This window comes from Aptenodytes patagonicus, chromosome 4 (genome assembly GCF_965638725.1).
Source record: "Aptenodytes patagonicus chromosome 4, bAptPat1.pri.cur, whole genome shotgun sequence".
Taxonomy (NCBI): Eukaryota; Metazoa; Chordata; class Aves; order Sphenisciformes; family Spheniscidae; genus Aptenodytes; species Aptenodytes patagonicus.
Window position 1 is genome coordinate 14,670,041 of NC_134952.1, and position 59,033 is coordinate 14,729,073.

A 59,033-nucleotide genomic window follows, 5' to 3' on the forward strand; every position below is an offset into this window, starting at 1 on the left:
TCTTCTGGAGCCGTTACAATTTGTTGTGTTAGTGCAGCTGAAAACACTTCAACATACCATGTGTCACGCTTTGTCAAGTTAACAGTTGATGTTTCCAAATCAGGATTAGGAACAGTGCTGATGCAGTGCAATGCAGCAATTGCTTGTGCAACATAAGCATTCATGAAAAGGGACAAACTCTGCTGAAGTAAAGAAGCACTACCTATTGTTGTTTGTCAGATGTCCCAGCAGTATATTTATCCTAAAGCATCAGGTGGTCCATCCCTTCGGTATCTGAGGTTACTTACAAATACCAAAGGAAGAAGTGCATTCTCATATAAATGCTCACGAACCACTAGTCCGTTTTAACAAGCCAATAATCTTCAGAAATTATATTAAACTCTTAGTCAGCAATAGGGAAACACAGATTAAGTGATGTACCAAAGGAGATGCAAGAACTGCGTGGCAGTCAGACAGGTAGAGCCAGCTGCATGGTTACTAGCACATGATGCAACCAGGAGTTCACCTCACCAGATAGTGCTAAGGTTTTATATAGCCCCTTTAGTCCCTCTCTCTGCCCAGTAAATCCACACCGGGACAGCAATGAAGCTAAAACTGAACTTCCTCTTTAGGATTTTATTCTCTGATTTGCATATGTGATAGGCTTATGTGTGAACAACTCTAGAATTGTTACATTCGTGCTGAAATGGGTAATGGATAAATGGATAGTGAACCTGTGCATGAACAAAAGTGATACCTTGTTGATGACAGAAAACGGCAATATGAAAACACTGATTTTCAGTTACTGCCAGTTACTGTCAGATTTGTAGAATTGCCGAATGGAAATAAAGATACTGATTTTGAAGAATGCATATCTGTTATTTCCAAAATCACTGAAATTGAATCACTAAGATTGAATTCTTCTTTGGGGAAAATTGAGAAATGGTCACTGGAAAGCTGTGAAATTCTTTACAACGTCAAACAATTCTTCAAGCCTGGCTTCCTAATCATCCTGAATTCCTATGTAGACATCAAAATAAGATTTTTCAGAAGGAAAATAGTCCACACGTTGGAATAACACTGAGACAGATGAAGTTCTAAGCACTCGGATTCTCAAGAGCAGCTTTTCTCAAACGGTGAAGCAAACATCAGTGATATACCCACATAAAATACAGCGCAGTAAAAGCCAGAAGGATTGCTCTCAGAGTCAGTACTCTGAGCTTGCAGATGCAGCAGGGGGGAGAAACTGTGCTGCAAGGCAGATTACGTACCGTACCTCCTCACACCGTCTGCAGACCTGCAGATTCATCTCTTAGCAAAGAGAAGGTGCCAAAATACAGCAGGGGAGATGAGTGCTCTGGGTCTGGGGGAGAAAGGGAGAGGCAGTACTGACAGATGAGTTGTTCTCCAGGCTTCTTGCTATTCCCAGCTGCCAGACCCACCACTTCGCTAAGTTGAGGCAGAAGGGTGACAGTCATGATGATGAGGAGGCAGAGCTCTGGCAGAGGGTTTTGGAGAGACAGCAGTGATGGGATATACTTAAAGGCAAGGAAGCACTGCTTTAGGGGTAAAGTGAGGTTGATCTTTTACTGATCTCTTCCCAGGTTAATCCTGCTTATGATTTAAACAGTCATTTAAATGGCTCAAGTTATCTGATTTAGGAAAGCACAGTAATGTTTTGGCTATTATACAAATGGATTTTAAACAGCATTTAAGTAGCACAAGGTCATGCAGATATCCAAACGATCCTCTATTAATTTAGGGTATTACATGAATTTAAAGGATAAGATCAATTTCAACAGAAGATTGACTTAACCACTGAACCATTTATTTAAAACAAAAAGTGCATAAACAAACCTTTCACCAGGAATGCTAGGATGCAATCCTAGACTTCTCTTTGGCCTTGAACCACTTCAAATTAATTGGTTTGGAGCCAAAGGAGGTGCATAATATAGCATCACAATTTATATTTAGGAAAACTCATTAGAAATGAGAAAGTTATGTAACTCCTCAGAGAAAGCAAAAGAAATATAGGACAAATTATACTCAAACACTGCAGTTAAATTATTTTAACAGCAGGGTAGCTTTAAAAAAACCTGTTAGGACAAAATCCTACATAGTAGGGGGGAAAAAAGCTTTTACATCCTACTGTAATTAGAAACTCATCAGGTTAATGGGGCAATTTTTCAAAAGCTGCCATTTAAGTTTTTGCACATGGCATTGATCTTGCTGTATTTCAGTTTGCAAATAGAACTTGTCCACAGGGAAAAAAAAAAAAAGGCAATCAGGCATTTTCTAATGTACATGTAAATTCAAAGCTCTGTATCTTTGTGGCTGTGACAGAATTCTAAGAAGATTTCACTTTCACTTCAGTATCCACTGACTGAAACTGCCAAAAGCACCAAGTGATTTTGGGATATCTCAGTCTTTAGCAGGGAAAGTGAAAGTCTTCAAGAAAGCAAAGGGAAAGGAGCCAGCTAGTCAAGATCCACTCTTAATTTGAGCACTTAAAATCTCAGGCATAGGAAATTAATGATCACTTTCGACAATTTAGGTCAGCACTTTAAAAAGTTGTTCAATATTTAAATAGATGATGAGAAGAAATGCTGAAATGAATGGAAAGGGATGCAGCATAATGGGAAAAGTTTTCCAAAACAGCCAAATGACAGAGGAGCCTAAATCTGCAGGGATTTCATTTATTGACTATGGCAGTTTTCATACGTGTTGTTTTGTGGCTCCTAAATATGCTTCTTATTTACAAGATACCTAAATGTCGAAAGACAAAGAGAGAGGGATGTACAAAACATCTGCTCACTCCAGATGACTAACAAGTGGAAAGTAAGAGGGAGCCTGCAAAGCAAGTCATGAATGAGCCAGCTATCTTTACTGAAAGGATGAATAATTCCTTTTGGGAAGTAATGAATTATTAGAATTAGGTGCCTAGACTGCAGCAGGTCTCCCATGTAAGTTTGGGGTTTTTTTAATAAAACTTTAAATATGGTACACTGAGAAACAGAACTGCAAACAGAGATGTTACTAAACAGCAAGGTACTGTGCTTACTATTCTATTCATATTTTCAGGGTGGGTGGAGCAAGGCAATTAATAGAATAGAATAGAATATTTCAGCTGGAAGGGACCTACAGCGATCATCTAGTCCAACTGCCTGACTGCTTCAGGGCTAACCAAGAGTTAAAGCATGTTGTTAAGGATATTGTCCAAATGCCTCTTAAACAGTGACAGACCACCTCTCTAGGAAGCCTGTCCCAGTGTTTGACCACCCTCTCGTTAAAGAAATGCTTCCTAAAGTCCAGTCTAAACCTCCTCTGGCGCAGCTTTGAACCATTTCCACACGAAATAGAGTAACTCAATGAATGAAGTAAAACTGTGTACCTAATTAACTAATATCAGAAGGGTACTTGACTTAAAAATGTATTGCTATTAACATATAATATTATTAGTTTTATATTCTGGATGGAAAGGGTTCTACACATGCAAGTCTTGCCTGTTATTAAGAACCGTAAAAGCAAACCTCATTCACAGCTTATGTGCACTGCATATTGCACCCATTTGTAAGATTAGAGCTTTATCATGGCTTTAAAACAGCAGAGTTTTTCCTATCCTGGTAACCCGTTTTGCATTCCTTTAAACTGACAATCCATGCAAGAGAAGGTACTTTGAAAAACGATGACAAAAAGATGTAGCAAGCAATATCAGTAGTAACTTCAAATAGTATTAACCCTGCAGGATCTGGTTGCCACAGGAATAATTCCTTCTCTGCTAGCTGAAAAAATGAAAACCAAGACCAGCTACATCCAGACAGCACAGGTGTTGAGTAGCACAGGATTACTGGTACTCCACAGCAAGACATCTAAGAACTTAAGAAAACCTATTTGTATTCTGTAAAATATGCAGCGTTGTCACCACTATATTTGAATTACTTATTTTATGTTACTGTAGGAAACTGCAACTGAGGGCATTAAGCATCCTAGATGCTAAGAAATCTAAACCCAGTACTTACAAATTTTAAATCAATCAAATCTCTAAACATGGTGCACATTTGAAAAAGAATTAGTCAAAATGAAACCACAGTGAAAAATAAAAACTAAAAATGACAAGCGAGGAACGATTCCAGAAAGACAGAGTTCCCACTGAGAGTTAAAGTACACCTGCTGAGGAAATCTGCCAAACGCATTCAGGACTCTCCATAAATCGGATGAGGCCCTCTGTAGACAGATAGAAGCAGGTTCCTCATGGGGGAATTCAACCACCCCAACATCTGTTGGAGGGACAACACGGCAGGACATAAGCAATCCAGGAGGTTCCTGGAATGCATCGATAATAACTTCCTTTTCCAAGTGGTAGAGGAGCCAACAAGGAGAGGTGCTATGCTGGACCTTGTTCTCACCAACAAGGAAGGGCTGGTGGGGAACGTGAAGCTCAAGGGCAGCCTGGGCTGCAGTGACCACGAAATGGTGGAGTTCGAGATCCTTAGGGCACCGAGGAGGGCGCACAGCAAGCTCACTACCCTGGATTTCAGGAGAGCAGACTTTGGCCTCTTCAGAGATCTGCTTGGTAGAGTGCCATGGGACAAAGCCCTGGAGGGAAGAGGGGCCCAAGAAAGCTGGGTAGTAGTCAAGGATCACCTCCTCCAAGCTCAGGAGCGATGCATCCCAACAAAGAGGAAGTCGGGCAAAAACGCCAGGAGGCCTGCATGGATGAACAAGGAGCTCCTGGACAAACTCAAACACAAAAAGGAAGCCTACAGAGTGTGGAAGCAAGGACAGGCAGCCTGGGAGGAATACAGCGAAATTGTCCGAGCAGCCAGGGATCAGGTTAGGAAAGCTAAAGCCCTGATAAAATTAAATCTGGCCAGGGACATCAAGGGCAACAAGAAAAGATTCTATAGGTACGTCGGGGATAAAAGGAAGACGAGGGAAAATGTGGGCCCTCTCCGGAATGAAACGGGAGGCCTGGTTACCTGGGACACAGAGAAGGAGGAGGTACTCAATGACTTTTTTGCCTCAGTCTTCACCAGCAAGTGCTCGAGCCTCACCGCCCAAGCCACAGAAGGCAAAGGCAGAAGCCGCCCACTGTGGGAGAACATCAGGTTTGAGACCATCTAAGGCACCTGAGGGTGCACAAGTCCATGGGACCCAATGAGATCCATCCACAGGTCCTGAGGGAACTGGCGGATGAAGTTGCTAAGCCACTATCCATCGTATTTAAGAAGTCGTGGCAGTCCGGTGAAGTTCCCACTGACTGGAAAAGGAGAAACATAACTCCCATTTTTAAAAAGGGAAAAAAGGAAGACCTGGGGAACTACAGGCCAGTCAGTCTCACCTCTGTGCCTGGGAAGATCATGGAACAGATCCTCCTGGAAGCTATGCTAAGGCACACGGAGGACAGGGAGGTGATTCGAGACAGCCAGCATGGCTTCACCAAGGGCAAGTCCTGCCTGACCAACCTAGTGGCCTTCTATGATGGAGTGACTACATCAGCGGACATGGGAAGGGCTACAGATGTCATCTATCTGGACCTCTGTAAGGCCTTTGACACGGTCCCTCACAACATCCTTCTCTCTAAACTGGAGAGGTATGGATTTGATGGGTGGACTGTCCGGTGGGGGAGGAATTGGTTAGATGGTCACATCCAGAGGGTGGTGGTCAACAGCTCGATGTCCAGATGGAGACTGGTGACAAGTGATGATCCCACAGGGCTCCGTATTGGGACCAGTACTGTTTAATATCTTCATCAGTGACATGGACAGTGGGATCGAGTGCACCCTCAGCAAGTTTGCAGATGACACCAAGCTGAGTGGTGTGGTCGACATGCCAGAGGGACGGGATGCCATCCAGAGGGACCTGGGCAAGCTCGAGAAGTGGGCCCGTGTGAGCCTCATGAGGTTTAACAAGGCCAAGTGCAAAGTCCTGCACCTGGGTCGGGGCAACCCCTGGTATCACTACAGGCTGGGGGATGAAGGGATTGAGAGCAGCCCTGCCGAGAAGGACTTGGGGGTACTGGTGGATGGTAAGCTGGACATGAGCCAGCAATGTGCGCTCGCAGCCCAGAAGGCCAATCGTATCGTGGGCTGCATCAAAAGCAGCGTGGCCAGCAGGTCGAGGGAGGTGATTCTGCCCCTCTACTCTGCTCTGGTGAGACCCCACCTGGAGCACTGCGTCCAGCTCTCGAGCCCTCAGCATAAGAAAGACACGGACCTGTTGGAGCGGGTCCAGAAGAGGGTCACAAAAATGATCAGGGGGATGGAACACCTCTCCTGTGAGGAAAGGCTGAGAGAGTTGGGGTTGTTCAGCCTGGGGAAGAGAAGGCTTTGGGGAGACCTTATTGCAGCCTATCAGTACTTAAAGGGGGCTTATAAAAAAGATGGCGGCAAACTCTTTAGCAGGGCCTGTTGTGACAGGACAAGGGGGAATGGCTTTAAACTAAAGGGGGGTAGATATAGATTAGATAGAAGGAAGCAATGTTTTACACTGAGGGTGGTGAAGCACTGGCACAGGTTGCCCAGAGAGGTGGTGGATGCCCCATGCCTGGAAACCTTCAAGGTCAGGTTGGACGGGGCTCTGAGCAACCTGATCTAGTTGAAGATGTCTCTGCCCGCAGCAGGGGTGTTGGTCTAGATGACCTTTAGAGGTCCCTTCTAACCCAAACTATTCTATGATTCTATGTATCAGTGTCTTCAATCAGAACTGGCAGTAAAGACATCCAGTTGCCTTGTGGGAACAGAAGGGGAGCGAGAGCTCCTTGCATTCTTGGCTAAGGGCAGGCTGTGGAGAGCAAATGTTAGATTCCTTTTCCCAAGGAGAATATGGGCAAGTGTACCAAGCAGCTTCCAAAAATACTTTACGTCTTCAAAGCACTGGACAAAGATGAACTAACAATTCCCTGCTCCATTTCCCATTATAGACAAAGCTGAATTCCAAAAGAAAAGCAAATCAGGCCTGAGGCTTCAGAGACAGAAAAGGACAATTTTTCAACAGCGTTGGGATGGCCAAGCTGATTCACAGTAGTAGTTGAGTGACAATCTCCAGGTTATAGTCCCTACAAAGAAGTCCAAAGTGGTGTATTTTAATAGCTTCCCAACTGCCTAACTCCATTTTGCTCAGCTGAACTCGATCCAACTGGCTTTTAAACAAAAAACGGAATTTGCAGATAGTCATAAGATCATAAAGCAACAGCTCACCGGACACAGAGAAGAGCAGATGGATCTTTTTGTCATTTCCCAGTAGTCTGTTCTTGTTTTCATCTACCTCCAATTATCGTACATAGATGTCGACTACTAGAAAGTCGAAAAGGAGTGCTGCATAAGGAAGTATTCTGCAAAGACAAGGAAGTATCTATCACTTCTACTAAAGGAGGACATCAGCCATTCAAGAGCTATTCTGTCTGTTCTGCCAATCTAGTCCTACTGTGCAGCTATGGACATTATAAAACATTCTAGAAGTAGCAGCAGCAGGGACTGGTTGCCTTCTCCCCACTGCAGGGGAAGAGTTTTTAATCCATATAGACATTTTTTCTTAAACTAGATCATATCGAGCTTCAGTAAGTCTAAGTCTCTAATATTTGCTTTTGGGGAAAAGTTGTGATCCTAATTTGTAGAGGCTTTTAATTACTTTCTCAAGACATTTTTCTAGAGGATCAGCATATTAATTCATGGAATTTCAGAGAACATTTAAGCTTGTTCAAAACAATTTTTGCTCAGGCTACAACTATGTCAGTTTGGGATGTGATTTAAAAAAAAAAAAAACCAGTATCATCATGCCCACAGAACACCATAGTCCAATGGCAGTTCCATTTGTATAAAGACATCTTATCCTGATCAAGCTTATTCTTCCTTTCATTTGAGAAAAATTCCATTTATGTCAAGCATAAATAATGATATTGACTACAAATGGAAATGGCAAATTTCCTTCAGTAGTCTAACCAACCCAACATACATTGCATACACAAACTCTAAAGAACACCAGTCTCCAGCTCTGCTGGAAACTGAAGGCCAACTTTCTGCTTTGATACTGCTGACTGAAGGCCAAGACATTTTTACATATGTCTATGGGTACCTGTCTACAGGTAGGAGGGTGTCCTTTTGAGATGCCTAAGTGCTTTTACAAATCTAACAAAGAGCCTGAACATCCTTAACATCCTTGTCCAATGTACATAACTCACTTGGATTACTTAAAGAAAACCCAGTTACCAAGACACTACTAGTACCAAAATATTAAAAATATTTGGAAAGTAATTCTACAAAATAATTGATTCAAGTTGTTTTAGAATGTTTTTGGGGAACAGTATTTTAACTGATCTCTGTTACAAAACTGCCTATTAGTAAAGCAACTGACAGTTCTGGTGGAGCTGAGTACTTAAATACTTGTGATAAACAAGCATAGTACTTGTGGTACTACAAGCTGCTGTGCACTCAGGAAACACAGAAAGCAATATGCTTTCAAGGAGTAACTAACATGTAAATAAACACATTTACATTTAGTTAAGATTCACTTGGAAAAATACTACTGAACAGAGTTGAAAATGCTATTAACAGGAAAATCCCTGCTGAAGCAAGAGGGAGGTGCACATCCTGTTTCAGTTGAGGCAATGTGCTGTTTTGCTGGCAGTGGCACAGGTAGTAACAACATGGCAATACCAGTTATAGTGGTAACAGCCCTTACCACAAATGGTAAAGCAATGACATGTAGTTGGGTTGTAAAGCTAAAGTACTGACAAAGTCATACTATCTGACTCGTAACACTTTATAGATAACTTTATTGCCACCAGACCTGTAAGTAGGTTTAAAACTAATGGTAGTGTTTGATCTGCATCTATTACTAACCAGTACAGCCAAAATCACAAAGCCAAACATTGCAACTCCGTATCAAGACATCCTGGGAAATCACACGTAAGGACCAAAATCCATACTTTTCACTTTACTATTAGATTTTAGGTTTTGTACATTTTTTTAAGAGACTATTTGCTTACTCTTAAAGGGACCACTTTCAGATTCTTTTTTCTTGACTTTTGACCTATTCTCCTCCCATTCTGGGGAGGGTACAGCTAAGCAATTTCAATCTTGCAATTTCCAAACACTCATACTTTAATTATTCTGAACACAGGCAACTTCTCACTGTTTATGCTTTGACTGGTTTCTCTGATCCCTGCCCTTTCTGTTTGAATACATGCAGCTGCGCAATACTTTCAGATCCTTGCCAGAAGTAGAAGCCAAGACATTTGTTCTGCAAGGAGAATGCAGTGGGGAATGATTTCCTAAGTTAGTAGGTGAGTTGGCAAGTGGGCATCATACAATCAAAGAATGGCAAAAGGTGGTTACCACTAAGTTCAAAATAGAGTAGTGTTAAAACTACTTAGTGCGCTAAGCATCCTTTCCGGTTAAGTGAAAGAAGTAATTAAGGGTTTCTTTAGAAAATAGCATCAGGAAACAGTAAGAGGTCCCCAGAGCCCACAGAGCTCAGGCATGGGGTCAGAGCATTTCCCAAGGGACCACTGCATGAGTGCGAGGGAGCTGGCTTACTTTGTGTAACAGCCCGCAGGAACAGTTGTAAAGTATTAGGGCATAAGGTAGGAGCACATGTTCACAAAACACACGGTGATAAAGCACATTATAAAACTGATGATATTCTATCACACATCACAATATCCGTGAGACTGAAGCACAGACTTATTCTGGGTGTTGTTGGCAGTGCTATCACCAGCTCTGTTTGGAAGGTATGCCTAGGGTAAGAAATTACTTCCTTACAGTTTGTTAAAGATGTGGATAGCAAACCCGTTAACACATTACCGCTTCCTAACATGAAGGAATGGGGTTTACCACTATTGATAAAGCCACAGCCTGATTACCTGGGATGTGGAGTGAGAAGGTACTCCAGGCCGAGTAACTGACTCCACAGGAGCCGCGGTGGAGCGGCTCGACCACTGGGACATCCCCTTTGTAACTCGGGCTTTCACTGCCACCCGGTGGACAAAGGGGTTTGCACCGCCAGTTACTCTGAATCCGACCTACTAGCGATGATGCATCAGAGAGACGTTTGGCCCAGTGGATTTATAGGAAAAAATAAATTGCTTAGCCTAAATTCATGGAGGAATAAGGGAGAGATAAAGGAACCTATTACTTGATACAAACGACACATTCAAAAATCATGTGGGTATATCCTAAAGCATCATGAATGTGACTTACAAATAACGGCTAAAAATATTTTGAAATGCTTTTTATCTTCTGGTTTCTAGGCACTTACAATATGGCAGGCTTTTCTTGCAATACCAAGGGCTAACCCCTTTTAATGGTAGGTTTGACCTAATCACATCTTCAGAGGGAAGAACTTTTGAGAACAGCAAATAGCACAGATCTTATAACTAAGCTGCTGAATAGTGGCGAATAATGGTGGTTGACAGAGCTTCCTTGTTTAAAACAAAACTTTCAGAAGTAGTAACTCTTCGATGATTCCACTGCAGCCAGATTACTAACAAAGACCAACAATATATGCAGGATAGTCAGAGCGCTCAAGATGCTCATCCATACTGTAGTCCACAAATGAGAGCGCTCCTTATCAGAGATACATTACAAAATACCATTTTATGTCCTAGACTTTGATTAGTATTTTGTCACACTGGAGTTCTTCTAAGCACTTAAAAAATACAAAGGGATGTGACATCAAAGCAACAAGAAAGAAAAACAGAAGTTCCAGGTGCAAACACGAAGTGGAAGTGCATGGTTCATAAATACTGTTTGTGTAACACTTGCATTAGGACTTCAGTCAAAAGCATCCTTTAGGGTTATTGCTTCTAGGCTTTGGAAAAATCAAAACTAACTTGGTCCTAGGTATTTAAAAACCACATTTTATTTGGAAAGAGAAAGTTCGTTCCAGCTGGGCACAAACAGGATTCCTGTTTTCTCCATGTGCCAATGTAATCATCTGGATCCAGAGCTCAACAACTTGTATTCCTGACAAATATTCAAATTACCAGAAGAGTCACTTACTAGCTAACAGGTGAAGAACAAAATACACTTTTCTTCCTATTTGACTTGTTACTGGATAATTCCAAAGGCCTTCCAGGCACCTAGTGAAGATCCTCGGGTCCCTAAGGCCCCAGCGGCCATCCTTCTGCCAAAGAGATGAGAAAAGCAGAAAAGCTTTTAAGATCAAAACCTTTTTGGTCAATGTCCTTTTTCTGGTAGCTCTGAAACTCATGATTACAAGACAAATAATTTATCAGGCTCCATGATTATGTTCTCCATTTCAGGCTGTAAAATAACTGCTCTGAAGCAAACATGGCATAATCTAATCTACTTTACCGTAACAGCAGCTGAACTAAGCTTTAACAGTGATTTTCTTTTTGTATGCTCAATTCCTAAACTCAAACTGAAGTTTGAGCTTGAGAGGGTGCAGACTACAATGAGTGAAACCAAAGGCAACATTCATATGAATCTTAATGAAGCGAAATTCTCAAGCTTCAGGCAACTTCAAGTCTTCTGCAACCCAGACAGAAGATCTGCATTACATGAGAACTTGATGTAACATTATGATACTCTCACAAATACAAAAGGTTGTATTTTCCAGTACCCGATTCCCCTGTGACCCAGCTTTTAAAGTCATGATTATGAAAGGTTTTGGGAAGTGAAGAGAGAGTAGGAAAAACAGTGCAAATTGTTTGCTTAACAGCATTTGCTTTTAGAGCACGTCCAGAAGTGTTAAAAATATGCTTCAGATGACAGGAGTGATTCATGACTAGACAGCTGCTGAGAGAGACATCACCGACAGGAGAGAGAGGGGGAGAGTGCATGTGAGAGAGGGAGAGAGATTTGACATGCAAATTACTTGGAGAAAAAGAAATTAAATACCTTTTCTTCTGAGCTTTAGAATTTAGGAATTATTTTAATGACTTTTGAATTGAAACAAAGTTGTTGCATCTCCTGAAGCTGTCAGACGTTCAGCGCCCCTCAGACCTGTTTCACAGGCTGCAGTCATTACTCAGCTGATGTGATGACTGTCTGGCGTCACTTTCAGGGTAGGAAAAGGCAATATTCTTTTGTCCATTTGGTGTTTTGCAGTATTAAGAGACTGACTGTTGAATTTCCTGTCAAGGCCTAACTTCATAAATAATGCAATTCTTACATAGGTGTCAATCTTTAGACAAAACATTTAATAAAGTGGGTTGGAAGTAAGTCCCTGCTCAACAAGCAGAAGGGATACTTCCCCCATTCTGGATCCATGGAACAAATTCAGAAGGTGATTGATTGAAATCCACATCTGAAAATAATGACTAAACCATTTAACGCTTGAGTTTGAACTTTGATGTTCTAGTGATCTCCAGTGTTCCCCATCTTAAAAATATCATGGCAGAAGTGCTCACTTCTGGCCTATACCTACAGTCCCACTGCTTTTCCCTATCCATTTGGCACAGATCTAGTAGCACAGCCCTCGGCCTGTGGACACAGGACTTGACTTAACAGCCGACCTCTAAACAGCAACCTTCATTGATTTTCTGCTTTGATATTGCTAATTTCTTATATACGTACAGTGGTATGATGTTCCCTGGAAGCCCAAGCTTAAATTTCAGTGTTTGTCAAAACTAGTCAGCCTTAATCTTGGCCTTTTCATGACTCCACATAACATACCTCCTGGATGATTTAATGCTTATGGCTGTTCTGTATAGTTTTTCCCTGAAATACTGTGCCTTACTTTTTGTGCATGGCAAGTGAAAATGCGGAGGGCCTTTATTCTGAAGTGGAAGTAAAATCAGCTAGAACTCTCTGTACCTAAATTTACAAATTTTCAGCCACTTCCAAAATAAGCATGTCATACATTCATATATTTGCATTGAAAAAGCTAAGCTGATTTTAGAAAACCAATATGATTAAATCATAGGCAAATTTGTGTCGACCACCCCCTTTTTAGAAGGGGCTTTTTTAGCTTGCTTTGTTTCACCAGAATACAGATTATCTATTTGAAATACACGAATTGAATGGACTTCCCATTGAGGTTAGTGTATTCTAGCATTGTAATAAAGGTTATGAAAAGATGTCCGAGCACCAGCTGGCCTTCCTTTGATCCTCTCCATTCTTGTGATGATACATTTTCACACTTAAGATGATTCCCTTCTACCTCAAAGGCTGAGAGCTGCTTTGGTCCTTACAAATATTAACTGCAATCACAATGACCTATCTTTCTGGTTCCAGTCATCTGTTTAATATAGAGTGGAAGGTCAGAACTACATTAAAGGGGCCTGAAAAGCTTTATTTCAGTATACTGCCCCCTGCAGAGCTTCACAAAAAGCTGGCAGACTTGTAGTTCATGCATGCACGCTCCTCAGCACTGCATTGTGCGGTTGTATTAATGGGCTTTTGTAACCTTCCAGGAAAAATTCCCTCACCAAGAGAACAAAACTGTTGTCAGATCTGAACACACATGTGAATATCAACTACAAAAAAAAAATTGTATTTAAACAGTAGGGGTACTGTCTTTAGAAAAAAGAATGTCTGAGTCACTAGTTTGTCTTCAGTAGGCTGTGTTTTAAAGGTAATTTTTATCTATTTGCTAGGATGGAGATTTAATAACAGAGATGGAAACCAACTGTTTAGAGAAGGCAAATTCAATAATAGATGTCAGTAAGGATTAATGAATAAGGCTATGGACCAGAAAGCACAAGCCTGTGTGTACCAATACAAAGAAATCCATTTGCAGCACAGTGGAACACAGGTCACTTCGAAGTCATTAGCATACTGAATTACAAAATAGCTGCATCTAAGGCCCTTCAGTTGCCATTAGAACACATTTCCCAAGTTACCACAGTTTCCTCCTTCAAATCTGCCTATAAAGCTTATGTTTGCTTGCTTTCTATTAAGTCTTCTGTACAAGCAGGACCATCTAACATTTCTTGTCGTGTTTGTTTTATGTATCGCTTCTCAAACAAGCTCTTTAGCAAGAAAGCTAAGTATCCAAAATCCCAGCACACACTCCAAAACATGGAGACTGGAGATTTTTATAGAGTTTTACAACTATGTGGGACTCTGTTTACCTATATGCCTCTACATTTTTCCTCATTGAGCTTGAATATGTTAACCTCTGGTCTGGATTATGAGGGGTGGGTAAGTGGCATGAAGTGAGCAGCAAGAATTGAATGCAGCTGTCCATGTATGAATAGAACTACCCCCAGTGGGGAGGACAATGAAAGGAAAGAAAAAAGTGGATTCCAGAAGCAAATGGCCTATGGGGCCAGTTCCACTTGCTTCACACTGATTCTGTCTTAAATTTGGCTTGCTCTTGTATATGCCACTTAGATGTTTTGGGAAGACTTCATGTGTAGCAATTACTTCCCTATAAAATTATCAACAGGAGTTTAAGCCTGTTTGGACTTGCTGAAGAAGCCATGGAAACAAAGCACAAGTGCTCTGTTCTAAAGCCCAATCTCTGAATTCAAGAAACCGCAAAACATCTAGTAGGCCAGGTTTAAAAAGAGTATGAGAGAATGCGGATGAAGTCTCAGACCACAAAAACACTATACATGCTCAATGGCAACAGGTAATAAACAAGTGGTAAGTAGTCCTTTCCTAGTGAAGTTCTTCCTTAAACAACTTTTATTTTCAGTTCTAACTAAACTAGATCGTAAGTCTCAAGATAAGCAGAGGATTTTTTTTTGGAGGGGGAGATATTTGAACTTAGACTTAATTGTATGATGTATCATTTTCCTATGTACACACAGAAAACATACCCACATAAAAATGGCAGGTTAAATTTTGTATAGGTTTAATGCACTTATCCAAAAAACACAGTAATGCCTTCAAAAGTTTAAACACTACTATAATTTAATTTTTTTATATTGTGCAGGAGTCAAATGACAGAGATATCTCTGTGCTGAACAAACCCAAACTAAGCATCTTCTGGAAACAAAAGTGATTCAAGTTTGCAAGATGAACTGAACAGCAGCTCTGAACTGCAGGATAGCTATTCTAAGAAATAACAATTAGCAGTCCTTCGATTTTACTATGCCAGGTTGGTTAACATTTTTTTTTAAATAGCATGCCATTTACATCGATTATAATGGCACTTCAGCAGTGCCTGTTACTAGCCAATTGACCAATGCTTATTCATACCCCCTCAGCACGTTGGCTATGGATATTTATGAGCAATAGCTATGGCTGGGTGTCTGCTGCTTGTGAAATACTATTGGCTCAATGGTTATGTCATGGTTTCCACCTGTTCTTCAAAGTCACGGGGTAGCTGCTGTTTTCCAACTGTGCCAGCTTTATGGCAGCATTAGGACTATTAGACCACGTTTGCTATTCCCACTCAGACATCCTCTTCCTTATGGACCTACGGGTTGGCATAGGAAATTCTTAGGATACAGAAAAAGATCCTCTTTCAAGGCAATTTTCTACAGAGGTCTTACTGAGAAAAGCACTAGACAATACTAAATTGACATGACATACAGTATTTGATTTTGGAAACACAAAAGCAAAATACATTTTCTTGCAGTCAGGCAGTGATATTCTCACTGCAAAGTGGCTGCAAGGATGGGGCTTCTTAATCCATACATAAAAATTCATTCTCTTCCATCTGACTCCATCTATCTACTAATCTTTTGCATTTTCTCTCTTGCTTTTCCTTCAAGCCAGCTAGAAATAACAGTTCTTAGTGCTCCTTCCCAGTGCTGCGACTCTTGCTTTTTCTGGTTCCAGTTGCACAAACTCAGACGGACTGCTTTCTCCTACCAGTGTTTTCTCTACTTCCTTCTCAAAGATGCCACATTGCAACGTGGTGTTTTATCAAACTCCCCAAACTGCAAACAGTATTCACAATCTGGTAGCAGGTTTGAGAACCTTCATGTTTTTGGTGTGAAACACTCTCACAGAAAGAAATACTGCCAAGCAAGAGAAATTATCCTTTGTGCAACATGACTGTCTTCTCGGCACAAAGCACTTGATACCTAGCAATCTAATCTATACGCTTAGAAGCATCTCAAGATGCCATTTTCACATTAAGACAGTCTTCAGCAATAACTCATTCCTCCAAAACAAAGTGTACAGACCTCCAATACTCTGTTAGAAGAGCACAAAGGTTGCAACATGGTCTGTTTTAAACCTATCCTGTACTGACTCCACCAAAATAGAACAGAGAAAGCAAAACCATTGCAGAACCAGAGGCAACTAAGAAGTTAGGAGGTTCACAAATTGCAGATTTGTCCTTTCCAAGCAACAGAATCCTCATGGGAACAGAATCAAATTTCTATTTTCTCTTGGGATAAGTAAATCTTAAAATAGTTTCTGACAAGGGGAAAGCTACAGAGCTAGTGACTGGCAGATACCCACATTTTGCCTTAGGCACTAATGCAAGGAAAGCAGAGTGTGAGCACACATGGTCAGGGACAGAACCATAATACATGGATTGCTGAATAGCATGTGGATGATTTCCACAAAGATCTGCAGTGTTCACCAGCAAATAATGTAAAACAAAATGAATGAGAGAAGAGCTAAGCATTCAAACATACAAAGTGTTCCCTGCTTAATCCTATGTGGGACTGTGTTCTGCTAGCCTACATGCTATTTTTAAAATTAGGCATTGCAAAAGCTTCTTTGTTTTGAATTCACTGACTGGAAAAATATAGATGTTTCAGAGTTTCCTAGTATATGTGCACTACAAGAAAAGGAAGGTATAAAAAATTTGCAATTTGCTCTCCAGTGCATCTGGATTCTTTTTAAACTGCTCTGTTAAGGTAGTGAAAAAAAGTTTTTCATATCATTAAATGACAATTGAGAGAAATTTTTATCTTTCAAGACTTATATACACAGTCTAATGTTCTGCCCCTTTTATTTCAAGGAGTCCTATGCTCTGGCCAGCAATATTATCTTTCTCATTTCAATGCAGGTTGAAAGCAGTTAAAAACAGCGAGGTACAGGGCCCAAGTAAAGGAAGGGAAGCCACAAATTGCAATGGGTGGTGTTAACACAACAAGAAACTGAACAGCTAGTTTTGAATTCCTGGGGGGAAAAAAAGCAGTGAGCATTTTAAAAATATGAAAAATACTGTATTTTCCAGGCTCTGAACTTCCACAGAATGCAAGCAGTGGACTGTAAGTCACCTGTGGTCTACATTCCTGTTGTAGCAAAACTAATTCTTGTTCTACCAAGAACTAGCCAATTATAATAGATTTGAATTTTTGTGCTTTAGTGGGATGCAAGTGACAATGTATTTTCTAATACCAGGAAAATGTGACATTACATATAAATTACTAGACAGTTCCAGCTATTATTTTTACACAAACACGATTTTTTCAGCAGAGGAACTGCAGTGTTATTAAAATAGCGGTGATACCAGATCTTGTTAGCTGTTGCAAAACACCGAAATCTGTTTCTCAGCCTAAAAACTGCTTCTTTTCACAACCTAACTTTTTATATAACCAGATGTTTGGGGTTTTTGTATGATTTTGTAGTCCCAAATAAATGTTGGACTATTTTTCATGCCAGTGCAACTCTGAAGTCTTGCAGTCTTACCATATAATACTAGAGATACCAGTACTCACAGCTGTCTTGCTAGTAGTGAACATTGAGACTCCTTATAGGAAATAAGATGTACTTCAAACAGACTTTCCAGCCTGTGAATGAACTTCAGAAAAAAGGTTAGTACAAGGATATTTTCATTTCAGAAACTACAGTATCTAAGGAATGCTTTAGCATAAAGCTTGACAACACACGGCTAAAACTTTTTGATGGGTTGGAAAAAGCTAGGCCAGTAAAACTCGTGACTGTAGCAAGCAGCTTGAATTGCAGCAACAGGTCTATACTGAAAATGAATACAACCATTCAAAGCACCACAGCAGAAAAAGGCCTCTGAGCAAAGTTTCTACCCTGTAAGAGTCTGTTCATTCCATTAATTAGCCAATGTTTTACACTAATTCACTGAAATGCAAGACAATCTACTGGTGTATTGCTTGCACTTACTTTATAGTGCAGCTCTTCTTGTGGTGGTATCCCCATTAGCACTGTAAAGATAACATAATTCCATCTATTCCAGGTATTGAAAATCTTTCATAAAAAGATGAAACACTGAGCAATTAAGATACAATGTAAAACAACTTCCCTTTATTCGCATTTCCTGATCTTGGTCTTCATTGTACAAATAATCTGCTGTGCAAAATAGATTATAAAATACTAAAAAAAGCTTTTATTGTAAAAAAATAAAGTTTCTAGATATACAGTTATTTTGCACTATCACAAATATTGTCCAGTATTTAACATTTAAATTTAATATCACAATACTCAAGTCATGTAAACCAATGATCCTACTGGTAAGAAAGCCACTACTGAAACTCAGGTTCACTAGGGATTTGTTAAGTATTTTCCTCTTTTCATATCTACACCCTTACACAGCTCTGATGACCCATACTTGAATTGCACCCATATCATGAAATTAGACATTGGGCCATCCTTTCCTCCATTATCAGGTAAAAAATACCAAGTCAAATGGTAAATTTAGTAAATGGTAAATTTTAGTAAATCCTGGCAACACATGAGCTACACAGTGCAGTCACAGAACAACAAAGGTCCTCGAAACTAGATTTGAACTTTGCTGAGAAGCAGTGTAAAGGCAGCCTACTCTGGGTTCTGGGCACACGTATCTTGATTTCTACCAGTATCCAAGCTAGCTGGCTTAAAAACTAGCTCTGATCTCTCCATGCTGCAGTGCAATCGCAATCACTTTAGCATGAAATGCCTCTAAGAAGTTTTGATACAGTCACCTGAGCCCTCATTGTTCCAATTCGCTTTCATTCTGCAAGGTCTTCATAGCTAAACCCCAGAGGGTCATGCTGGAGAAGAACGGTCCTTCATTATTCTTGTACGCAGCAGATGATGTTCGACTGCCCAGTGGATCATTACAATGACTGTCCAAGCTAACCATAGAGGAACGAATCATGGGAATATTATCAGATTGTAAGGGTTCTTCTGCAGAAGATACATCTACATCTCCGTAAGCATATGGTGGTGGTGGTGGTGGAGTTTGTTGTGTCTGAGCTTTTGGGAGTTTAGCAGAATCCACATTCAGTTTCTGTTGGTTTGCTGCGTCATGGTGTTGAATCATTGATCGCAACTTACAGTAAGAATCTGCAGAACTATCAAATTCAGTTGAATTTGCAGTTGGACGAATGGGAAATTTAACGGACACTGGTAACAATGTAACAGACATTTCTTGGCCAAAAGAGTCAGAACTCTGAGATTTGTCAAGATCAGAAGTTTCAATCCCTTGAGTAAATTCATCTAGTGCATTTGGACCTTCATCAGTGGCTTTACAATGCATTTTCTTGTGCCGCCGTAGAACAGCAGAGCGAGTGAAGCATTTGTTACAAGTTTCACAGGTATAGGGTTTTTCACCTGTATGAGTCCTCACATGTCTACGCAAGTCACCAGAGCCTGCAAAACATTTCCCTAGAAGACAGAAGTGATATATTAAGATTTTGTTCCTAACACAAGTGCATAAACATGTTTTAATTAGAGAAAATATCAAGTGATAAGGTATGGTATGTCCCAATCGTGGTACTTTGTTTATCTAGAACAGGTTCAAACAAGTTCCATCTATTTTTACAATTCAATGACTTGTTTCTTCTTCTTGATCTGATTTTCTAACTTGTGTTTCCCAGTGCTTTAGTTTTTGTCTCCAGAGATGGGAATATCCATTAGTGTTTGAAAGCTGTGAGCGCTCGCAGTTTGTATCAATCTTCGTGGAGGAAAAAAAAATAAAAATAATCAATTTAATTTGTCTGTCTGGAAAAACAGTGTGCTGTTAAGCTTCTAAATATATTCTTCCAGTGAGAACTGCATCATAGAAAGTAATGGTTTGTTCATTACCAAGGAACTATTCTTAAAGTGCTGACAAAGTTAGCTTTTTTTGTTAACTTTGAGCTAACGTAACACAGCAGTCCATTTTTTATATTCTAGCCAGAGAATGTGTCAAAACTGTAATTTTTTATTGCTGTAAATATTAGAATACAATAAAATATTCAACTGTGCCTATTTTCAGAACCACAGGCTCAAATAAGCTCAATTGCCACACTGCAAAGAAAAAAGTGTCTGAGGCTGAACCAAGGCAAAGTGCAGAAGAACAAGCAGAACAAGAGAGCATTAATTTCCACAATTGCTACATGATTCAGACACATCACATTCTTTAGGATAGTAGAAATAAGCTGGGACCTATTTGTGATTTTATCTCATTTTACCTAAGTTAAAGATTATTTTATTTTGTGTGGACAGATACCAACTAAAATGAACTGTGTTATCTGAAAGCCCAGTAAAACTGCAGTCTCAATCTCTGGCATCATACTTTTCATTCTACTGCTCAGATTTCTCTTCAGAAAAGTCATTAAACAGTAACAGCAAGATTACAAATTACTGGAGTAATACATGTGGATTTTTTGCATAATGTGAATGATTTCTTATCAATTGATCAGATCCTCTTTGCACAATTTTGCCTTTTCAGTACAAGATGACCTGGCTAAAATGAAAAATAATCAAAAGACCACTACAAGACAAGATGAAAATAAGCCTATTTTAATGACAGCAACACAACTGTTTGTTTATACTTTCATATCCTGCATGTGTATATTTCCTCCCTCTCATGCAAGACCTCCTGATAATTTTAGCTTTTCTTGTGCCTCAAGACATTATAAATAAAACGTACTGCAGTTGGACATTATCATATGGAGCTACCCTCCTCCAAAGCTGAATCCTCAGAACATGAATAAAATTATACCAGAATAGCACTTAGGGGCAGAAAAGTAAGTAGCATGCAGGATGCTAAGTAACATATGAGATAAGGATAGACAATGCAATTTCTGAGAACTATGTTATACAAGGATGAATCATTGATCAAAAAGCAATTTTCAGACCACCTGGAAGTATGACCTACCTAGCAGATTTTGAAAACGGGTGTTTTCTGGTATGAAGCATTGATCAAGTTTTGATTTTATTCCAGAGGTTGAAGCAAAGTAGCAAAAGGTTATTATCAACTCTGTGGTTGAACGCAGTTAAATCCAAACAGTGTTCAATTGGGGAAAAAAAAAAAAGAAAAAAAAAATTCCATCGATAGCCAAGTAATGCCAAACCTAGCTTTCCATCAGAAGGGACTATAGTGAAAATAAATCAATTTTTGAAGCAGCTAGTATCAGCACTTCTCTAGCAGACATGTACACATCCAGTGTTGATTCCTCTTACTTCCTTTCTCTATTCTTCAACTGAAATTCACTTTTGAACTTATTTACAACAGCTAAAGGAGTTTAATACACCAAATGAAAGACTATGAAGTATGCAAGACAGAAGATTTTGTGAAAAACTTTCACAACGTGGTATTTCAATTTAAAATAATTTTGGTTAATTGTTACTCTACTGACATAGGAACTTTCACTTATCATTTAAAAAGCAAAGACACAACCAAGCTATGCACAGTAAATCTTACCACATGCTGAACAGCTGTATGGTCTCTCTCCAGTATGCCTAATTCTGTGCTTTACTAATTTTCGTTGCATGTTGAATGACTTCCCACATTCATCACAGGTGAATACTTTATCTGCTGTATGGGTTTTTTTGTGCTCCTTTAAATTACTGAAGTTACTGAATCCTAGAAAAATATGACAGACACTGAGATTAAAATGACTCCTCACATTTCAATCAAAAAACCTCAGAGGCAGAAACTTTGGTTCTTACATACCTCTGCCACAGATATCACACAGATGAGGCTTTTCTCCAGAATGAATAATAATATGACGCTGAACATCACCGGAAGCAGCAAATCTGTAACAGAATACGGAAACCCAATTACTGTCTTTATAAGCCCCTTATTCTTCTAAACTGAGCATCATGTGGAAATCAACTATAATGAGTGCCTGGTGTTCTGAACAAAGATTAAAATCTAAAACACAGATAAATGGATGCATTTAAGAAAAACATTTTGAAGCTGGCAATGTCCAATTAAATTTATGCTAGACAAAAAACAAAAAAAGCCCTTTTCACCTATAATGTTACTAATTTATTCTGCATTTAACTTAGTTTAAGTACAAATGCTACTCCTAAATTAATGTTTTTTCTGTCACCTGTTAGCAGAAGGTAGAAATATTTAATGCTTTGCTTAAATTCGTCAAATTTCCTATACGTCATAATTTCCATAAAATGTAACAAAAATTATATGACCAAATAATGAAAAAAAAATGAGGGAAAGGTACAAAACCACGATTTATTGTGACTCCCACTGTTCAAAATACACACAACACTGTATTCTTAACTAAAGATACCAATATACAAAAAAATTAAGACCACAGACTATATATGTGGTGACATGTTTATCTTATTATTGAGACTTGCAACAAGACACTTGCAGACATTTATTTTAATCCCATCAGTATGCATTTAAACCTCATGTCTTTTAAACAAAATTGAGCAGCATCCTGCCTTAGCTTTTGGCCCTTAGTTTATCATGAAGATTAAAGGAAACATGAACAAGTTTTATCATGTTAACTTTACGAAGATGAACAATTCTACTCACCTTTTCCCACAGATTTCACAAATGTATGGCTTTTCACCAGAATGTCGACGTAAATGTGTCTGGAGATTACCTGCCTGAAGGGACAGTAATTTAAACATCTAAATTCAGCTAGCCTGTTGTAGTATACAGGTAAAAAGACAATGATGGGAACTATGAGACTGGCTTTTTATTCCTAATTCTAAGGCAGTGAAGACGACAAAGCATGTAAGAACTCAAGCATTCTTACCTAGTAAAGGTAGACTACCATGTACTTCAAGATCAAATTGCTTACGTATGCAATTATACATTGACAAGAACAGAAGAAAAAAAAAAAAAAAAAAAAGAAGCCTGGAATCAAATGCTAAGGAAAAAGAAAGACCTATAGTTGAAAACAGATCCAATTATAAATGAAAATTACACTATCTAGACTGCAGTGAAGAAGAAAACTCACTAGTAATATGGCTCATGTTAGTCTCATTTTCCCTGTCCTACAAATAAAATATTGTTACATCAGGATGTCTGAATTCACCTACCAGGAGGGTAAAAAGAATAGGGTAAACATTTTTCAAACCATAAAATACTCAAAGCCAAGTGCTCCGAACCTGTATTTACTCATATCAAAACAAAACAGAACAGGAAGTACAGAAATGAACAAATGGGATTACTGGAAACTAATTTTTATTACATATCTTTCCTCTCCCGATCCTGTAAAAATCATGCTGGTCTAGCAGGCAAACCAGATAATGACTAGACAAAACCATCTTACTCATTCCAACTTTTTTTTTTTTTTTTTTTTTAAAGCCACTGGTGCTTCTGAATGGCTGATCCACTGAGACACCAGTTCTCAAAGCACAAGATACAGCTAGTCTGGATAGAAGAGCTGCAGATGTTCCATAAATTGTGCACGCTTCCACAGTCAGTTTTTAACCCTTCCGTTCTCTTTTATGGATAACTGCCTGGTTTTATCTAAGTACACAAAAGGAACATCAGGTCCTTTCAATCAGGAAAGAAAATTGGGGACGCAAAGAGTATCAGGTCCTCCTTAGTCACAGTAAGACAACAAAAATATGACCCTCCAGTAATTTCTTCTGACTCCTTTAGGTAATAAATTACCTGTGATGATCAGTCGCTGTAATAAGAGCTTATAATGTACCAGAACTAAAGTACTGCAGACACACACAAACAGACACAGAGGACAATATTAAATGGATCACCATTTGAACCCTGAGCGCGCTTTCTTTAACCCCTGTAAAGTTTCTCAGACAACAGTATGACTGAACCACTGTTCTCTCAGGCCAAACTTTGTAATACTGAAATCCATTCAAAGAGAGGCATTAGGCACCTATTTCTGAGGAAGGAGAAGGCTAAACTGACTTCTCCATGGAGCAATTTGTGCTTTGCAGAGACAAGGGATTTTATGCAGAGGTGCATTTGAGAGAAACATACAAAAGACAGAACCTTTACCTCTATCCACGTCACAAAACAAACCATATCATAGGCATTTGAAAGTTATTCTGGATAAAGACAGAGGGTGAATTTGAAGTGCAACAATTATTCTGAAATAGTCCCATACAGGCATTTTTAGCCAGAATAAAAACATTTTACAGGGAATAGCAAGTAGATCCATTTCTTTATTACAAGCTTATGTCACTTCCTCCTAATGAGGGCAAAAGCTTGTTATTAACTGTGCTGAGACAAAAAAAAGGTAGAAACATCAGTAACTTGTATTCTTCCTAAGCTTTTAAGGTGGTACACAACCTTGGTTAAAGCATAATATACCATCCCAATGAAAAAGCGTAAGAGGACTTTTGCTAGCATTTCAGTGAAAGAAAAGTAAATGCTCAGAAGAATCCTCTTACTGATACTGGTTGCATACTACTCCTCACAATTTGGAGACTGGAGAGATATGCTAGACTTAGTCTATTTGTAACTGGCATGCTTTTAAAGTGAAGGAACTAATGCATATGGTCCCCCCAAAAGAAGCTCTGCAGAAGGAGGCAGTCAGGAGGTAAAACATGATATCCTGGATCACCAACCAGAGAAGGACCACATAGCAACAGGCTGTGTACTAGTAGTAAGGGAAGATGAAGGCCTGGAAGTACAAAGGGAACCTTTTTCTTGAAAAATCAGACATTTATGGTTATTTGTTCCAGACTATGAGTTCCTATGTCAATTTTTGTTGCTTTCTTCATTTTCTGTTTCACATTCCAACACAAGGAACATCAGTTACATTCAGCAGGAGCAGACATTCTACCAGGCACAACTGCACTGTCTCAAAAGCACAGAACATGAAGGTTTAAATAAGGAAAGTGTTACTATTTCTGTGCCTGCAAACTGAAAAGATCAAGAACAAGATCAGAGATGGTCTTTTAAGCAAAAAGTAAATGGTAATTATCCTTGCATCTGACTTTCTGGTAGGAGGAGTCTTACTTATTTGCACGATTCAAAAGCAAGTACCTCAGAACTGTGCAAGCTCCCTTTTATGACCAGAGAAAGAACTGCAGCACACAAGCTGAATGCTATGGCTCAAATTCTGGACATGTAAGTATTGTCCATCAATATGTATCTACCTATACCTTCAGGCAAGTGAGGTAATGGAGAGAGGAGGTGTTTAAGAGTGTTTAATTAAACGGCAGAAATTTCCAGGTTTGTTGGGGTTTTTGTTTTTAATTAAAGAGGAACAATGCATGTTGCATGAGGAGTCTGTCATGCCTGTCATACATTCTGAGTGCGTGAAGCTTTTTTATTCCCTCTTCCCCCCCCACAGTAATGGTACAGAATACCATCCCATTTGCCAAAAGTACTTTTAATGGAATTTCAACATACACACTTTTTTCTTCTAATAACTATAAGTTCAGCCATCAAAATGAATGAAGATGTACTTTCTTTGCCTAATAAGCAGACCCAGTTTTGCTCAAATGGCTTGGTAAGCATGATGAAACAGTATTGCTCACTGGATGCAGTGTTATATTCATATTTAGTAACAGAGTGGAGGACACAACTGCATCAGGTTCATGGGTCAAAGAAGTCCCACTGGTGGACTGCAAAACTGGAGCAAGAGAAGCGCAAGCACTAGTGGGTGGGTAGACAAAGACCATGTAATTCTAATCCTTAAACCACAAGAAAGACCAAAGTTATTCAACAATAATTATTATTTAATCTTAGTATAAAATTATGTACCTGTCTATTGTCTCCTGTACTTAGGGGCACATATTCCAACCAAGAAAATAGAAAAGAAATAGACATTTTGGAAACGTGAGACAACTAGGCACCAAATTTGTAGAAATACAAATGAATTGTTGCACCCAGAACAATCAAGTATTGGAGGGCAAATCAAGACAGCGAAAGTTTGGGCCCTGTATGTAAGTAGGGAATTTCACAAGAGGTTTTTTTTAAATCATAGCTGAGTTTTGTCACTTCAGACAGACTGTGCTGTTCTTCATAGAAGGAAACAGACTCAAAAAACCCTGCTTAATAATTTATGCCATTTAGGAAGATGAAACTGTATTGTGAATACAACTTTATATACAATTCTAACCTGTATTTTTTTCAGACACTGTAAAAATGCTATTCACAACATATCCCTAAGCATAAGGCAAAAGCACAGTCTGAGAATTAATGTTCTCTGTAGTTCCAATATAGTTGTGGTTCTGTATACTTAAACATTCAATTGAAGGTAAAATACATAACATCTACTGAGAGCAGACAGCATCAAAGGTATAAAATGTATCAAAGAAATCTAAAACATTTAACATGTTATTTTCAAGTAAGACATTTTAATATTTTATCCCTAAAGTCAAGCCTGTCTTTGAACAAAAAAAAAATTTAATCTATAGACTTAAAACCAAGTTTATTTTTAGAATCAACACATAGATGCATTTCATTTTCAAGTGTAAGTACCGTAATATAAAATATTCCCACCTGTGAGAAGTGTTTCCCACAAATGTTACATTCAAAAGGTTTCTCACCTAAAAGGAGAAGAAACAGAACATAGAACTTCTAATAGTTGCAATAAAATACAAATGTTTTAATTTGGTACGCTTCCTTTTAAAACATGTAATGTAAGAGTAAAAATATCCCCAAAAGGACACTTACCCATATATTTAAGGGGAAATTCAAGAGGGAAGTACAGCATTTACCATTAAGTTTGTAAGGCAGACTTGCTCAGAAACAGAATTTATCTTTCAAATCAAGTAGGTAGAAGAGTTTTGATATGAATGGGAGTGATTTGTAATATTTTTTAAAACACTTACTTTCCAAATGAAAGAGATACCATACCTCCAGGAAGAACAGACTAGACGACAAGGCCCTACAGCAACAACAACAAAAGCTATGGGAAGTGCACTGTTTTTTCCACTTGTACACACAAAGGCCCACTCATAAAAAGAATAAGGAATGCAGAGAAGCTAATTTGGAAGGATTCTGTTTTCTCTGTTCAATGTGTACCATACATCTCTGATCAGCACGTAGCCATTCACTTCCAGCATATATATATTTGCCTTCAAATTCTCATCCTATATAAGAGTATCTGATAATTAACCTAAGTATTTTGCTCCAAAAATCTGAATTTATACATGTAAAACTGATATTCTTGAATCTCCAAAAACATACAAGCAGCTTTAGTAAAAAACTAGTGCAGCCCACTTTAGCTTTTCAAATTAACTTGTCTCTCAATCTAGAATGTGACCACAACACTTCTCTAGCTGTCAATTTGAGACAAATATCTTTTTCTAATCACTTTTTCTTCTCTACAGTATTTCATAAAGGTAATTTTTTTCCCTCCGTAGTTCTTGGTTTCCTAGTTTTTACACTGTTGATAAAAATCTCTGCATCTTCTAGAATTTTTAAAACAATAATGATGCTTAAATACCACTGAATTCAATGACACTCTAATCTAATCTAATCTAATTCTAATTATATTTTCATGAGTCTAATCGTACTTTAAAAGGACATATATCATATGGCCCTCAGGTACAGGGAAGCAAAAGAATTAGCGTAAATCCTTATGATTTTGAATGCAGATATTTCCAGAAGAAAAAAAAGAGATCTTACACTGTGTTTCATCTTGGTGCTGATTCAAAATCTGTCTAGATTTATATTTACTCTTTTAATTACAATTTTCCTGATTTTACAGAACACTTCTTAGCTATTTGTAGCCTTCTCTTCCAGCAAGTATTCTCTACATCAGTATTCTTCCTCCATCCTTGGAAGTGTTACGAGCAACATCTACAATATCCAGGTGTTGAGGTTCCATTTTCCTTCCCTTCTGCCAAATACAGGTCGTGTTCTTTCAGCATATTTCGGGACCAAGGACTAAATGCAATCCGCTTAGGTTTTAAAGCAACAGAGTAAACATACACAGTTACGTGGCTTCACAAATAGCAATCTTGCAGTTATTCTGACAACTTGAGCCTAAATCTACTTTTTCTACTTAATGAAGAATGGAAATCTTAAGGCAGTTTCAAGAAAGCTTTTATTCAATTAAAGATAAAAATTAAGAAACTAATAACTCAACTATAAAGAGCACTGAGGCTTGATTTCATTACGGCTCTAAATTTGCAAAACACTGAAAATTCTGGTACTGACAACACAAATATAAACTAAGCCAACAGGGAGCCAGATCTGTGGCAACTGCGAAGGCTTCTGACAACCATAAAAGCATCAAGGTAAATTGAAATGGAGAATAAAAAACACTAGTAGCAATTTCTGCAGAAATTACCTACACCAAAAAAAAAAGTTACTGTTGACACAAAGACTATTATCTGAACAGAAATCCACCCTGAAATAACTAGAGAGGAAGGGAGGGAATTGGAGGCTCAAATTTCTCAAAACTATTGTTGTAGGCTGCATGCAGCCTCATTTTAATTGTACTGATGTACAAAGAGTTCGAGGTTTTTTCCCCATGATAAAGATAAAACAAAAAAGTTTTGTTTGAAAAGAAACATCAAATTAGTTTTTGGAGAACAATTCTGCACCTGCATAAAACTCCAAACCACCAGGCATATCAAGTAGCTTATTCCAAGAATGAATTCTAGCAGAAATACTAAATTACTCAGTGTTGTTGCATCCCTCAGGTAAAGAGAGGCTAATTGCTTCCTAGAGTGTATTAGTAAGAGTGCAGCTGGCAAGCTGAAGATGATTCTTCCCTACCTATCACTGGTGAGACCGTATCTGGAGCCTTAGGAAGAGAAGGCAAACAGGAAATCTTACTGCTGTCTACATGTAATGGGAAGACAGATGCAACCAGGTTGTTCTTGAAGGTACACAGTGATAGGACAAGAGGTGACAAACACAAGTTCAATCATGAGAAATTCCGATTAGATATAACAAAAAAATCTTTTACTCCATGAGAGGGTGGTCAAACACTGGAACTGGTTGCCTGGAGAGGTTGTGGAATCTCTGTCCTTGGAGATATCCAAAATTTGACTACACAAGGTCATGAGCAAAACAATCCAATCTAATTTGACCTGCCTTGAGCAGAAGATTGGACTAGATGACCTCCAGAGGTCCATTCTAATCTAAATCATTCTATGACTAAATAGAATATGACTATAAAATGACTAAATAAATGACTAAACCTTATCCAAGAACACTAATCTTCTCAAAGACCACAGCTGGATCAACAGCAATAGAGAAAATTTGGGGAAAAACAGTAACTGAACTACAGTTAAGACAATGCTTAAACAAACATCTAGAGGACTTTACTTCTGAACCCTCAGATTGCCTTGTGTTTTCTATCTTCTGTTGCATCCTTCTTGTTCAACACTGCAAGAAGAGATGAAGATAAAGTACACAGTATGGGATCAAAGCAGTGGTGTGTCAGCTTCAGAGGAGAAAGGCATAAGGGCAGAAGTGGTGTTCCTGAAGAGATCAAAAAGGTGAGGAGCAGGACCCACTAAGCCATGGAATGCTGGCAACTTGCTCAAGCAAAGCTCAGAATGAAAAGGTTGAGGATCAACAGTGAATTACATGACAGTGTAACTCTGCTCCTGTTGTTTCCCATCATGCCAGGAGTTCCTTCCACAGAGTTGGGTTTTGGGTTTTTTTGAGATGTTTCCTGAAAATATATTTTTCAAAAAAACCAAAACACTGGATGTTCCTGGTTAGGTAAGGACTGCATAAGAGAGAGATATTTGCTTCCTTTTTTTCAGACAGGTCAATCTAATAAAAAAGAGATTATAACATTCAGTGAAGTAAAAATCAATCTTAAAGTCAATGCAATAAGCTCTCTTTAGAGATTCCTTTAAATATCTGCTAGCAATACAATTAAAACAGCTAGACAACCCAATACACGGACTTGTGTTGAACAGTGTGCCTGTCCTTCACATAGACAACTCACCAATGCAACCATGTTAACCTGTAAATTCTTTAGCAGTTCCAAGTGTTCAGGGACAGAGAATTTCACTCGTGCTTTTTCTCAACAACCAGGCCAGCACAGCACTTACATTGAAAGAGCTGTCATTTGTGGGTTAAAAACTGGCTTGCCATTGTGAAAGGTCCATTTTAGTAACTTGCTTCCTTCATCTCTTCAGCTAAACCAGATTTAGAGAACTTTCAGTAAGCACAGTAATACTTAAATGCTTGCTAACCCTTTTGCTCAGTTCTAGAAAATGAATGCTTTTAAATAAAATTGATTAGCTAGCAATTTGCTATGCTTTCTGAAGTGGCAGATGAATGGAAATGGCTTTTAGCATACACTTACATTACTTAACTACCAGTATACCTAATATTAACGATACAGATGTGCCCTGTACCTTCAGCTACAGATCCTTCCTATATTAACATCCTACTCGCTACCCCCTGCAATTTTCCAAGTACTCTTTTTGCACTAGTTGGATATTTAAAAACAAATTAACATGACCCAAAAATAACAGGCAAGCAAACAGGCATATCTAGTCATATCCTTGCCTCAGTTTTTCCATCCTTCTTTGATGTGCTTATTATTTGTTACTTATGCTCTTAAACTTTGTCAGTTTAGCACATCTATAGAACAACGTTAATGCCATGTTAAGTAGCATTCAAGTCCAGAATTTTTTGAAAACTATTGGAAGAACATAGTGTATGAAAAGCCGCATGGAATTCCTGAATCCAATGTATACTCAGACTAGTAGAGAAGGACAGAAACAACAACAAAACCAAGTCTAGGATCACTTTTCTTAGGCAATGTATAAAGCTAGTTCATATCAGGCAGTGTTGTGGAATGCGAAACGACACCTACCAGAGCTTAAGTGGAGTGGAAGCACGTGTAAATACACAGACCTCAAATAAGAACAAAGAAATGAATTGCAACATACATACATAACCTTGCAAAGCTACTGCAACCCTTTTCCTCTTTTCCCATTTCCTACACTTGTAAGCATTTGCTGGCCACGCTGTGTCTAAAGAAAAAAAAATTTGTAAAACACTTGTATCAGGGGCTATAGTCTCCTTCTTCTGTAAAGCTTAGTACCCAGTCCACTCCCCTGACCTTTAAGTTACAGTACATTAGAAGAGGTAAACTAAACTTTGAACCTCATGTTTTAAATGGTTTAGCAGACTCAGAAACATACAATAATTGAGTCTATCACTTGGGCAACACGCTCTTAAAAAACCAAGTAGTTTTATGGGCACCAGAACTCACAAAATCCAGATTCCTTCCAATGATTAAGATGCCTAAGGAGGGGCAAATTCTAACAGGTTTCTCATAGTTGGGGACTCTTTCACATAGATTCTCTAGCACAAACTCAGATGTTACTGACTTCAGAGTCTCTCCCTCAGTTGAGACTTCTCTAGATGCTCTGTCTTCTATTTGATCATCTATTTTCCTGAAATTTCTAAGATATTAAAATATACCTGATGATGTCAGCTCAAATCGGATAACAGATTCAAAAAAGTACAAGGCAAAGAGAAGATCTAGGTAAGAGACATATGCAACTCTTTCACAGGAGACCAAATTAAAAAAAAATAATAGTAATGTGAATATATAGAAGTAGTCAAAGATACCAACTGAAAACTTCAGGAATCTAATGTTTGTATTTTCAGGTTCTGGAAAAATTTTTCTACTAATAATGTGGAAAAATAAATTTTTAATACTAAGGATGAGTTAACAAAAGAAATTAATGTCTGCTAAGAGGGATTCATATTTACTGTCAAAGTACTGATACATGTATGCTCATTTGCAAAGTGATGTTTATTTGACAAGATTGAGAGAGATGCATTTGTACATTTAATACAGGGAAAAAGAATGGCAAAAAATACTCAACAGCTTAATCAGGAATAATGCGATCTCAAGGACTTGAAATCAATGGTGTTACTTGACTAGCTAAGGTAGTTCTTAAAAACCATTTTAAAAAACGTATCTAAAGTTGCAGAAATATAATAGAACATGCTGGTTAAATTGAACAGACAAATTAGTTAATTCAAAGTTAGACTGGGTCTTGTTTTTCACTAGAATAAAAAGATACTTAGAAGTAAATCTATGCTAGGTTTAAAAATAATATTACCTGTGAGTTTTTAAAACAAAGTAATTCAAAATTCTCATTCATTCTGCAGCCTACTTGTCTGCAAGAGCATTACTTTCTAGGTAAACGCAATGAAAGTTATTCACACTAGGAAAAAAGTATAGATTAATTATAGAGCGTATTTCTACAGGTTAAAAAGAAATGACCACCAAGCCCTAATCACTTGTATCTTACAATGAATACATGATCAGAGAACTGGGGTTGTCTAGAACACTTGTAGTATCGTATTCTATCCATTTACACTTTTCATTATTATCTGACTCAGACTTGTGGGCCATCTGACACACTGACCTCTTCGAAATGCAAGACAAAAATAAAATTTTCATTGAAATATAACACAACGTTCTTTGAAAAAGAACCCTAAAAAAACAAATATGAAGGAGAAATCTTTAATACAACTAAAACTCTCAGCTAAACTCAGTCTTACAGTCTTTTTTCCTGTATGATTATTCATTAAAAAAAAACCAACAAACCCAACCCTTTAAAAGTAGATCCTTAACCAGTATCTCTGAATCAAGACATCCTCTTTAATTGAAATATTTGGTCTGCAGACCAAGTCACTGATAACTGTACCTGTATGAGACCTTTTATGGAGCTCCAAATTGCTTGGATGTTTGAAAGCCTTCCCACATAATTCACAAGTATATTGCCTCTGCGACTGAAGAGTCTGTGATTGCCCTTCTCGTTCCAAAGGACCTTGAGATCTTTCAATTTCAACAGTTTGTTCAAAATTCTCAGAATTCACTAAATCTTCACCTTCTTTTTCTTCAGTAACTCTAACATTTGTCATGTCCATGGTACTTTCATTTGCAGATTCAATTACTCCCGTTACTCTGCTGTCATCTCTTTTAGGCTCAGGTGGCTGCTCTGCAGATTTCTGAGATCTTAGAAAATTTAACTTTTTGAGGTGTATTGCCTTTTTCAGCTGCATCTGTTTGGTGGGCTGCATAAGCGTGTTTTCTGCATCTTGGTCTGGAGCAGCTTCATTCAAGGACTGAACCAGAAAGTTTGACGGTAAATGATCAGAGGTTTCCAGAATACACTCAGAGTGATTGACAGTACAAGAATTATTCTCTACTGTGTTTATTTCTGTAGACGTGTTGTAAGAAAAGGATTGTTCTGCTACTCTCTCATGATTAGAGCAAGCATTTTGCTTATAGAACTGTTTACTGTAAAAGTTGCGTAGTTTATAATAGTAATTTGGTTGTTTAAATGGAAGTTCTGTGCAGTTGCCGTCTAAGGAGTCTTGTGGCTGTTTCTGTACATCACCTGAGGGTGCATGAAGATTAACAGACTGCGATGCATGAGAATGGTGGTCAGCCAAGACTTTATTAGCTTGTGTGTCAGATGAGCATTCATGCAATAGGTTTGTTCCATAACTGTCATTGGCACAGCTAGTATCTGCAGTCAAAGTATTCTGCAGTGAAAATACACTATTACAAGGCATGCTGGCTGTTTGCTCTACAGCTGTAGAAGATTTTAAAAAGGTGTGGCAAATGTTCAGCACATTTTGCACTTGGAGACACTGTGCAATATCCAACATAGCTTGTACATTGTCCTGGCTAAGATCCAGGTGAGAGGTGTACATGAAGTCCAAGATCTGGCCTATCCCACCTACATTTTTAATGTCCAAGTGAAAGACATCATTCTTCTGCCCTGAAGAATTCTGGAAAAGGGTCCTGATAAAATAAGGCAAATATTCAAACACAAACACAAATAATTCACAAACACTTTTATAAAAAAAATACACATACATCTCAAACAGACTGCCTGGTATGAAACAACAATTTACACTATATGGTCTTATCTAGATTGCTGTGTTTTTGCAGATGAACGTCTCAAAACTGCTCAATTACTTGCCTTATATATTGGTCCTGTGCTAGTGGACTAATACCAAGCAAATGGTCCTTTATATAACTTAAATTTTTTATTTTTTAATGTTTTGAAATCACACCCTACACTTGTGGTTTCCTATCCGATGTTCTTTACATATTAGGTGCAGTGGTGTATTTATGGACTACTTGCAAAAGTTGGCTGACTCAGAATGGTGTTTCTCCTTCCATCATGGCAAATAAAACAGGACATGAGAAATTTTCTAGTAAAAGGGAGAAGATAGACCTCAGTCAGCTAAACTATTCTCTTCTGGCAACTGAACTTGTCCATCAAACTTATTAAAGTTCTTATTATTAGTTCTTTCTCCGCAAGTAGATGAGCGGATGGTAATAGCAAACAAGAGGATGGCATTATTTTCAATATATTCTCTCATATCCAAAAAAAAGTATTTTTTTTACTGGTACTGTATGAGAACAGCGTAAAAGAATAATGAAGAGTACAGGTACATGAGCCTAAAACAGCAGTCCAATACCCACTGAATTGTCACTGAATCCTTAAAGCGTCTGAGTTCACAAGACTTCTTACTATTTGATGTAAAGTATTCTTAGCATCAGAGCTGTAGTTCTTCACATGCATAACCAGTCCTAGATTAAGTGGGTTCGTACTCTGCCTTAGTCAAGAACTTCACACCCTTCCATTAAAACCCCCAGTCTCTAACCTGATACTCTCACAGTAAACAATGAAACATAAATGGGGTCAGGTCACTCCTATGTAGCTATTTTCCTACACTAGGAAACGCCCTGAACTTGATGATTCCTCTCTGTGGGATAACTCTCAAATTAGGTTTTGTTTAAAGGTGGGCATAATATCAATGAGCTCTGAATCCTAAGCAAATGAGAGTCCAGGCTTAAACTTTAGAAATGCAGTTTCAGATGCATCCTCATACTTAAGTTGCCCTATCCTCATACTTACATGCTACTCGGAAGCCAGTGCCCAAATCCAGTTTCATAAATCCAGCCCATACTATCTAAATTAAAACCAGAACTATAATGAACAGATCTGGGTTGAGAGTCTAAATTAATTAGCCACTTATATGCTATTGAATTCTAATAAGAGTTGAACGCTTAGTTCTTTTTAACTACTTTAAAAATTCAGTCTTTGAGCATAATTTCACTTCATCATCAGGATTACAACACTAGAAGAGAAAAAGGAAAAAAAAACCTCTCGTCTTTTTTCCCTGGTCATAACATAATTTTCTAACATAAGAATTGGTAGTCAAGCTTTAGAGATGTTTCAAGAAACCGGGTCTGAAAACTGCCAGATCTAACAGCTTACTCATAACTAACGTAAAACACTAAGTTGGGAGATCCAGCATCCCCCAAAATTTGGAGGATCAATGAGGGCTATACAGAGGGGAAAAAAAAACAGTGGTGTGGCTTCACGGGCCACCTGTATACAACACAGATGTCTCTCAGAATCTGTTCTAAATAGAGATTCAATAATAACCTATATAGTCAAGTTTTATTTTGAATATATAATTGATGAAACAATTCACATTATCCGGAAATGGATAATGTGAATTGTTTCATCAATTATATCCCTTATCTGGCTCTGTTCATGTACTCTACTATGCTCCTTGTAAACAGTTATCTTTTCATATCGAAATACTGAATGCAGGTCCACGCCAGAATCCATTATATGAGGCACTGTAAGCAAGTAAGGATCAAGAAAATGCCAAACTCAAACAGTGTAGTAGTTAGCTATGTATATCTAGAAAATAAATTAGGATGGCCACAGTTTTTAATTAGATTAAATACTTGATACAGATTTATCTCTGGATGAACAATTTAACTTTTCCCCTTACACTCCAACAGTTGCTTAGTCTGCAACTACCAGAAAAAATACCCTTCTCAGAGAAAACCTCAACCAACAGCATTTAGTTCACTTTTTTAATAGAAGAATTTTCTATCACATACCTGAAATATTGACTGAAAGCAGCTAATACATTTTTGTGTGCTTTGAAGCAGACACCTTTTACCACCAGCATGCAGTCACAGAGAAGACCCTGAATGCGCTGTTCATGTAGCTGCTGGAGAAGATGACAACTATGGCTAGCAACAGTGTCCATGCTAGAAAGTCACTTAAATTACCTACAACGAAATAAAATGCTAAGATGAATTTTAAACATTCAATTGCAAAATGAATTTAGAATATGAAGAACATTTTTACAATGTTTTAGCTCAGTTTACACCTGCAATGTGAGCTTTAATGACATTTTTCTGACTAAAGATGAGTCACAGTATTGCTCACCAGTAGAAATACAGCAATATACATAGGAAATATGAATTTTAATGAAGTTTTGCTTACGACAAAGAGCTTCCGCAAAAATGTGCTAATGGCACTGCCAATAAACTGAACCCCGTAACCACAGAAAAAAGCAATTTAGACAACTTCCACAAGAAGTAGATTCTAAGGCAAAAACATATCACACCTACAAAATCAGTAGCATTTGTAGAGAAAAACATCAGTTTCTTCACCCTCTCAACTGAAAAGGGAGAACACTGTAGTAGCATTATTTATGCCATATTTGTTGCTGTTGTAGCTAAGCACATTTCCCACGCAGATCTGATTTATTAGACAAGTTAGTATGGTCTTTTTTTTTATTTAATACAACATAGTCTCTTTTAAAAAAAAAAATCACTTCTTTGAACAGGTTGAAAGGAAGACAAGTGACGTTCCCACACAACACGTTTACATTCAATTCTCATTTTTTTGGAAGAAAGATGAAACTCTTCCCCTGCGCAGTTGTAAATATGAAAGGAAAATTCCAACTATTAGGACAATTAGCACTTCCAGTCTCCTAACTAACGAATGAAGCAGAAAAACCACCTTGGGTTAAACATGAGAAGAAAGTGGTTGCCCAATTCTCAATTCTCATGAGCGCTAAAGGCTCCACATTTTAATTTATTCTGTTACACTGTGATTCACTGCCTCCTGCTGTATTAAGGTGGGCCACTATATTGTACTTTTTTTCTATTTATTCTTATAATGCCTTTTACCAGGCTTTAAAATAAAGAAACCACATATGTTTGCCAGATAACTGCTTTCTTTGTGTACGCCTCCCACCACAGCATCTTGCAAGTACTTTAACAACCCGTGAATTCAGAGTCTCTCAGCATCTCCGTTCAACGGAAAGGCAGACACGATGAGCCGCTCCCGAACACGAGGAACCCCAGCGACACAGTCGCTATTTATGCTTAAACTGCCATTTCAAGTTCCCCTCGGTCTTGCCTAGCTAAAGCTCAGGCTCAAGGAGCTGCGTGGAGAGGGAGGTCGAGAAAGGGTTTGCCTCAGAAGACAAGACCGGGCACCGAGGGGAGGGCGGGCTCTGCCCCGGCAACAGGCGACAAGGCGGCACCGCGGGAAGGCGCGGAGAGGCCGCAGGCGGAGCAGGGCGGGCGAGGGGCCGGTAGCGGGGTCCGAGCAGCCGTTGCCGCGGGGGCACGAGGCTGAGGGCGAGCCGAGCGCCAGCCGCCGCGGCGGGAAGGATACGGCCGCGGCCGCCACACAGCCCTCGGTGGGGGGAACGCGGCGCGGCCTGGCAGAGGCGGGGAGAGCGGCCGAGGGGAAGGAGCCGGCCCTGCTCAGCCCAGCGCTTACCGGCTCCGGCCACCTCCCAGCTCCATCCCTGCGCGGCCGCCCGGCGGCAGCCCCAGCCCCACCATCGGCATCGGCCTCAACCCGCCGCTTCCGCCGCCGCCTCTCCTTCCGCTTCCGCTGCGGGGCGGAAGGCGCGGGGCGGGGCGGCGGCGGCGCCGGCGCAGAGCGGCGGCGCCGGGGAGGGGCGGAGGGGGCAGGGCGGGGGCGGCTGCACGTGCGGCGGGGCGGCGGTTGGAGGCGGCGGTTGAGGTGCGGGGGTGGCAGGTAGCGGTAGGGGGGAGCGGGGCGAGGCGGCACGGCGGCAGCCTGCTGCCGGCGAAGAGCGGGGGTGCCTGGGGGCGGCGGGCGGGCGGGCAGGCCGGCCGGCCTTCCCGCCCCGTGTGGCCGGGTTCCCCCTCAGGCGGCTCCTGCACAGGGGTGCCTGGGGGCGGCGGGCGGGCGGGCAGACCGGCAGACCGGCCGGCCTTCCCGCCCCGTGTGGCTGGGTTCCCCCTCAGGCGGCTCCTGCACAGTGGCGCCTGCAGCCGGTGGAGGCGGGTCCGCTGCGGGGAGCGGGACGGAAGGGTGGGGGGGTCGCGGAGGGGAAGCGTGAACCGCCGTCTGCGAAGTGTATCGGCGTGGGGTGGGGGCGAAGGGGGGGGGGTTACTAGTTTCAGGGTTGCTGGTTTCCCTTGTGCTCGGGCAAATGATTTTTTCCTTCTGAACTTTCGCACATGCAAAATCAAACTGCTTAGATTTTCTGTTGGTGGATGCACCGTTGGATTTTTTTTCGGCCATCCAAGTGTTTCTTTCAAGCTGTAAATGTAAGATCTCCTCCTTGTATTTCTAGGGCTGTGGTTGTGTGGGGAGGAAAAAGATTGTACCCATTTCATAGAAGCTACTGACCACCCACCAACATGGTAGTTTTCACATGCAGCGCATGTGGAGAATCAGTGAAGAAAGCACAAGTTGAAAAACACGTGAACATCTGCAGAAACTGCCAGTGCCTTTCTTGCATGGATTGTGGCAAGGATTTCTGGTAGGTAAAGGATGGGAAACAGCCTTTTTTTGGGAAACAAGATTTTCCTATGGTGTATTAGAATTAAATTTGGCAATTTCTGAATAATTCATATTTGTATTTAAAGATTATACGTGTTTTATGTAATTTCAAGCCTAATCATCCAAGTTTGAACGGCAAGGACGACTTATACACAGACTTATACCACGCAGTATACAGAGTTGCAATTTCTTCTTTTACAGTTATAAGTGACAGTGCTTTCAGCTTCTGATCATCAACTGTTAGTTATTCTGCTACTGCAGAGAGAGTGAGATTGGCAATAACATCAAAAATTCTGAATTTGGTTGTCACTTCTCAGAACTCAGAAGAAAGTGCTATCTGCTTTTGAAATATAAATATATGAATTTGCCTAAGAAAATAACATTGTTCTCAAATAACGATTGTATTTCTCAATACTTCACTGACAAAAGAGTAAGATCTATGTTATTCATCCCTTTTTGGGGGCACTTACACATTGGTCAGAACTACACTACCACATTAGTATACCTATATTTAGGAATCGGGTTTTTGCAAGCATTTTTCACCTGCTTTTCTAATTTTAAAATGTGTCAATGTGAGTAGTAAAACACAGATATGCGTTAATAGCTGTGCACATATTACGTGTACAAATGTGTGTAAGCTATAGAGTCATTAATAAAAGCAGCAGTATACTGAAGACTCAGATCTGATTTTGCAGATCAGAAATTTTCACTGAAGGCTGTAGCATGACAGAAATATCAGCAGTCTTATAAGCATGTACTTTAAGCACATCAAATGTTACTCATATAAGCGTTGACAGTATTAAGGTTTAAATGTTAGATGCTATCATCTGTTACTTCAGTTTATTGATTACATAAGTCTTGCATAGTTCCAAGGACTGAAACACTTCAGTGAACTAGAGTTAAAAATCTCCTATGTTCAGGGGTGACGATTATAAGGAACATGTGAAGTGTGTAAGTGAAGACCAGAAATACGGTGGAAAAGATTTTGAAGCCAAAGCTAATAAAGGAGATGCTAAACAACAGGAGTGGATTCAGGTAAGGTTTGTACTATATACAGATATGATAAATAACTATTGTTTATAATAATCATTAAAGATACAAGAGAGGCTATACTGGATCAAACCAGAGATGTCTTTTTCCCGATATCCACGGCTTGCTTTTGGCAATTCCTTGGTAGGTCTATTGCTTATCCTGGTAAGGAACACACCTTTTGTTTGTTTTGAATCTGTCTCCTACTAGTTTGATTTGATGTTCCCTAGTTCTTGCGTACAAAGAGGCATTGATCATTGTCCACCCTCTTCGTGCCACATACGCTTTTTTAGGCCTCTGTCAACCATCCGTCCCCATCTCATCGTCTCTGTTCCAGGCTGAAAAGTCCTGTCCTGCTCAGTTGTTCTTCATATGTAAATTCTATCTTTGGTCCTCTGAAGTCTTCCCAGTTCTACTGTATCCTTGTGAAGTGAGGTTACAAGAACTATATACGCTGTTCAAGATAAGGATGAACCATAGATTTACTCTGCATCATAATGATGTTTTCTGTGTCCTTTATTCCTTTCTTACTGATTTTTGTCAGTTGATCTACTTTTCTTTTTGACTGCTGCTGATCATTTTGCTGGCATTTTCATGGAATTGACTATTTTAACCCCAAGATCTTGTGCCTAAGCTCCAGCGATCAACTTAAAGCCTGCCATTTTAGAGTGAAGTTAGGATTGCTTTTCCTATGCATGCTGCTTTACATGCATTTGCGTTGAATTTAATGCACCTTTTTATTATCTACTCACTCATTCTCTTAAGATCTTTCTGGAATTCTTCACAGTTCTCATCCTGAATAGCTTCATATCATCAGGAAATTTTCCTGCCCTCTTCTCAGGTATTTTGTAAATAATGTTGAACAGCAGAGGGTGCAGCATGGATCACAAGAAATGTCTCCTACCCTTTCTGTCCTACCCTTCAGGTAGCTATTTATCCTACGCAAGAACCTACCCTCTTATGGCTGTTAGTTTCCTTTGAAGGTTTTAGGAAGGAACTCTCAAACATGTTTTTAAAGCCCCATTACATATAATTAGTTAGATCGCCTTTATCCATGGATTTGTTGATTTCTATCTCGTATAGAATACAATCTAACAAATTACTAAGTTACATGCATACTCAAGGCATATGAATAATACCATTGAAGTCAACAGACTAGTGCCATTGTTCAGATTAAACATTGTTCAAAGGCAGTATGATGTGAATGCTGTTGCTTATGAAAATTGTTAGCCTTCCTCAATAGTAAGTTCTACACAGAAAGGTGAGGGATTATTACAGAGCGTCCTTCTCTGGTAGTCTTAATGCAGCCACAAAACCTTTCAGTAAACAGATTTTCAGAAGTACAGGAAGGCTCTCCAGTGTCCAGTGGCTACATCTTTAAATAATAGGAAGCTCAGAGCCTTTTTTCCCCCAGAAGCAGCAGTGCTGTTCAAGTAACTGCCACAAGGCCCTGGCCTAACCTCCTCTGTTCTTTTGTGCTGGCTAGGAATATGCCTGAGCTCTCTTCTGGGGATTAATAGTTGCTGAAGCTGGCACCGCGGCTAAAAGAAATGTGTGTCAAACTGCGGTCTCAAAGTTAGTCTGATTTTTCACAATTAACTCCAGAAGTTTGCAAAAACCAGTCAGTTGACAATTGCTTTTCTTAATGCAGGTCTTTTTCTTGCTGCAAGAATCCCCTATGTGATACAGTTACTTTACTTTTAAAAGTTTTTATTACAGGTTGTAACTTGTACATCAGAAAGCATTGGTGAGCAGTCCTGCTCGCCTCTGCTTACTTGCCTCTGCTTACTATATAGGTATAAATATTTATATAGATAACTTTGATGCATCTTATGATCTATGATACCAAAGGTTAGTGTTTTTCCCATGCGTATTGAACAGTTCTTTTGAGCAGGCTATACAGTCTGTGGCTACTGGGTGATTTCTGTCCAATGTGTTTCCAACTTGCATACCTTGCATGTTTCATTTGATCATTATGCTGCTTTGCTGATTTAATTCTGTTTTTCTTCATTCAGAAAATTCATGAAGTAATGAAGAAGCCAAACATAAGCCCTAAAGTGCGGAACATTCTGGAGCAGATGCGTGTCTTTGATAACATTCCAAGAAAAAAAGTAAAGTTTCAGGTATGTTTTAATAGAGATTTGTACTAATCCATGCAGTGAGCTTAAAAATAGACTTTCTTAGCAAGTGCCACTCTCTTTTAACAAAGGTGGGACAAACTGCTTATTTGGGCATTGGTAAATAGATGGTGTGATAGCCGAGTTTCAAATAGGCAATGTTTGTAAAATACATCTTGCTTAAAAGGACTCTCTGTGTGCCATTTTAATTAGGTATTAAGCCAGACTCACCATTCAATTAATCTCCATGTGTAGGCTTGTTCTTTTTTTAATACCTTTGTTTTTTTCTATTTGCAATTTCTATTGAATGTCCAAATTCTTAGACATACTCTGAAAGGATTCTCATTTCTGTGGCTTTGTTTTTTCCTGGTAAAGGCAAGATACTGTTTTGAGAGTTTTCTTGTTGCTCAGTATTCTGACAGGATCTCCCACACTGAATGCTTCACTAAATTTTGCATCACAGCCAAAGCAAATTCCAAATGTTTTATGTGGTGTCAGTAAAGAATTACTGACAAGCTGGCCATTTTTTTTTTCCCCCCTCTGTTCTGTGCCTCAGATTGTGAGGCTGAGAGATCATCATGATTGCTTCCAAAGCGCTCAACCTAATAGAACCTAATAGAGCTGCGGTGAAATTGCTGCTAGTGAGCTGAAGGTTAGAATACTTTTCTACAAAATTAATGTTCTAAAGAGGGAAAGTGATATTGTCAAGAAGCCTCTTTCTTTTTGGTAAGATACGTTGCAGTGGAACATGAAAAGTTTTTGCAGTTCATTGTTCCAATTTACTAATGCAGTTTTCCTGGCATTTTCATTGCAATGCAAAAATCTTTACATTAGGTTTTACTTAAAATTCCACATTCCTGAAAGTTGATCTGTCGCTGATAGTGTGAGCATATTATAAGTAGAAATTTACTGCTTTGTTTTCATTTTCAGCAGGAACTCCTGCAATAGCCCAAACAACTTTTAAATGTTTGCATTGAGATATTTGCTTAAATTTTACTTTTCTGCAATAAACTAAGGTAGCCATTTAGGAGCATGACCATCTGTTTGGTACACAAATAAATAAATAAGATCAGATCCTTAATGTTTTAAGGGAACAGTCAAAAGGTTTGGTAGGACATTAATATAACCAGCTGTATTCAAAAGCTTGAGGATAATCTTTTCTATGTATTTACCTCTTCTGGATTACTATTGGTGAGGCAGTTGAGAGGCATGGTATAGCCTTGTAACAGTACACAGGCATTATGCGAAACAATTTAGCATGGAGGTTTAAGAGATTTGTAGAGAATAAACATCTAACCAGATGTTAATCAGAAAAAGTGATTAGATTCTTAAATGAAAAATAAAAACAAAAACCAAATACATGGTCATCAAGAAAAAAATCAGAGATGCACCTTTTCAATTATTGCTGTTTTTGTCCTGAACAGAATTGGATGAAGAACAGTTTGAGAATTACTGACAGCACTTTGCAAGACCAGGTGTGGGATATTTTCTCTGAAGCAACCAGAAATGTAAGTTAAGTTAGAGGTGCAACATCATACAACAGGAATGCAATCAAAAACGCTGGAAGGAAAACCTTTTAGACTCCCTTTGTAAATGTTAGCAGAAATATTGTCCCTCATTGTTACAATGGATTATGTTATAATGTAATATTCCTAGACTAAATTGCTAGTTTGTGGAACATACTGTTGCTGAAGTAGTTGTGCATACTGGGCAGGTTGTGATTAAAAACTTGGACACAGTGACACGCTGTACTAATCAGAAGGCTAATTTAACTTTATTCTATGCTGTTAGTACATAAGGAAAGGGAAAAACACTACTTTTATCTTTGGTTCCGATCTTTTACCACACACTACGAAGGAATAAAAAAACCCCTCTTTTCAGAACTTTATTGGCCTCAAATTAATGTGTATTAGAGTGGGAAATTAACAGCACCTAGTTTACCTGTTTTATTAGTGGAGAGAGATGAGATCTTCCAGTTTGTAGTGCAAATTCCTCCCACTGACCTTTTTTCTCTGCGCCTAATTCTTTGCTATTTCAGTACTAGCTTAGCATGTTCATCTATTACTGCTACTAGAAAGCTGTTACAGCAGCTTACTTCTCTGTGGATGTAAAGATTGCTTTTCCCCTCGCCCCAGCTTCTTTTGAGGAAGAGTGTAGGCATAGCTTTGATGTTAATCCCTTGTTGATCATGCTTCATGTTCCTGACTTGATGATTCCAGTTAAATCTATTTGTAGTTTTTCTGAAGAATCCAAATATAAGAGCCAGGAAGGAAGGAAATACTTTTTTTTTTTTAAGGATATGAACATAACATAAACTCTGGGCACTGAATTGCAAGTACATTGTCTTGCTGGAACATTTCTGAGTCAATACAACTTCACTAAAGTCATAAGCAGTTCCCTCTTGATTTAAACTGATTTTTTTAATAAAATAAATCTTGAATCTGAACAATTACTTTATTTAAACACAAGTAAACAATTTAAATTTTCTATAGAATATAGCATTAAAGTAAAATATGTAACACAACTTTCTTGCTCAGATTGTTTCAACACACCTTTAAGAGTTCTTAAAAAACATCTCAAGATATTCTTCCTAATACATGCTTTGAAGTGTATGTACTCAAAGGAATTTCTTAAGTGGAATTAAAATTGAATTGAAATTGCTCTTTACAAAAACACGTTGGTATTAAGTTGCTTGTATAAACATGTATGCTCTTTCTAAATAGCCACATTAACATTTCAGTAATTGTATTTCACTTGTAATTATTAAAATTAAAGTTTAATTTAAATACAAAAATGTTCATTAATATATTAATTCTTCTACAAGAAAATTAGTATAAGCCCAGGAACATTAAAAGAAAACCAAATATGTTAAGGTGAGAAAAGTACCATTAAAACAACCAGCACTGCCTTTGTTGATATCATGCAATAGTATGTTGTCCCAGACATACCCCAAGACAGGGAACTGGGTGGCAAAGCTAAGATTATTACTCAAGGGCCATATATTTGGGAATAGGTTCTGTATCTTGCTGTAATATGCTGTTATTTTTGTCTGCATAAAGCAAAGAGTTGTCCCTCCCTTAACTTAACTACATTTAGCACATATGTTAAACAAATACATAGACAATTTTTTCAAATAGAAATTATATATGTTGTAAGATAACATTTCTTCTGTATTTTAAGATAATTAGCATTTAGGCTGTTAAGTTAAAAGAAGAATCAGCCACACTATTTAGTGCTATTTCTCAGGTAATTGGTGTCGCCACATGTAAGCAATTTAATTGAATTCAGGATATTAGCGTTCTTCATGAATGATGTAGTAGAGAAAAATTGCAATGTCAAAAAAGGCATGTAAAAATTGTGATTATCTGTCTTTCAACAAAAGATTTCAAGTGAAAAAGAACAAGACAAACCACAACAGAAGGAAGAGGGGCAGTCTGCAGAAACTGGGGGAAAAACAACAGCAGAAGAAAATGGAATTACAGATGATAAAATTGAGAGGAAAAAGAATAAGAGAGAACGAAAAGAAGAGAGACAAAAGAACAAAAAGAAGGAGAAAAAAGACTTGAAATTAGAAAACCAGTCAGAAGTAAAAAAGAGTAAAAAGTCCAAAAAAGGAAAGGAGAGCTTGGAGAATGAATTTGAAATAAATGGAAATGGCCATCAGAGTGAAATAGAAGAGGAAACAAATGTAAAGAAACGCAAACATAAACATGCAGAAGGTATCCGTCCTACACCTTATATTCTTGTTTGTTTTCAAGGTGCTTTTTCTCAATGCCTTAAAGCTCAATAATCTACTTTAGTAGAATTTTTTAAGTAGTAAGTTACATATACAAATCAGATTATTTTTTAACACTGGTTGCACAGTCCTTTTATAAAATCTGAACTTCTTAGCAAATATAAACTCGTGTTACAAGAACAGAAACTTTAAGTCACATCAGAACTTTTCTTCTAGTTTTATATTTTTTTCTGTATGTTTATCCAATTCCATCTCTAGAGAAACCTCCTATCACAACAAAGAGAATGAAAACTGAAAATATTTCAGAAGACATGGAAACAGAAAACACCAATGGCAACGAAGAAAATGTGGGAACAGATAAAGGTATTCTTAAAGAGGGAGTTTAGATGGTTACAAAACTATTCTGCAAAAGACCTAGCGCAGAATATAAGACGGTGTTTTTGCAACAAGCCACGAAATAAATTGTGCCTCAGTATACATACACGTATGTATATTCAGTATACATATCTGTTCCAGAGTGAGTAGCCTGTGCTACACTTCACACCTGATGCTGAATTACTTCTCTCATTTGTTGCTTCTGCTGTGCTGGCAACCTTTGGCTACGCTTGCTTTCACTGGGCAGTGAGGAACTTGGCATGTTTGTTTTGCCACAGCAGGTCTCTTCCCTGCTGCCATGCACGTTAGCCAACATTGAGGAAAAAGGGTAACAGCTCTCTTATGTCTCTTTACATCTCTTTATATCTCTTATATCCCCATTTTTGCTCAGTGAATCATAAATTGGACTTGAGCTGTGTTTGGCCTCAGTTTATGCTTAGATAAACCTACTTATGCCTATCGTCCAACACACTCTTACTGTTGGGGAATGTCTGTACTTGACCGTACAGATTGTTCATTTGGAAACTATCAATGACCTCTGAAGTGAGTACTGTGTGAAATTCAGTACCGGTGCTCTAAGGGTGAGGAGACAGGATCTTCCCAACTATTCCTGTATTACGTAAGAGTTGCTGCTTAATAGCTGAAGCACAGAAGTTAAGTAGAAGCAATCCTGACCCTAGTTGTTCAAGTAGTATGTCGGTTCTTCATGTCTATCCTATTAGAATCTTTAGAAACAGCCTACCTGACTTTATGCTTAAGACATCCTGCTGTGGTAGGGTCAGTAAGATAACAACTGTTGTGGTAGCTGCACTGCTTCCAAAATTAGGAGATTGAAGGCTGATTCCTACTAGAGAAGAAGACCTGGAAATACCTGATTTTACTAATGACGTTGTACACCTAATTATTTCCTAGGTAAATTCAACTGGAAGGGAACCATCAAAGCTGTTCTGAAACAGGCTCCAGACAATGAAATTTCAATTAAAAAACTAAGAAAAAAGGTACTGTATAACACCTTTTTTTTAATATCCTTTAGTCTTGTGAATTTCTTTTTGTAATGCTTAAGTTCATAAAATCCTGCCCCACAGAAGCAAAAAAGTTTGATGTTACTTAACAGAATATCAGTTGACAGAATGTCGACTGAAGGACGTTATTTGTTGCTTACTGGGCTACAGAAGAAATTCAGTGCTAATTCTGCAAAGGAATAATAGCATAATAGATTCCATGCCACTTTTAATACAGTAACATGAACGTATTATTGCTTAAAGTGGAATCATCTTTACTAACTCAAAACCGTTCCTCTGTCTTTGTGCAGGTTATAGCTCAGTATTACGCAGTAGCTGGTGAACATCACAAATCAGAAGAGGATATTCTAGTCATATTTAATAAGAAAGTGAATAAAAATCCCAAATTTAAAATTTTAAAGGACAAAGTTAAACTCCTCAAATAAGAGTTTGCACACTTTTCATAATGTTTGCATTTTAATCTTGCAGACCAAGCCAAATTCTTGTCAGCTGTACAAATATCATGCATTGGTCTCAATTTGAATTGTGTATGTGAGAGCAGAATTCAACTTCTAAGACTGGATTCCTCCTCTTTTTCTAGATTTATCACAGAACACTTTCAGATATTTTATTTTTTGATTTTATGGAAAATGTATATTTTTTGGTACAAGTTTTAAGTAGTATTGAAAATAATTGCTGCCTATTCTATTAAAATTCTTCCAGTAATGATATAATTTATAGGCATGAATGTTTATCAGGACCTGGGTTGTGTGGCTTTTTGCAGAAACTATTGTAAGAGCAAATAGGATTTTCATATTCAAAAACCCACCATGGAATAAATGTGGTTTTAATGCTAAAATTCAAAATGGTATGACTGATATCCCCTTTACGCACTGTAGCTAGCATATGCAGGCTTTAATAACCTGTTAATTCTGTGTTGTAAAATGCATAATTTGAGTGTCTGTCAAGTTTGTGTATGTAATATTGCACATTCGGTGACAATCTGAGTTACCTGTATATGCATAGCTACTGAATGTTTTGCTTATTAATGCAACTGACTTCAATATAAGTGGTCACATGGACTAAAAATTCACTGATGAAATAAATTACTTTATAACACCACCTTAAATATAATAAATCTTGCTGCTTTATGATTGTATAATAAATCCACAAATTACACAAAATTTGAAGAGGCTGTTATATTGCAGTCACCAAAACAGTTTAGGCAGGCCAGAAAACTTACATGTATGGAAGAGCCAGAGTTGCCTGGGGAAAACTACTTGAAGTTTACAGGGTTTTAGTCAAATGCAAAGTACTTCCAGATAGGGAGTTTCGTACCATGAAGTAATCTGTTAAAAACAGTGGTAGAAAGCCAGTGAAAATTTCTTGCAGTAGATGGTATGGTGTTTTGGAAAATTGCATAGTGATTTCAAGCAGATACACTTTTATAAAACTCCATAATGAAAATATCTGAATTTATAGGAATACTGAATATATTAAAAGTATAAATATGAAAACACACTGGGTCCAGTTTTTCTGAGTATATATTTGTCTTGCTTACTATAAAAGTTGCAATAAAAATACCTAATGAATTTAAGATCTCTTCAATAAATGTTTGTTGTTAATTTATGAAAATGGCTTTGGAGATAAATAGAACAAAATTTATTTACAGACATGGAGAAACTTCAAGAAGTTGTTTGAACACGTTTCAAAAGCTTAGATTTCTTTTTTGTTTGTTTGTTTTTAATTTAGGAAAGGACATATAAAAGAGTAAGTCCTTGTCAGTGAAATTAAAATTAATACAGTGCTGTTAATCTTTTCACTCGCTGTATTTATTTTACAACACCGTTACATTAAGATCCTAAATAGTGTTGTTACAGTAATTATTACAGGCTTTCATTTTTTTTCGTTTAGAATTAATTCCAAATGATGCTATTCTCTTATACTCTTCATCTTCCATTGTTGTTGACCACAGCATGTGTTTGACACACATATAGAAACATTTCCTGGACTCTTGCTGCTGCTATCCTGAGTTCTTGTGATGACGGCAGCAGTCATCGGTGCAGTCAGCAGCTGCTACGGTTGTGGCAGCTAATTCTGTGCCATGCCTCCATCCTCTTCTTCCTACCCTCAGACTAGGATCTAACCTCTCTTTCTGTCCTACACTTCAAGACGCCAGTCCCATGTCCACAAGCCAGGATTGTCTTCCTGCTCTCTGTCTCCGCTCTTGCCTGCCAGCTGCTTCCAGCTGCCTTGTTGTGGGAGCGTATCTCGCAGCTCAGGTCAGTTTCTGAACAGGGCAGCAGAAGCGCCCTCTGCCCGGTGAGTTGTGGAGTAGCACTGCTGGCCATACCACTGTTGGCAACCTGCATTACCCGCACGTTTTTTCAGTAAAGGCCTGCTGTTTTCTTGACGTGCTCATGAACTCATCAGCTGCATCTTTTTTCCTTTTTCAAACTGGTAAGGGCACTTCGGATTGTTTATGCTATGCATTTAAAAATAAATATTAACAGAAAATTCTTACTTTGGAGCGTTGCGAGTGATCTTTTACAGCTTGGGAGAATGACAGTTTCTGCTCGTGAAAAGCATCAGCGTTTTCTAATCCACAGACAAAAAATCTGATCTATGTCAGATGGAAATAAGAGTCTAAAAGAACCTCTGAAGTTGTACAGCAGTTCTTTTTATTCAGTCTAACAGATAACCAGATATTTGTTTGGTTCCTGTCATTGCAGAGTTCTGGTGTCTGATGCTCAGGGTTTACTTCAGTGATCACTGAATGAAGCGAAGCAGCAGACTAAATGTTCAGAAACACCACACGGCAGTTTAAAGCTGAAAATATACTGTGTCAAATCAACAGTATGCAGATCAGCTATCTGAGTAGGATTTGACCTTGGCATTTTTTCCTGCCATAGCTGTTGTGATTCTTAATGGTTCAAACGCCTGACTTCGCCTGTGCGTTGCCATGGTTGTGCTAGTAGTGCCTACGTGGGGTAGTCAACTTGACTTTTGCATCTTACTCTTCCCCTTTCTGTGTAAAGGGCAAAGCAGCACCAGCTGCTGTTCAGGTTTTTCCTAATGATTTGGCAGATGTGGGGATCAAATTAATGCTTCTTTATTGATGGTCACTAGTGGGAATCTATTGCGAATAAGTCCTGTTATAATTACAGTACTATTAACTCATTATACATCATTATAGCAGTATTGCCTTTTCCTAGGCTGTTGGCAGAAAGAAGGGGCGGGGGGAGCAATATGCTTTGTAGGTACATTTTTCTTTCTGAATGTTCCTGGGAGTACTGTAGTATGGTAGATGAGTCTATGCCTCTAATTACTGATGACTTCAAGTGCTATTGAAGTCCACGCATAGTCGCATTATTGACATGCAGCTCTCCAGTAAAAAAAAAACCCGACCTCTGTGTTTTTTCATTAGACAATTAATAGATTCCTCAGAGGACTGAAATTGGCTTTTCCACTTACAATAGATTCAAGCTTTAATTTACTCCTTGCAACTAATGATGTCTTGAACAGATTGCAGTTAGCCTGTTCTTTACCAATTTAGTGGTAATCGTTTCGGAGGGAGGCATAATCCCTTGCAGACCGTTCAGAATATTTCATGAAGACAGAAAAACAGTAAGACCTATCTAATTTCTATTCAGTGATTAATCAGCATATTTACCAGTATTTTTTTTTAAAGATTCAGCAAAATCTAGCACACATTGCAGTCGTATAATTAAAAAAAACCCCACAAACCCAACAGGAAACCAGAGACCACTGAGCTGTTGCAGACCCTCAAAATCAAAATTGCTGGCTTATAACATTTCCACTTTTTATTCTGATACCTTTCCAATTCTAACAGATCCTATCTTTTGGTCCATGAACTTGCTGTGCAGTTCAGATAATATTAGTATTAAGCAGGTCATTAAAATAAGACTTAAGCATTAAGTATTTGAACATCAAACAAACAAAAAAAACCCTGAAGGCCAGCAGCACCTCTTCAAGTTCTTTAGATGAGGTATTTTTAGAGCATCGTCACCTTTCCCACTATTATTTTTTTCTGCTCTTTCAGGACAAAGGGGCATTGCTTAATGTTGATTCTGCAGTGTGGCAGAATCATGCGGCTGATGGACATGCACCTTTTGTTGTGTTTTTCTCATTTGCAATCAACCAACAGTAATATTCAGAAAGGGACTTTACTATCTTGCAGCTGCCACTCTAGATTCTGAGGAAAAGAGAAGGAGCCCTTCCAAAAACTTGCAGGGGCAGAAAAGCTACTGTAAAATCACCTAACTTAAAAAAAGGAGATAAGGTAGCACAAGTGTCAGTTCTATTTTTGTGCATTTCCTAGTTTAGTTGCATGAATTTATACCATTAAAGCTATTCTTCTAATACAGTTTGTACAGACAGATCTCAATAAATGAAGATGTAAATAGAGTTCTGATTTTACTAGCAAGCCGGGTATTTAAGTGTTATAGTATGAAAAAGAGGCGTAATATTAAATATTTACTTTGTAACTACATATTTTATACTTGTAATGTTTCAAATTCAGATGTGAAAACAGATAAAATCAATGTTAACAATTTACAGTTTTCCAGTATTCACTCAGTACTGTAACCACGGAAATGTCTTTGTTGTAACATGGGTCAGGGTACTGAAAAATCTGTGCAAGAGAATGCTTGTATAAAGCTTCGCTTAGCATTTAATACAAATTGACGAAATCATGCATAATTTATTTTTCTTTCCACAAATTATATGCTTAGCAGTTATTGTTAATGTCAACAGTCACAAAAAATTGATGAAAAACCATCATAGTAAAATAGCACTACAAAATGTTCCAGAATATGTTTGTTTTGTTGATTTTCTAAACAGCATAACGTATCTCCATAATAAAAGATGCCTTATTGCTAAAATTTTCCTTTCTAAAATAGCGTATTGGAAATTGAGTGTCTTGGTGGCAGGGGGGGAAGGAAGAAGTATTGTAAATTAGAAAATTGTTCAAAGCTAGTGGCTTTCTTGACAAGTATAGCGTAAGCATTTAAGCAGGGAGTTTAACCACTGAAAGAAAAAAGCTTCAAAGGACAGCTACTTATTTGTTGTGCTCAGCACTCCACTGTACTGGTGCATTAGAGTAGTTCATTCTTCTTTCTCCCAGTGAAAACCGATCCTCCCACCTGGTGCTATAGTCCGATTGCATCAGTACAATGTAGTCAGACCCCAACATGAGTAGTGGCCGATAGTTGATGGCCACAGGATACAAAGACCCAATACGCGATTTCATTCAAAAACTTTTAAAGCTGTAACACTCACCCTTATTAAGGAAATAAGAGAGCAAATATTAAACTTTTTGTGCGAGATAAGCAAAAATAGGCATATTGTTCTATACATTGAGCTGTATTCACAGGTTACAAGATATCTCAGTCAATATATTCAACATTTATCCCTTTCTTCTCCCAATTTAGCTTTTAAGAAAAAACAAGAATAAGTCCTCTGAAGTTTCTTTTCTGCTCTATCAGCCAAGAAAAGCGGCATATCATGTTTCCCATTAGTACTTTTACAGGAAGTGTTATTTTATATTGAATTCTAAATTTCACTTGGAGTAGAGGAAGTTTTAGTAGTAACTTTTCTTTGCACTTTTTAAGATATAATTCCTTTTGCACCTGTATCCTTGTGCTTTTACGCTCTCACAGGGTAAGAGCTGAAAAACCTTCAAGCTTTCTGCTTAGATTGGACTTTTTTTCTGCAAGACTGCAGATCACAGAGCTTAGTCCTTCCTCAAACATATCTCCATCTTATTTTTTATTCATCCTTCCTATTTAAATTTATTCTAGAAGACTTAGAATAGTCCAGTCTTCAAACAGAGACTGTGTGTTTTGCCCTTCTCATTAGATCTTCTGTATAGAAACTGCCCTTGCTACTCAACTCCGTATCTGAGTTACAGCAGAAGTAAAATAACTGACTTCCTACAGAAGTAGTTTTGTAGTTCCTGAAATGACTTGAAAGTAACAGAAAAACAGAAATTGTGTCTCTGTATGCCTACCCATTAAACTACTATTCTCAAACTTTTGGGTGGAATGCATTACTACTAAATTAGAATCAAAATGCTAATTGAGGCCTAATTACAGAGTCAAGCTCAACTCTCACATATACTTGTTTTATTAGAGAAAAGGTGCTTTTAAACATACATACATGAGATCTTTCACTGAGGCAGCATGAAATCCATCTGAAAGTATTCAGGTCACTACATCTCATTTAAGTGACAAACTGAATGAAAAATGACACCAGAATTCCACCTGCATTGCAGATGGCTCAAAACATGTGATTTTTACTCCTTCGTTCTGTTCTTTGCAGTAGCCATGCAATGAACTCTCGCGATCCAGCCGTTAATGTATAAATACAAAGCAGGAAGTGCACTTCTATACATTTGATTTTCTGCCTTTCTGATGGCCTTTGATTCTTGATGATGAGAAGGAATTCAAGGAGGAATACACAGCTATTGGCACTGTATAGTATCCATGCATGACAAAACCTAACGTTTTTTGTGGGTGATACAGGACCAGAATTTTCTCCTAGACTTTTCTTTCTTACCATTAAAGCAAGTGCTTCACTTACTGAAGCCAATACTTTGTGCCTGCATTTCTGCCTTGCACTTCTAAATCAATTGCCAGTGTAAAAGCTTGTAGTGAATTGTACAGACATCACTTACGCTTTTTCCATCTATCCATTCTACCATTTACCATAAGATATTTTATGGACTGTTTGTTCCTACAATTTCCTTGTCTTACACCACAAAATATGTTTCCTCTTCCCTTCTTGCTGCTACAATTCTGTCTCACCTACCTTTGAAAGTTCAGCTTTTTTGGTGAACTTTCAGAACTTAAGGGGTTTCAGAGGTTAGCATTGGATAAGTTTTCTATGAGAAGAAAAAATATGAACTAGTCTATGTTCTTAAAGACCTGTTCATGTTAAGCAGATCAGCCAAAACAGTAACAGGAATTGTACAACCATCCTCCAGCTAAAATTTCAAATTGAGGTATTGCTGAATTTAGTTTTCATACCAGCAAACATCTTTCCCTCTTCCTTTCTCTCTCTCAGAGTATAGCACTCTGTCAGTGTTCCCTCTAACGCTGTTGTCCAATTACAATACCAGATCAAAATATATGAAAAATTGACCCTACAGGATACATAAGTGGTAATGGACTGTGAAGGACGATGGTAAAGAAAACATGCTTCTAAACCTGAATGAAGTGTGTAAGGGTTTTGTTTCGTGTTTATTTTTTTCAGGACTCCACAGAAAAATTAGCCAGGCAAACAGCATGAGCTGAATTCCACGCTGTATACATCAGTGAGATGTTCCTGTGCTGCACACATTATGAAAATTATCTGTACTTTCCAGTCTTGTAACAGTGAGGTCCATGTGCCCAAGCAGCTTTGTCCCTGCTTCATTACAGCAGTCAAATCACAGGCAGTGGGGGCACTAGACCATCTCCAAAACAATAGTTAATATGCTACCACAGCCTAAAAAAATTCTAACCTCTATCAATACAGAAGCAAAGTGTCATGCCTAAAGAGAGCAATAATCCTGTAAAGCAAATGTTCAATGAGTAATAAACTTGAATGCCCATTCCCACAACTGATACACAGTCTTTCCTGTGTGAATTGGATCTGTGATCTTCATTATTCAAAAAAAAACCCAAAAAACTTTAGGATGTTCCTAAACGCCCTAAGTATGAAATTCTTGTCATACTGTTACAGATGCATGGTTGCACAGACTTTTTCCTCAGTGAGGAAATCAGTTTCAGTAATTCCCAAGTGTTCCCTTTCCCACCCTCCCACATCTGGCCATTTGTTTTTCTCTCTCCGCCACCCCCTGCATTTTTGCAGGCTTTTAATACCAGATCCAATCCTCAGACCGAGAGGTATTATATACCACTACCGGGGATTGAGTAGTCAAGAACAATTATAGCTGGAGTATTGCTGCCAAGTGCTTTGTATCATTAAACTGTAGTCTTAGGAAAACATTTTGAGAGCCATTGTACTCCCTAAGAAAGTACACATAGTTAAGTGAAACTAAACTCAAGAAATTATTTAGGAGAGAGAGTAAGAAGATTTACTTAGCAACTTCTAGGAGAATGGTTTATCCAGATATATTTTGTGGGTTTTGTTTACATGTTTGCAGATCCAAGCTGGAATGAACAGTCTTCTCATTTTATATTCTTAATGCCGATTATAGCAAAAGGCAAGAGTCAAACATTGAAGCTACCTAACATTTTTAATCAGGACAATTGAGGGTGTTGAAATGGTCTCCCATCAAATAGATACTTCAGATTAATGTAATGTTCTGGACCAGCCACTTTTTTGTAATTTGCAGACAGCTTTCAAGGTGAAGAATAACATACCTAGATAAATCAGATGACATTATGTGGTGCATTCTTTTTCTGCTCTCTTAGATGCCCTCTTCACCTTTTTAACTGCCTTTATCTTTTCTGCTTTCTTTTCCTTCATGAAGTTCAGATGCTTGCATGCTTATATATAGTGCATTCTTGGTATCAAACACACTATTATATGTATTGTTTCCTTCCTAAAGGGTCAATTCAGGGCTGCACTGTAATTTAATACTCGCATGAGAATTCAACTTGAGTTCAATAGTTTGTATATCTATAACATTTAGATTTGATTGAGTTTTAACCTTCAGCTGTTTTTCAGATCTGCATTAAGTTACTCTTACCAAGTGCTTTCAAGTCCTTTGGTGATTTTTTCCATTGTACTGAATTTGAAATAATTAAAGGAATGCTAGATGAAAGCAAGAGAACTGTAGTACTATTTGAAGGCTTTTTCTTACCTGGATGACTGAGACAATGCATTTACTTTTTCACTCAGTGTAAGAGAGGATATGCAATGCTTTGCTCCAAGAACAATGTTCAGAAAGGATTGAGAATCTCTACCCATCCGATCCTTTTACTTCTGATGGTGGAAGATAAGCAGCAGATTACTATTCACTTCATTATTTCTTAATTCATGAACAGAAAGCACAGAGTATATTGTACAATCATTCCTCAAAATTAAGAATATGCATACACTGTAGCCAACCTCCTTCAGCTAAAAATGAACATAGGGAGAGAGGAGCCAGCCCTACTTAGATAAGAAATGAAGAAAATTCCAACCAGGTCTTTTGTGAACAGACAACGTTTGGGCTAATTTAGCTACTATTGACTTCTGTAATGGGGAAAAAGTTACAAATATTTGCTAGAATACTAGAAAACTAATTTGACTTTCTAAAAGTGAGAATTTAACTGAGAAGCCTAATTCCCAGTCAAGGAACATAAAAAGCTACCTCTTGTGTGTGTTGTTAAGTTACCTGAAAATCAACATAAAAACAACTAATTAGTAAATGGCAAATACTCAGTGAGCAACAAGAAAATGAATTTTAAAATATCCAACTCGACTGCAAAATTCAGCTTTCATTTATAACTGTAAAACCTGAATATTTAAAAACATTCAAATAACTTACAAAGCATCCTTTTCTATTTAAAAGAACACAAAGGTGTTGAAGTCAGTTTCTGAAAATGTGGGAAGAATTCACATTATGCGAGAGACCAGGAATACATTTAACAAAAAAATTGCTGCAAACTCTACCCGTTGTACATTTCCTTCACAGAATCTTCACATTCACAAATTCCTTTCACAGACTGTTAAGTAAATTTATCAGATCAAGCACCACATTTTAAAATACTTCCTAACATTTCTGCAGGGTTTCTTAGACTTTTGCTTGCAAGAATTAATTATCCATAACAGGCCTGTTGTTTAGATGCTTTATTAATTATGTTGTTAATTTTGTAACAGCCTCAGTTCAGCTCCTGATCGCTATCTACTCTTTAACAGATTAGTAATTTCTGAATCAGAGAAGGTCTGTGAAAAGATCACAGAAAACATCTCAGCTCTACAAACACTGAACGTGAGTGGTCTAGGTTAAGGTCAATAGTGAGTCAGGGAAGGGAAGCTCTTATTTCAGCTCTTTGCACAATACCTACTCTGTAGGTAAACAGGAGTCTTCAGTTTAACAACACTAACAGATCTTAACCTTTTCAAGCATGCATATTCATTTAATTGCTACGTTTAAATCAAAGATATTTCCTATGAATAGCTTTTGCAAAGAAAGTACATGAAGATTTCCTTTGTTTCTTATTTGAATCACTAGCATGAAAGTGAAGGCTGAGGTAATCATTTCACTCAAAGGAAATAAAACAAAGAAACCTCTATTTCATTGCTAAGAAAGCAGAGCTCAGAGGCTCCCACGAGCTGTTAACTTCACAATACTCAACCGAACTAAATAAAAAATAATCACTGTAGTCACTAAGGACTATGATGTGGTTGGCCCTTATGTGAGACATGTTCTAAGGCTGGGAAAAACAATTTCTACTCACGATGACATGGCTTACGTGAAATTCAGATGTAAATGAAGGCCCAGCTTTCTGCAGAAGAAAAAAAAAAAATTGTTCCATTCTTCCATTTTTTAGGCTGAATTTACTCAAAACTCAATGCAAAGTAATAAAGAATAACCAGAACCCTTTCTTTCCTTGTCCCTAGAACCTCACTCATCTATAAAACAGATGACAGGATATTGAGGAAAATGTAGGCATTTTTTCCTGATAAATTACTGTTAGCAGCTCCTTTGCTAAAAAGATAACATCTCCAGGTAGATTATACAACACAGTGTATCTACGTATCAGGTTACATGACAAATGAAGAGCCAGTGCTATTTTTCTTCTAATTGTAGAATGCACAGATTAAGTCAAATGCTCCATTATTTCAGCACCTAAAATTCAAATCAAATGTAAGAAAAAGTTGTGATAATTAAATAAACTGAAAAAACTTAGTCTTATGTACTTTCATAAGGGTTCATCATTACACTAGTTAAAATGATGTAAGTCTACTGAGTTAAACCTGCTATAACACTTCATGAATAAGGTTATGTATGCAGAAGATCTATTATTTTATTAATACTTACTCCAGTTTTTTTCCACCCATTTCAAAGGGCATTTGATAAGGTCATTAGTTACCCAACAGGTTTAGAACTGCTTAAAAACAGTGCAGGTCAGAGCAAGTCTAGTTTGTACCGCAATTAGTTTCTACTAGTTAGTTTGTATCCTTAGGATGGCCGGACATTTTTAAAGGTTTACTGATAAAATACAAACTTATTTATCCACAGCCTACATTCCATTCTTTTTGCTTTTCCTGTTTTCTCAACATGAAACTACAGAGGAAGTATCTGCAAAACTTTTAGTTTGACAAATGCCACACAATATGCAAAGAATGCATGTTAAGTGAAAATTTGACAGATTTCTCATACTCACTGTTTTCACACAAAATACTCAGTTTGCCTTGTAAAAGGAAAAGTATAATCAGGTAATTAAACATTTGTTTTTTGAACTTCAATCTATATACAGCTAGAAGGACTATAAATTTGATTTTGGTAAGTAAAACCCACATACTGAAATTAACTTTTTTTCTTCAATCATCTACCTTATAATGATCTAAGCTTTTATTGAATATTTCTACATTTAATTACACTGTAAAGAACAGCTATCCATAAAAGGTGCCGTATCAGACAGGTACTTCCATTCTATAGCGAGTGGGACTTTTGCCTTAGTAGGAACTTTATGCCACACGTGATTTTGACTAAGAAAGCACAGGATTTGTATGTATCACATATATAATCTAATTAGTCTAATAAATCATTACTATTAGAAACAAATTTCAATTTAAAAAGCCATGTTATTTATTCAGTGAACACATCCCAAAAGATACAATACACATATTCACAGGATTCTTATAAAACAGGAAAAATTAGACCAGACCTGATCTAATCTGTCAATATAATTTATTAGTTTTGAGTTTGTCCATGTGAATAAACAATAAAGCAACACTAATCTACTAAGTTTCAAGGTTTTGTTTGCAGAAACATGCTAGTGTGACTTCCTATCTAGTTATGCAGAATTGAGCTAGAGCTGAAACAGGCAATTTATTTTACCATCTTACTAGATTAACTTTTATCTAGTTTGTCTTGTAAATATGGTTATTATTTTCAATTGTGGGTTGAAAATAATATTATATTGTATTACAGTGTTCCTATGGTTCTTTAAACCTCTCAGAGCTTTGTATTTGACTTCTATCTAAACCACTGCTGTCACGAAAATTGAAATTTTCCCACTATCTGTCCTTGAAAGCATCTGTTTTGCAAAACGTGATG

General features: G+C 38.1%; 2 protein-coding genes across 7 annotated transcripts; one reads left to right on the top strand and one right to left on the bottom strand.

Annotated features, from left to right (window-relative positions):
• Positions 1–18,057: 18,057 nt before the first annotated feature.
• ZBTB49 (zinc finger and BTB domain containing 49) lies at positions 18,058–37,568 on the bottom strand. 2 transcript variants are annotated; one of them, XM_076335936.1, is made up of 8 exons: positions 37,497–37,568; positions 35,813–35,925; positions 32,577–33,682; positions 26,425–26,471; positions 22,525–22,598; positions 21,694–21,776; positions 21,442–21,603; positions 18,058–19,418 (listed from the first exon to the last, which is right to left on the bottom strand). In XM_076335936.1, exons 2-8 carry the CDS (start codon positions 35,881–35,883, stop codon positions 18,742–18,744), a joined length of 2,220 nt encoding a protein of 739 aa, XP_076192051.1. In that variant the 5' UTR covers positions 35,884–35,925; positions 37,497–37,568; the 3' UTR covers positions 18,058–18,741. The 2 variants fall into 2 exon arrangements, with proteins under 2 accessions (XP_076192051.1, XP_076192050.1); XM_076335935.1 differs by having other exon boundaries at positions 35,813–35,986.
• A 135-nt stretch (positions 37,569–37,703) lies between these two features.
• LYAR (Ly1 antibody reactive) lies at positions 37,704–49,315 on the top strand. Of its 5 annotated transcripts, none has more exons than XM_076335937.1 (9): positions 37,704–37,745; positions 38,326–38,514; positions 39,455–39,569; positions 41,579–41,686; positions 43,105–43,188; positions 45,063–45,399; positions 45,675–45,779; positions 46,704–46,789; positions 48,965–49,315. In XM_076335937.1, exons 2-9 carry the CDS (start codon positions 38,393–38,395, stop codon positions 49,184–49,186), a joined length of 1,179 nt encoding a protein of 392 aa, XP_076192052.1. In that variant the 5' UTR covers positions 37,704–37,745; positions 38,326–38,392; the 3' UTR covers positions 49,187–49,315. The 5 variants fall into 5 exon arrangements, with proteins under 5 accessions (XP_076192052.1, XP_076192053.1, XP_076192054.1 ...); XM_076335938.1 differs by lacking the exon at positions 48,965–49,315 and adding an exon at positions 47,104–48,606 and having other exon boundaries at positions 37,707–37,745; XM_076335939.1 differs by having other exon boundaries at positions 37,709–37,745; positions 48,768–49,012.
• Positions 49,316–59,033: the final 9,718 nt, after the last annotated feature.

Excerpts from the sequence above, each read along its gene's own strand:
- ZBTB49 (XM_076335935.1), bottom strand. The coding sequence starts at position 35,964 with ATGGACACTGTTGCTAGCCATAGTTGTCATCTTCTCCAGCAGCTACAT. Across the intron at positions 26,472-32,576 it reads CCATAAAAGGTCTCATACAG|GTGAGAAACCTTTTGAATGT; the intron begins GTACAGTTATCA and ends TTCTCCTTTTAG. Across the intron at positions 21,777-22,524 it reads TGTGAAATCTGTGGGAAAAG|ATTTGCTGCTTCCGGTGATG; the intron begins GTGAGTAGAATT and ends ATTCTGTTACAG.
- LYAR (XM_076335937.1), top strand. The coding sequence starts at position 38,393 with ATGGTAGTTTTCACATGCAGCGCATGTGGAGAATCAGTGAAGAAAGCA. Across the intron at positions 43,189-45,062 it reads TCTCTGAAGCAACCAGAAAT|ATTTCAAGTGAAAAAGAACA; the intron begins GTAAGTTAAGTT and ends TTTCAACAAAAG. Across the intron at positions 46,790-48,964 it reads TTAAAAAACTAAGAAAAAAG|ACGCCAGTCCCATGTCCACA; the intron begins GTACTGTATAAC and ends CTACACTTCAAG.